Genomic DNA, 50739 nt, shown 5'->3' with positions numbered 1-50739 from the left:
TCGTAAGCCGAGCAGGAGTGTGCTGAGACGGAAGGCGGAAGCTAGGCCAAGCGGTGAAGCGTCTTCGCCAGGCCACACTGTTTGTTGGGAATTCCAGCAAAAATTATCTGGCTGTTGTGCGCTGTTCTTGTGACCAGTGGAGTTTTGAGTTGGGCTGGGGGGGGATCCTCTTGGCAGGCCTGTTGTTGTTATTAATTGTGAAGTGGTAAAAAATAATAAGAAAATTAACCACCCCAGGAAAACAAAATCACATACCTGGGAGCGTGTTGAGAAAACGACTGTAATGATGCCAGGGGAGTGACGGAGGTCAAGCATTTTTGGGGGGGGTGGGGGGGGTAGAAGTCCCCCCACGATGAAGCTTACCTCCTGACAATGGAACCTCTCAGCCATGTCCTGTCAGCACCTCTAGGGGGCGATGAGGAGCAGCTGGAGGTCAGAGAAGTCAGTCAGGAGGTGCCTCCCCTGGCGCAAAGTGTTAAAACGCCTGTACTAAGTGTGCCATGCCAGTGTTGTGTGTTTTGACTCTCATGCAGTAGTATGAAGAACTATGTACTAGTGTCCACAGAGCTCGCTCTTAGGACCTCCGCCACTGTTTTTTATCCGAAAGCCAGAGAGAGCTGCCGTGGTGCCATCACTTATTTCCCATCCCAACAACCGCCGTGTCTGCATCTCTGCCGCGTTCACATTCAGGACCCCACCGCGTTTTACTCCGAGACCGCGCCGCCATTCGCTGCCCCGCCGTCCAGAGTGACCACTGTAGCCAAGTGCCATTCATTACTGAACTATCTCTCTGCGACTGATAACGCACAGCGACTGAGCCAATCGGAGTAAAAGCCCGCTTCTCATTGGTCAGGATGGGTGGGGAGGGGGTGGGGCGGTGCCAACGGTCCTTCATTCCAAGCACTTTATAGGGCATCTTCACTGGGATCTCTTTTTTTTGCACTGGAGAATCCGCAGGCTCTAGCAGACACCGACAACCTTGTTTTTTTTTGTTGTTTGATGAAAAAGAAAAGAAAAAAAAAAAGATAACTTATGTCCTACCATGGTCAATATTTCTTGTGTTTAATATTGTCTGTTTACATTTTAAGTATTAAATAAGGCTGTGAGTCTGTTACTTGTTATGTACTTATTTACAGAATAAAACTTGACAAATTTTCAACTACTGTGCCATTTTTTTATACATAAATATCTGGTTTTGTATTATTCCACATATCAGGATGACTGTGATATATCAGATCATGATGCAGCAACAGTAAAGGACACAGCATTGGCAAAGGGAGTGAAAAGATTCTCCTTTTCAGAAACGTCAAAAGCGACCACAAACTCAGACGCATGACCTTACACCAAGATCTGATCTTTCTGTGTTTTGCTGGTTCGGTGTACTTTATGCTAATAGCACATTGGCCTTAATAACCAGCATCACTAAATCAGATATGCCGAAACTATGACCCAAATTTGACTTGTAAACACCGCCCCCCCCCCCCCCCCCCCCCCCCCCGGCCCCATTTGGTCCCATTGAAGGCAAACATGCTGTTATGAATATTTTTTTCCATTTCCTTCCATTTCCTTCAACATCTCTCCCACCCAATGAAATCAAATATTCCAACAAAATACACCAATATCAACCTGCCTACTTCAGATATGTAGGGCAGCAAACAGCCCTTCAAGCTCTACTGGCATGCACTCTAAATGCCAGAGAGGATTGGCCCATAGTTAGCTCCCAGGGTGCATTTCACTTCTAATTGGCCCTCTTCACTGCTTATTGCCACCTGTTGAGAAACTAAACGGATTATCGACAGTCGAGTGGCTTTAACAGGACTCGCACCGCATTACAGTGAACAAACCAAACACGCTGATCCCTTTTAAAATGATTCTTTTATTTATTTCTCCATATATTAGTACCATCACACACCACTGTCACAAAGTGCAATAGCAGACGGCGTGCAGACTCGGTGAGCCCGGTCCAGCAGCTGCTCCACTGCAGCAGAGTAAGTCTACATCAGCTGCATGAAGTAAACAACATGAAAATTGTTCAAAGCCCGGTGTGGAATATCCACCTGCTTTGTGTTAGATCGGTCCTGCTCGTTAGAGTTCCTTATCGCGCTCGTAAACTGTTTTATTAATGCCCCTAAACCGTTATGCGGTAAACTTGTTCATTTCAACAGCAGTGTGCTGAAACCGAACAACTCTTATCTGACTCGACGGAGAAACAGAAACAGATTAGCACAGATTAATGATAAAAAAAAAACAAGACAGGAATAGAAGCTGACTTCTAGCACCTTACTGCATTGACAGCCAATGCTGATGACAGCGGGGACAAAAATATACAGCGTCACCATGAATGTGATGACGAGAAACGCGGAACGCTGTTCTGAGATCAGCAGCGTGAGATGTGAGCTCACCCTGATGTTCACCGCGGTTGTCACCGGACCCCATCACCATCTGTGGTTTACAATCACAATGCTCTATGTAGGGGGTTATTGGTCAATTTTTGTGAAATATGTCAATGACATATTTCACAAAAAGCTTTTCCCTATGACATCACTGAGGATGTGATTCACTGTGGTCCATAGTCGTTGACAAGAGCTAACTGCTCTGCTGTACAAAACTGCGCTCTCTCTATCTATTCTGAAAGAAATTAAGACATGATTCTAGACTTCCAAAGAAAGATTTTTGTTTAGCTGGTACATAAGTAATTAACTGAAATATCAAAAGAATGCAATAATCCCGGTGTGGCCATGCCAGACTGTAAAGGCATGCTGTCAGTCTGATTGACGGCTTCAGTGTGTCATTCTCCCCGTGGGCACAGGACTGATTCCTCATCACCGGAGCACGGTTACTTCAGAGGAGAGTAGGGGGTCGGCAACAGGAGCTTGCTCCTCTGGGACTGCAGGTACGTGACGCTCTCCCTCACTGTGAAAGAAGGTAGCGACAATGAGGAGCAGGTACCTACTTAGTGCCACGTTCACATTTTCAACGTAAACAGAATGAAGTTATGTGGGGAGAGTGACATCCTAAATTCTCTGGCCCGACATGTCTCATATGTCTGCCTTCTGGCGGTGGAGGTTTTAACTACTGGTTGTGAAGGAGCAAAAAGAGACTTGCCTTTTCCTAAGAAAACACCAGAGGGTGTTACAGGCATGCCAGAGAGGTGGGGCAGTTTAATTAAGCCTGAACTGAGGAGGAAGGCGCACAGATTTAAGAGGGCCGTGTGTTGTGTGACGGTTCAAGGAAATGTGCAGTGTGCAAGTTAGGGGCAGTGTGGAGTTTGTGTGTTAACAGGGTAGTATGCAGTGTGTTGGTTATTGGCAGTATGAAGTGTGCGGGTTAATAGCGTAGCATACAGTGTGTAGGTAGGTTAAGAGCAGTCTGCAATGTGTAGGCTAACAGGGTAGTATTCAGTGTGTGGGTTAACAAGGTGATGTGTAGTGTGTGGACTAATAGGACAGCATGCTGTGTGTGGGTTAATAGAGGAATGTGCAGTGTATGGTTTAGGGGCAGTATGCAGTGTGTGGGTTAGGGGGAGTGTACAGTGTGTGGGTTAGGAGCAGTGTGCGGGTTAGGAGGAGTGTACAGTGTGTGGGTTAGGGGTAGTGTGCAGTGTGTGGGTTAGGGGGAGTGTACAGTGTGTGGGTTAGGGGCAGTATGCAATGTGTGGGTTAGGGGCAGTACGCAGTATGTGGGTTAGGGGCAGTATGCAGTGTGTGGGTTAGGGTGGGTTAGGGGCAGTATGCAGTGTGTGGGTTAGGGGCAGTACGCAGTGTGTGGGTTAGGGACAGTATGCAGTGTGTGGGTTAGGGGCAGTATGCAGTGTGTGGGTTAGGGGCAGTACGCAGTGTGTGGGTTAGGGACAGTATGCAGTGTGTGGGTTAGGGGCAGTATGCAGTGTGTGGGTTAGGGGCAGTACGCAGTGTGTGGGTTAGGGGCAGTACGCAGTGTGTGGGTTGTTGGTGACAAGAAGTGAAGAGGATGGTGTTCTTTGCCTGCAGCCACCACCCTGGCGTCACCGTGGGCCTGGTGTCGGCTCGCTGCCCGTTGGTCGGGACTCTCATACCACCAGAGGACGTGCACTGATGCCAGAAACAGCAAAGGGAAGGAAACATTTTTACAAGGCAATTCACAAACATCTAAACCACCCTAACAAGATAGAAATGCAGGAAATTTAAGTAACATGCAAGTACTTAAGGTAATAGGATAAGTAAGACGAAATAATGACTTAATGCTAGGGGGAGCATGCGTAAATGCATGACACACAGTCACACACTGATAATATTTTTCATTTAACATTTCAACATATAGCAGCAAAATTTCTGTATTGAAATTACAAAAACAAAAAATACCCTGAAATTATTAAGTACTATTCGCTATATTTGAAAAGGGAGAAAGAAAAGGGACCCTACTGGGAGAAATTAAATCGCAATACCAAGCAACGGTATTTGGACAAACTAATAATGATAAATAACATAGATCCATATGACTTGGCAGCCCAAGACTGGATTACAGACCCCGATGCACTACCTCCACTCACATACCCGGCCGTTGTAAATTATCTCATTTTTGGACTGAGTGCATACATTTTGTGTGAGTTTAAAAGTTATAAATCCCTAGAAGCTCATGAAGTTTTGCAGTGGCTGGGTGCAAGATCTGCTAATTCACAAGCCGGCAAACTGCAAGAGCACAGTCATACTCGCAATGGTAAAGTGGCACTCCTCTTTTTGGCCCAATTATTAAACCAAATAAAATGAACAACTTTCAAAAACATTCAGCAATGTGATTGCTTTATTGAATCATAGGCAGTGGGTTTGATCAGTCGCATTATTAATAAAAAAGATTTGCTATAATCTTGGACCTCCTTCTTACTACCGCTACCCACGCCATCCGGCGTCGTCTCGTCACCTCCTCAACCTGCTTCCCTCCGTGTTTTTTCCACGTAGGAAAGGCGAAAAAACGTAATCCGTTGTCCAGTTTTCTCCCTGAACGATGGTGTGACCTACTATGGCAGTTCTTGATGCAGCAGCACTGACCTACCATGGCGACGTTTTTCAGAATCACGACAGAAAATCAAAACACAGCCTCCAGCTCACGAACAGAAAGGCAGCGGGATCCTCGCAAGATGGCGCGTAAACAAAATTCAACGCGGCGTGACGCCAACTTCGCATTCTCTACAGCTCCTGACTGAATCTCATCCATAAGGTTACTCTGCTCTTCATATTGCAGTAAGACCGCAAAAACACAGTCGTGCTCTCCCTGCTGGTCATACTGGGGAAGGGGAGTGAGGAGGGGAGGGTGACACACTCAGCAATAACACTCCGCTGTCCTCACCTCTGTTGAGCTGCCCAAACTCGCTGTGGAAGACCCCCACGAGGTGTGAGTATCCTGGCCTGGCGTGGGTGGTGACGGCTGCCTGGAAAGCATCCCCCCACACCGCTGGACCCCCCGGCTTCATCTGGAAAGTCGCCAACTCATACACACCTGGGCGAGCCGGGTCACAGTTAGCTCTTGAAACAGACAGTAAGAGGTGACTATTGTCTCTATTTTGTCTCAGTTGGTGTCCGACTAGACAAAGGCTGGGATCCTTTGAGCTCATAGCGCTTAAGAACTGCTCCACTCCACCTCTGTTAGACCCCACCTTCCCCATCACCTACAGGCAATATCAAAGGCAGCCTTGCTTACTACCTAAGCAAGCCACATCACACTACTATCACTGCACTCAGAGGCAATACCTGCATGCTCATTTCTACAAATTAAATATAGTTTATGTGTATATCCATATATCTAGTTTATATGTAGGATAATGTCATTCTAATCAGTAATCCATTAAAATTCATACCACAATTCTAATCAATAATCCATTCAGATACCACCCTTCCAACCAATTATTCATTCAAACTCATGACTGAGGTCATACATTGCAACACTGCCACCCCCATCCCACACACACACACACACACACGCACACACACACACACACACACACACTGCATTAAGGTCAGCTTCAAAAACTATTACATTTCTGGTGCAAAGGTCAGCATATTTTTTTCCAGTTTCACAGGCTGGGAAAGGAACAAAATGGCAGCTGTATGTTCACTAAAGAGTAACTGATAAACCAGAGTCTGCTCTTGCCATATATGGCGCCCAACCTTCTTTTGGAGGTTTCTCAATCTTGCACCAGGGCACCAGGTAGGTGACCTCATTGTCCTGTGAGGTCAACATGGGCATCGCCTTGGAGATGTACTGCTCGATCCACTGGGGGTCCTGAGCCAGGGCTGCCCGAACACCTGCCCGCTGGGCATAGCTGTCTGGGGGACACAGCACAGACAGAGGAAGTACACAGGATAAGCAGGTGAGGGGCCAGGAGTCACTCAGCTGCTACAGATAGGAATGGTATTTTTTCCCGTTCTTGCATGCTGTAGAGAAAAACTTCCTGTGTCTTAAACCATCAGTTTTTTCTATATTTATACATATAGTTCAGAGAAAAAAGCAGCTCCACAATTAAAGAAAGCATTTAATGTACTTTCATACTTTATATACTACATATGTAGACTGTACAATTTAATGCTATGTACGTAATATGTACAACCAAACAACTGCATATATAGCTACATATTGAGACTAATATTAAGAACATCATTGTAAATCTATTCTCAACAACATGTATTTTATTTGGAAAAAAGTACTTATTTCCCTGGTGTGCATTCTGAGATTTTACATCAGCAGTTAGCTCATATCTGTTTAAAAGTCTGTTCAAAACATTTAGAGGCAAAAGTTGGATGCTAGGTCAACTGGACAGATGATAGCTTAGATCCAGATGGGTCATTTTTTATTAAAACATCACTTAATCTGTTTTTCCCAAAACTGTCACCCTCCTACTTTTCCCAGGGATCACGTTGTTCTGCCAAGCAAGCACTCAAAGGGTACACAAACACCAGATTTCATTCACCGTGCTATATGACCTTCACCCTAATAAAGTGAAATTCAGCAGTCTGCCTTGACAAAAGGCCCTCAATAAATGTGTATGGCGATCACTTAGCAGATGTGTTGACCTCCATTTTGAATGAGTGGTAGTGAATACAGCCAAGCCTGTCTGAGAGCTGGGCCTTCTGGTATATTTACGCTAAACTGGGAAAGTAATTGTGTGGGTTGATTTTCAGCTCTGAAAAGGACTCCACTTTCATATGCACTGTTATGTGAAATTGGGTAACATTTGGAAATGAATAAAATGCATGCCTTTCCCTGGCTTAGCATGACTCATGGAGGAAGAATGTGCACTTGTGTGTCTCTCTCCTCACCGTACTTCCATATGTGGAAGACCTGGTTGAGGCCTCCGTACTCCACACTCCAGTAGCCCAGGAGCTCGGAATGTGCAGTGCGGAGGTGGATCTTCTCATTGGTCAGCTTCAAGAAGGCGGAGTTCTGCTCAGGCTTGATGTAGTACGTGCGAAACTCGTAGAACGTGGCATGCTGTTGCTGGGGTCCCGTGGAGATGGCTGCGCGCAGCTGGGAGGGAGAATAGAAAACCGAGTGAGGACGTGCTGCCATCTACTGGTGTGATTATTGTACTACAAATATCAGGTTATTCCAACAGAGCTCTTACGTGTATTGTACATTTTGCTTTACACATTTACCCTGATTTTATAAGTTTATCTCATTTTATCTTTCATTTGAACTATTCAGAAAAAATACAGGAACCAACAGAAAACTACTTGACTGTACTTCAATCAGTCATATTCTGTTGCATCTGTAAACCTACCATATCGAATCTGTTTAAAGAGTAGGAAAACTTGAGTCCATCACTGCACCTGCTAATCGCCCATACAAGTTAATGGTAAATCTATGGAGTATTTACTCTCCTGGAAAAACAACCCTGGACTGTGAGGCAATTTGACCCGTACTGACGAGTACTAATGAGTCCGATTGCACTTGTAAACCGTTGTATTCTGCGCGCCTGTTGGAAACCGCTGCAGTGATTAGCCGTGACATTTGCAGATAACATGTAACCTTTGAAAGCAGTTTGGCTTCAAAAAACCATTCACAATAAATAACAAGATTCCATTACTATCAAATCTCTAGAAACGTTTTTACAAAAGTATTGAAACGTTTAATAAAGTATTGATTACCAAGTAGCTGTCCCTACAGCTAGTTTTAAAATGCACGATGCCGAACTTTTCGATAAGGGATATGCAGTACATTGACTTGCAAATGACAATGAACTGGAGTTAACTTATAAAAGAACCAAGGGAACAAATCTGGGAACACCGTCAAATGCTGCAAGTGGCTGTAAAAAACGGAATTCCGAGTAAAGTTTGCAGAATACTGACAGGCTAGAAGAATAGCCCTGCTGTCAAAACAAGCTTGCGTGCTGAATCGGTTTACGTGCAGAGTCCCTCGTACCCGCGGGTGGGTATAACTTTAAAATATGCTAAATCAAACATGCAATTTCATAACATATCGGATCCACACTGTCAATAAAAGTGTCAATAAAAGTGTTGACAGTTTTGATTTACATTACTGGGAAGTAATGGCATTATTTAAAGTGATAAATTCGCAATCACATAACCTACCTCTATCGAGTCCTTCCTTAACTTAAAATGTTCACCGATACTGCAAGCTTTGCGAAATGTTTTCCTTAATGTTATCATCTTTGCAATAACGCAGCAAGACAGCTCGCTAATAACTTACTCATAGGTCTAAGAACGTGACTTGCCTTCAAAGCAGCCTACGGAAGCCGAGAGGATGGCACATTTCAAACTACGACGTTACTTTAACCGGTACCCACCAACGTTAATGTTTTAACTGGGCAATAATTGCCTATTTTAGAAATACACAAGCCAGTAACCTAACAGAGGTGTGAGTAGGAGTGGCAGCAACAATTTTAAGCTTGTGTTTGAGCGTAACCCATTAAAACTTTTTCCAATCAACGTAGCACCAGCATAACTTAAGTGAGAAACAAGGTTATTTTATGTTAACATTTAAATGATTTAATCAATCGTAAATGGCATGGCCTATGCAAATACCTTTCACATATAAGCTTGCTCCCTCGCTGTATGAAGAAACTAGAGCTACAGCTACAAAAAAAACCCCTGACAATTAGGTCCATGTCAACAACGATTTCAGTATGTCTAGCGTTTTTCTTTCGAACAATAAGAAACATATAGGTAGCTACACCTATCACCTTCAGCGACTATAGCACGTAGCCTATTCTTTTCTGTTATGAATTACGTATAGGTGATCTGAAACACCTCTAGATTTAGAAAACTTGAAAAAATTGGCCCTTGATTCAGGATAGCCTTCATCCCCCCCCCATTTACGTTTATCCAGAGCGACGTCCAACTTGTCCAATTTTTCCAACTGTAGTGGCAATTCTTTGCGTACCTGTGTGTGTGCGTGTGTGGAGGGGGGGGGTGTACAGATAGCATCATGAGTTAGGCTACATGGGAAAGTGCCTGATGCTTGTGTCTTGTGCCCACTTGGCTTGAATGAGAGAACAGCTAGACGACTGGTGTCCACACGCACCACTCCCCCTCCCCTGCGTTATATTAGTTAGACTATATGGCGACTGTATCCTTCGGCCGTTCGGTAAGTTCATCTCTGGCGATCAGTTCAGGAACAAAGGAGTTGCGGCGCCTACTAAGCTGGTCCGGCACGGTGCATTCAAAATAGCAGTGATTCCAGTGCAAATAACTCACCTTTCACTGACAACAGCACAAGTTCATCCCATGGCGAGGGATATACCTACTGCACATAAAGTGAAACAGCAAGGCCTCTATACCACGTAACAGATTACTTATGACTGTACATGCGCAACACACAAACCTACAGTTATCAAAGGTGAAGTCATAAAAAATCAAGGAAGGTACTGGGTGTTTCACTGGATATTTTATTATCGGGCGATGACGAACAGTCAGCTGTCGACGTTCCCACGTTCCACTTCAGCCACATAAACTCTGGCGGTGGGCTGCGACACAAACATCTGCGTTCTTCTCGACAACATGGTTTACAAAGCGTTGCTCGTGTGCATGCTCCTCGTCTTCACCGCAGGTAAGACTCTACTATGTCCGCGTACCTGCTGGTCATTCTGTGAGAAACCTCCTGTGCATAGGGTTGTTTTTCATCATTTGCACTGCAAAATGCTGCGATTGACGCCAATGCAACAATGTCGTACCGTGCCGTTAATTTTAACTGTTGTGAAAGTATCAAAAAATGTTAATCACTGTCAGGCCTGAGTTAAAACGTTCTTGTTACAGATGCGGAAGACAAATCCGGGCTGTATAGGAAGGTGAGTTGACCTTTTCTTTAACTTCTACGGACAAAAATGAACAGCACCTTTATCTAGTGTGATGTATAGGCAGTTGTACTTGACAAAAACGGCAAAAGCCACAACTCGTTCTGCCGTGATTAATCGAACTTTCACGTTGACACGTTGGGTGGATTCCCATACCACTTCCCCCTAGTACAAGTACCTATTCATGAGCGATTGTTATACCACTCCTAAAGGCAATGGAAGTCACCATGAAGAGCCTTCCTTTATTCGCCATAGCGTGTTTGCTTGGCAGACAGTCTAATCAAAACATACATAGTTTATACTTGTACATATATATGTACACAGTAGGATATTTACTTACGCAAATAAGGATTAGGTTGTTTGATTTAGGGGTATACAAAAAGCATCCCACCAGGAAATCAAACCTGTAATATCTGAGTTACAAGCCCACTTCCGACTCTCAGTCCTGTCTTTGCCCCTGTGTCACAGCCCACCTGTGGGGACATGAGCGAGGTGCAGGCGTGCCCCCTCAACTTCGCCCCGGTGTGCGGCACTGACGGCAACACGTACGCGAACGAGTGCGCGCTCTGTGTGCAGAGACTGTGAGTATTTCGGCTCTCCTCCCACGTTCTCGCAACGGAACCGCAAGAATGTCGCGAAAACCGTCGTGTTGTCCAAGATTGGGGAAACTGCTCCACCCTAGTTTCCACATAACGATGGTCATTTCTTTAATTCAGCAGTGAGTGCACACGCGGAGGTGTAAATTAGCTCAGCCTCACATGTGTCTCATGCACATTTATTCACACAAATGATAATTAAACAAAAGATAATATCTGAGGCAAAATTCACGCTACCTGTCTTTCAGCGTGCATACTAATGAAACGTGATCTGGCGTCACGGAGATGTCATGGTGCTCTGTTCATATTTCTTTTCACATTATTTATTCAATGACTCTCATTGAGTTATATTCGTGATCTGTAGTCCAATGAAAGTGTTCTGTTAGGAGCTGTTTCATTCAACACTTAAACATTTTCATGCAGCTGACTTAAAGCTAATCAAACACATCAATAACTGCGTCAGTTGACAATATTGACACTGAAATAACCATAAAATGACAATGATGACAATAAAATAATGAAGAGCTCCCTTTGATATTCTTGAAGTGACTGTTTACCCCTCTCCAGGGAGACCAAAACGGACATCCTGATCATGAAAGAGGACCACTGCTGAAGGAGGGGGGGAGAGGAGGTGACCTGACAGAGCGTCGATTTCACCTCACCCATTGTGTCCTCCACAGCAGCACTCCTGAATAAACATTACTTCAGCTTCTGATTACTGGCATTCTCATGTGGTTTTTACCCTGCAGATCCACACACACAATGGCACATAAAATGAGTCATTTTCCTTCCATCTTCTGTCAAATCAGAGATTGAAAGTACGGGTTAAGGCTCCAAATCACTGAGCCAGATACGGCGAGGTCAAAGGACTGCAGGAGCCTCAGGGAACATTAACATCATTGTATCATTCAGGATGGATGTGTTGCACCTGCGCAACCTATCATTATTTGTCCTCCCACAGAGCCTGCATAAGAAAACTAAATTAACTCAGGGGAAATGTGTGCTAAAATTACTTCATGCCTTTCATTTTTGAGTTACATTACATTACGTCATTCAGCAGACGCTCCTACCCAGAGCGACTTCCAAATAAGTGCATCATTCTGCTAAGAGTAGTTATCGAGAAGTATTACAAGAGGTCAGTAAGATACTGAGTTAAGTGCTAAACTAGTTTAGAGTGTTTTTTATAGAAAATATGGATATATAGAGAGGAAGGTAGAGATATAGCTTGAAAAGATGAGTTTTCAGCTTTCTCTTGAAGGCACCCAGGGAATCTGTTGTACGAATCTCAGCAGGAAGCTCATTCCACCAGTGTGGAGCAAGTACTGAGAAGAGGGGGGTCCAAGAGATCCTGCCCTTGTATTTCAGGACACAGAGGCGACCCGAGGTAGCAGAGCACAGCACTCTTACTGGCTTGTAGGCCTTGATCATGTCCTGTATGTATCGAGGGGCTGATCCACTAAGTCCCTTAAAGGTTAGTAACAAGGTAACTTGATCCTTGCTGCAACTGGTAGCCAGTGGAGGGACTCAAAGAGAGGTATCACATGGGCCTGCTTGGGGAGGTTGAACCCTGGGCTGCCTTGTTCTGGATAAGCTGCAGCGGTCAGATGGCATATGCCAGGAGGGCAGCAAGCAGGGAGTTGAAGTAGTCCAGACGTGACAGGATAAGAGTGCACAATCTGCAGATCCTGGTTGTGGCTGCATTATGCTCTTTGTTATGAACTCTGTGAACTTGTGAACTTGTCTGATCTTCAGACAATGGGCGATGGAAGGGCCTGTTGAAATGAGTGTAACTACAGAACTGTTGTGCAAATTGCTTTGATTTACTGCCTGGCTTGAAACCTAAGTGGTACCCGCCATGGCCCCTAGACATGGCATTGGTCCCCCACGTTTCCCTCAGGGTCAGGGATTCACAAAGAGTCTTCAGGATTGTACATTTAGCCTCTTGGCAAGCTGGGTCCTGTCATCTGTTCACCTCCAACCACCCTGGTATTGTACAATGTTTGGCCAGGTTGTCTTGTTGAGAGAAATCTGCTTGATGTATTAGACCCTTTAGCCAAACTGTGGTACAGTTAATCTTTTCTGCAGATTGTGGTTTTAGCATCTATCACAACATCTTGGGTTTTTAAGATCACAAGGGTTTGCATTTAAGACTGCATTTAAGTTTTTTTGAGGCATACATTTTTATAACAAACATTACATGTAAATACTAATACAAATGTGTTCCTCTTTTAGATGTTCTGCTAAAAGAGATCCCTCAGTCTGAATACTCACACAATATCAGAAATAGTTTGGTTTACAGCATGCCTGAACTATTACTCATCAAGGGGAGTTATTTTACAAAGCAGAATCTTAGATTTACCATGACAGGCAAAAGGAGGTAGATTCAAAGAGCTTCATTTGTCATCTGCATGGCTTTATGTGATGTAATGACACAGTGGCACCATGGCAAGCCACAAATGCAGCAAGTAGGACAAAGAACAAACCAAATTAAGGAAGGGGGCAGGACAGATGGGGAATGTTAAGATAAAAGATATTTGACAGGTAGGGGATATGCCCATTTAGAGCTGGCCACAATCAGCAATGGAGATCTACCAGAGCTGCCGAAAGACACCACTGGGGAAAATCTCATCCCAGCATGCACCAGTGAGGAGAGCTAGCCAGTCTCAGCTCACTGTTATTAACACCTGGCTGACTGCACACAAGGGGAAATCCATTCTCAAATCAGAACCATAATGCAAAATATAACCATAAATAGGAATGGGTACTGGGCAAAAGGCGCATAAACAAGGAAGATAATGTATAAGACTGAACACTGTTTTAGGGGGAGTGCTCTAGAAGTGCTAGTCTTGTGTGCTTTCTCCTGTTCATCCGAACCACTCTTTGCAAACAGCACACACAAAGCATTCTGTCATTAAACCACAAGCTGTGTGAAAATGTAAATGTAAATGAAACAGCTCCTCCCTCTGAAGAAAAGGTTCAGTCCCTAAAGCGGGTTTAACTGATGCAGCAAAAATGGATGTGAAGATTGTGCGTTTCTTTTTGGCTAGACAAGTTGCAACATACTAGATGAAAAATTCATTAATGCATACTTAAACCTCATCACCTTACTGCATGGTGTACGTGTCTCGTAAACTTGGCACCGCAAGATGGCGCTGTAGCTTGCGATGATTCTTCAAGCTTTGACTGCTCTGTGTTTCATTATTTTCCTTCCCCGGAACAACTGTCTGCGACGGAATAAGATAACCTTACCCAAACCATGACGGACTGCTTTAAAGATAAAGTTGGTGAGGTTTTGTTACCAGGAGATGTCTTTTCATTTGAAAGTAAACCTGAAAAACTTATATGCGGACCTGGACTACGCAGAAATGGAGACGAAATCCTCGTTTGCAAAAGCGGCATCTTGCGTCACAAACAACCAAACATGTACTGGATTGACTCCCAGCAAAGACGGGTAATGTAGCTAGTTAGATAAATGACACTTTAGAAAATTTCACTTCTTTTCTTTGTCCCACTGTACGTGATCAAGGGAATAAAATATCAAACACGTTTGAAATTTGATGTAAGTAACTCTCTACCTGCCTAATTAGCGAACTAGTCATCACCACGTGTATCACGAAGCTAGCCAAGCCGGCTAGCGTATCGCGACTCTTGCTAGTTATCTAGTTAAAGCTGGTTACATCAATTCCGCTCTTCAGTAGCTAGTCTAGCTAGATAATTATCAATTTAGTGCCAATTGCTTGTTATAGTGTATGTGAGCACCGTAGTTTTTTTTATTGCTTTCCTCGTTCTTGATCAGATCCGTTCGCTGCCAACTAGCTGAACTGGCTTGTATTTTACTGTATACTAAGCTAAGTAGCATCCAATGCACTTAAGTTTTTCCATTTAGCACCGAAAACGGAACACAGCGGTGACGCTGGCAGCCTACATTTATAGGACAGAGACGCATGACTGGTAGCTAATACGGTTTGTAGCAATGCTTCTTCTTTACGCCAGAGGTCATTGTAAACCGAGGTTTGTCTCTCCGTTTTAGTATGTTCCGGCCAAGGGGGAGAGTGTGATTGGCATCGTCACTGCCAAGTCTGGGGATGTTTTCAAGGTAGACGTTGGAGGCAGCGAATTGGCCTCCTTAACTTACCTGGCCTTCGAGGGGGCGACCAAACGGAACAGGCCGAATGTGCAGGTGAGTAGAGGCGGATATGAAGTGGGGAGCTTTTGTACTGCCGGTAATGCAACCGCACTGAAATAAGTTGCCGGGTTTTTTTGCCTTCTTCCCTTTATGCAACCCAGCGCCAAAAGTGCATTAGGATTGTCTGACAGCTACAACTTCTGCATTCAGTCAGGCGAGACGATGCATCAACAGCCACGAATAATTTAAACGTTACCTCGCATACGCTCATATGAATGGCTCACACACATATAAAACCCTCTCACATTCATATGTACACACACGAAGCCCTTGTTTGTATACCCGTGATGTTGACTTGCACATACCTTATATATATAAAATGTGAGAAATTCTTGCACGCACAGATGTGGAATACACTTCATATGAGTGTGTGCGAGGCATTTCACATACATGCGTGACAGACACGCTGGTGGCTCGGAACTGTATTAAGGACAAGTGGGGTTTTTGCTGTTCATGTCGAGATTAAAGCCAAATTATTAAAAAAGGCAAAATAATATTTAGGGGGAAAAGTTCAAAGTTTGAAGATTCTCGTATTTGTTGTGCTCAGATGCAGGGCCTTATCCTGTGCTGTGGGTGACTGGTCACTGTTGTCAAATGGCACAGCTGGCGTTGACCCCAGTCTGTACAGCTCAGCTTGCATTCAAAGTGAACACCTTAATCATTCCAGGCCAAGTTCATTCTAGCAGCCGTCAGTTCTTTCTAACTGTGTGTCAGTCACTTGCATAGCACTGTTTTATTGCATGTTCTGATGCAGAGGCTGGTTTAATCTGGCTGGCAGAGGTATTATAATTTACAGTATTAATTTACAGTTACAGAACAGGTGCAGTTGTATGGAATTATCTGTGTATCATTTGGATGGGCTAACAGAGGGAAACGGAGGTTTAGGTGACCTATCCAGCTAATGTAGGGATCAGAGAAACGGCCGTGCAGAGCTGATGGTTGTGAGTATTGACAGGGCGCGGGTGTGCTGTGATTGGGCAGGTGGGGGACCTGGTGTACGCCCAGTTCATCATTGCCAATAAGGACATGGAGCCAGAGCTGGTGTGCATCGACAGCTGTGGGCGGGCCAACGGCATGGGCGTGTTCGGCGCGGGGGGGCTGCTCTTCAAGGTGTCTCTCGGGCTGGTGCGCAGGTAAGGGCGGGGGGGTTCGGATGGGTGCGCTTAGCGTGCCAGGCAAGGGGTGAGTCGGTGCATGACGACTTCTACCGTCCCAGCCAGCTTGCATACCATGAGCGGCCGTCACCATGAAAACACTGTGTGCTGTGTGCCTCACAGTTCTCATGTAACAAATACCTCCCATGGGAAATTGGAATTAATTGTTGGAAAAGGGTTAACAGTATTGGAAAACAAACCCTGGGGAAAGCGCTTAGTCAGGTGTACCATGTACTTTCCAAGTAAGTGGCTCTTTAGAGGCAGATTCCATATAAGCCTTTGCCCTGTGTTTTATTGTCTCATAGAACCAGTCACGGTTCCTTTTATATATCCCTGATATATCTTTACTTGCACAACATTTCTTTTCTTTGTAATTTCTTTATCTCTCTTTATAACCACACTATCCATAGTCTTTATCTGTCCAACTTCCTCTCCTCATGAATGCCATTTGTTTTGCCTGTTACCAAGGAGTTGTGGATGCCTCATGTAAATCCCTGGCCACACCCTTTCTTGTTTTGTCCCCCTGGTCAGGCAGACTGCCAGCTGTGATGGCTATGTTCCCTGTCCCTAGCGTCAGGCTAAGTAACTCTCCAAGGCCATGAAGGCCTAGAGCCATCATTTGGTCAACATAAGATAAGTTAGTCAGGAAGGCTGGGGGAGCTCAGGAAATAAAAGTACTCCTCTGGAGTCAGTAATTCAGTAAGTCAGTGCTTCGCCATCACATGTTCCATGAGCTTGAATGTATTTGGTTAGCTGTGGTTCCTGGAGGTTGTGTTGCTGCCTGGAAAGTCCCCAGAACATTTGGAAGGAAGTTGTGCTAGACCATGTCAAACAATGGCAGCGCTTAAGTAGGTTGCTGTCCGAGTTTGATGTCCCTTTTCTATTTGAAAGGAAACCAAGTACATTGAACACTGATCAGGCAGTGTGGTTGTTCGTTTGTCCTTTTGACTTTTGGTACGAAAATGCAACAGACCTAATGTAGTTACACCGGAAGCAGACTGATGACCTGTTTAGGAGGTCAGCACCAGTAATGCTAGTAGCCTGAGCTGACACGGTTAGCCCCTCTCAGGCTTGACAAAAAAAATTGTGTAAAACCAGGGCCTTGAACCAAGGGAGTCAGCCTTGTTCTAGCTCAGCAGATGGAATTGCGAGTCACGTGACCTGAGTGAGAACACCCACCTTAGCTTCGCAGTTCCCGCCTGTAGCGAAAGGTGAGAGCAGTCATCCCACCTGGCCTCGAACCCGGGTCTACGGGGTACCAACCATGCGACTTTGACCGCGACGCCAAAGAGCCAGGCTCGTTGGTATGGCAGTCAGAGGGCATACTCAACCATTTGCTGTATGCGTGCTCTAACTGACCTTCCCTGTCCCCCCCCCCTTGCAGGCTGCTTGCTCCTCAGAGCGAGATCGTGAAGGACCTGGAGAAGATGTTCCCCTTCGAGATGGCGGCGGGGCTGAACGGGCGCGTGTGGGTGAAGGCGTCGAGCACGCAGCGCGCGCTGACCGTCGCCAACCTGCTGGAGAGCTGCGAGAACATGACGGCTCAGCAGCGCCGTGCGCTCTTCCGCCGCGTGTCCGACAGCGCCTCCTGATGGACCACCCCCTGCGCAGCGTGACCTCCCAACCCCCCAAACACCCCCCCCCCCCCCAGAGCCCGTTGGTGGGACCCAGCCCTGTGCGGTTGTAAACATGCAAACATGCACACAGGCCTTCCTGCTAACACGTCACAAACGTCGTGAGAACGTTGGCTGTTAGCTGGGCTACTGCCAATACCGTCCGCATTTGATGGTATGGGCATAAGAGCAGTCCACTATTAATTTGTTTCTCTGACATTAATGAAACAAACAGATGTCAAACATCGGTGACAAGATAAATGATTAGTACAGACTTCATTGGGTTACTGGGCAGAAAGAACACACACATTGTTTTGTAGGTCTTGGAAAGTTTGTTTTGTTTGTAATTGAAGATGTATGTTTATACTTGTACAAATATAGATGACCTTTTCAATTTGTATGGCATAACTGGTTCTTAACCAAGTGAAACACACCAACACCCAACGTACTACGTACTACATAATGTAGCAGCAGCACCGTATGGACAAAGCATTTGGGTTGGTCTTTCATGACTGGAAAACTGGTAAATATGAATGTCTTGCTGTGTAGAAATATACTTGTTCATTGAGGAAATGACAGTTTAAACCGAGGATCCTTGCATCATGTTTTTGCTTGTATGTATGAATGTGTGTATGGCTTTGACCCATGTTTTACAACCCAGACTTTGCAGGAACTAAAGGCAAGAGTATCCAAATGGTGAACGACTACAGTGGAAAGCAATCCCTGGCTTCGGTGCCGGGGTGACCTTGTGTAACTCATGAAGTTCCTGTGTTTTCTGGCTGCCGCTGATCGCTGATCAGTGATCTGTGAATGAACCACACCTCATGTGATGTGCGTGCTGAACATGGAACAGAAGGGATTACTTTGCAAGGCAAAGTCTGCATGGACGACTGAATATTTGCTTTTGGGTTTCGTACGCATAATTTCCAACCTGTTTGGTCTCGATGCCATACACCCTCCCTCTCCAAGAATCCGCTCTGAATGTGGGCCAAGGTTCCATTGTACGACACTTTACTCATGCTACTGAAACCACAAAGAAGCATTTTGGAGGAAAAGCTTGTACAAATACAATGCAGCTGTATCTGCAGGTCATACACAGTGCATTCATTGTGAAATCGTGGATGTTTGAGGAAAGGTCGTTTGTTGACTAAAGAAAAGTTGACCGATTTCCTCCTTGATTAAAAAAAGCAAGCTGAGTACAGTAGTGGTCAGACTAACCCGACTTTCCAATTTCTTTACTGCTTTGATAATCGCTGGCCCCCTTTTGGCAAACTGGAGTATTGCACTACTACTGTATTAGAATTACATGAGCATGCCTCATACTAGCGAAGTATACTCTGTGCATTCAGATCGCATTCTAACCAACATCTCAGATGGGCTGCATCAGAATCTGAACTGGGCTGAAATTTTCCCCTGGGCCACATGCTCCCGGCATGTAGATTAAAAGGTAATCAAAATAAGACCACTGTGGAGCAATTTGTAAAATCCCGGCAATGTTTCTTTACTCGGCGTTGTGTTAAACCTGTTTTCCATAACTCGTTTGATGAGTTTCACATATTCTAGCAACTTTAAACTGAACAGGAAAAGCCCTATAGACAAATTTATTATCAGTGACTGGTAGGCTAATCTCTGCTCTGCGGTTCTCAGAGAGTTTTCTCCCCAGCAGCACAGATCTGGAAAATGTCGTCCGGGATGCTCTGGAAGAGAACCAAACAGAGAAATGTGCAGAGTATGCATCTGAATACAGGGGTACTGAGTAATGACACTGAAGGAGAGGTGGCAACTGGCAATTTGGAAATAACCGATTTATTAAATCACAATCTGCCCCAAAGCCCTCAATAGCTCCGGACCAATGCTACAAAGTGTCCAAACAGTGCTTTATAAAAAACGTATATACCTGTAAAGTTTTGTCTATGTAGTGACTTCACATCTGTTTCAGTGCTTTCACGATGAGAGGACTTGCCAGCGAAATGATGCCAAGCAATGCTATCATTCTCCGTCACTGAAGGGTTGCACTGTAAAGAAACGATGGCGGTTCAAAGAGCAGTTTTCTGAGATTTTAAGTACAGCTGCTCCTGTCAGTTTACACTTTGAAACGGGCACAGAAACACTTTTGAAAGAGGGCCTATTGTATTTCAGTATTTCAGCGTGCTTCAGAATCACTTTCTTAAGCTCTTGGGTTGTAACTCTGGGGCCTGACCAGGACATAATGTCATAGAGGACTGTACTGACTGAACAGAAAAGGCTCTACAGACAAATTGGTAATTAGCGACTGGTAAGCTAATGGGGAGCCATAAAACGCTACAGCACAAACCCTCTCATGTGACTTTCCTGCCCTCCCCCGCCCCCCCCCTAAAAAAAGAATGCTGGTGTGAAAAACTCCCCTCTTCCTCTGACCCCTCAGTGCGGTCAGCTGATCTGACCACTTCCTACTCATCGTTTTCTCTTAGGACACCTATTGAAACTGAGGGGGCAGTTTCACCCGTAACTGGGTTCAGGCTAATTTGCTGTCACAGTGGGGTGTCGGTCAGGACACAGGAGTCAGGTTCCGGGTTCAGATGTTTATTGAGGATTTTCGGGGAGTGGGTGTGGAATGTGTGGATGTGTTTGTGAGAGTTGCATGTGTTGTGAGTGTGTGTGGTTTCTCAGGCACAGACGCACACAACAACAACACATCTCTTGGTCCCCAAGGGCTTGGTCTCCCCAGTAGTTCACCTCACAGGTATTAGGGCAGTACTGAGGTGGGGGAGGTCACTACTACTTTATATCGTCCCGTATCCTTGGCCCTGTTGAGGTTCTTATTGGTGGCCGAAGGATACAGACAGTTCAGAGGGCAAATGGTGACCTGCGGGCCGTCCTTGGGGGTACGCCTGTGCCTCGGGTTACCTGTGGGGGTCCTGCTGATAAGGGGAGCAGCAGGACTGGTTTAGGCAGGTTTCAACTGGGTTTTAAACAAAGTGCCTGTGAGAGGTGGGGATGGTGCACAAACAAAGACAGGGACAAAGACAGAAACATGTGGCCCTTTTCTACACCTATCCTTCCTTCCTATAACCACACAACACAGTCACACAGGTATTGGCAGGGGTAAGCATTCTAACAACTTGTGTCAAGAGTGTGGATACTGGGTGAGGTACACAGACGCAGTCACACCCACATACACAATAGCAATTGCCATGATACAAGCAATCCAACTAGATGTGAATCACTCAGGTCTCAGCTTCCAATGAATGGCCGGTACTCATTGATCTTTTTCAAACCCTCCCCATTGTCTTTGAGACACTACAGGTGGAGAGCACCTCCAATCTGAACCTTGACCAGTTAACCCTAGTTTAATTGCATCCCCAATGACTTTACTCAAAAAATATCAAACTGAACCAGGGTAAGCACCAACAGTAAATCACAACTATACGATTCAATTTGTGTCCATGTTTTCAGAGAAACAAGTTCCCCTTGAAAGCTCTGATTTGTTATGCAAACGTAATGTTCTCAGCAAAAAGTCAGAACCTGCCAAAGCCCACATTGGCGCACATCGAATTCTCTGGCTTTGTAAGACATTTTCTTTACTGTTTCTTGTCAATATGGGAACTGTCAATGTCAATACAACTTATCATGACAAGCATTTGCCTCCTCCCCCTTTATGAGTATTCGGACTGAAATGATTATGAGTCTCTATGTTCCCTGGCCGAAGTTCGCCTGCAACAGGTAAATTTACGATAGACACATTTGTCATGCTCCACCATGTGTCTTGTGCTTGTCACATGGTGCCTTGTCACACAGCTGGTTCTGTAGATGAGTCCATGACAACTGAGTGCCCTGGTACAGTAGAGGTCGCTAGGCAACGTGGCAAAAACCCAAACCAAGCTGGAGGAGAGGTCTTTCAAACAGAAGTATACTGGGCGTGGTGTGGAGGGCACCACTGTCTTATAGAATGCATGTTTTACAAAAAAAAAGACAGAAATCAGCCCTCTGTGTGGAAGATGGAAAAGGGACAGAGCAATACTTCCTTGCTGTGGAAAAAAGAATCGGAACAGAAAAATAACAGAAATCATGAGTTTATCATGTCTTGACTTTTCTCTTTCCATCTCTGCACTTGGTACCTGTTAAAGACAATCATGGGGTCTGGTAGCTTTTGAAAAAGATTATGCAGTCTGACAGCTGGTGAATGCAATCATGCATGCTGAGGGGTCTTCCAGAAGCACTTCACAAAAAGCGTGTTGTATGATTAAAAACAGCAGTGGGGCAGAATGCTGAGCTAGATTTCACTCAAATGAACACCTTTTTAAACAGGCACAAATGAGGACAGACCCATCTTCTCAGGTGTCGCAGATGAGAAGGGCCATCAGTTCAAGTACTGTCACATTGGCTGCATCCAAATGCTCATACTGCCATACTATATAGTACACAAAAAGCAGTACGTAACAATCCATAGGGTGTCCAAATACTCATTAGGCATTTAATAATAGTCGAACGGTACCCGGATGACCTACTACATCCGAAGTATGCAAACGTACTACACTACGCTATCCCATAAGTCAGCTGGAGCCCGAATAACTGAAGAAGAAGAATTCCCCGGGGAAAAGAGAAAGAAGACGGTGGTGTAGTCAACTTGGTTAAGCTAACAAATCAATTGGCTTGTTACGTAACGTTAGCTTTTCGTTTTACCTCAGGTTGACAGTCAGCTAAGTAAAGCAGACTGAAGCATGTAAACATGTAAACATCAGAGGTCAAAGGACAATTAAGACGGTGGCGGAGTACGTCCAAATTACTACTCGCTTGCATACTCATAGAACGTACTACAGTAATGGTCGGATAGTATGTTCTTAACCAAAGTTAGTGCATACTGAGTATTCAATTGCAGCCATTCTCTTCCTTTTGTCTGTTCTGAATCTTACCCAGGGTTCCATTCTGTAGGCCACCCCAGCTTGTGGAATTTGAATAATGCCTGCAAAACACGTATATGAGATGTACAGCTTTTGAACTTCCTTAGGCATTCTCGTCTGAAACATCCTCTTCATTTATATGCAGTTTAAGAAATCAACCAACAGCATGTAACAGTAATGTAAAGGCTTTGTTTTTTGCCCACCTGACAAACTGGATGTGAGTGTGACTGCAACTGACTTGGACCCTCTCCTGGTGATCTTTGGATGGTTTAAGGAGTCCTGACACAAGCACAACATTTTTTCATTGTTCTACAGACCATTTTTCCAGGCACTCTCATATCCCACAGTTGAAGGTTAAAAAAAGAGCACACAGGGTGCGCCTTTGCACCACGTGATCCAGACAGTGTTTATGAGATCAAATGGAAAAAACCCAAACAAATGATGCCAGTTTGTTCTCTCTCTCCTCTCTCTCTACTGTGGTCTTAGATAAAGTAGGTTCTGCCTTATTGGCAGGGTGTGTATTTATACAAAAAGCCATCTTTCATTGAGACATACCGAGAAATATTTCTTGGAAACCCCAGTTGTGGAAATGTTGAATTCATCTTCAGAAAGACTTGCATCAAGTAGGGGAGAAAATGGATACGGGCAGGCATGATGTAGTTTAGCTGTGAGAACGAAATATGCAAGAATAAATGTGGGAATAATTCATATTTATAATTTATAATAACTGAATAGTTTTTTTACAGGATCCCAAAATTTGAAACTGCTGAACAGGAAGACGAGGAAGGAGCCATGGAGCCATGGGCTTTGCTTTATAAAGTGAGGTGAGAGTTGCTGACTGCTCAGTGTTGAAGCATGGTTTCCTCTCAGGTTGGCTTCTTTTGAGTACCCACCAAAACAAGGGGGACTACCTCATAAATTTCACTTACACCAAAACAGGACTGATGGGAAATTTTGCAGTTTCCTTTGGCATATGTTCCACTGTCACTGAATCACTGGGATGAATCATCATAGTCAAATTCTGCTGCAACCACAAGCACTTGCAAACAGAACTGGATTGTTTGCCTTTTGTGTCTTTCGAGAGAATGCTGCTTAGCATGTTGTGCATTATTGGTGAATTAAAAACCAGCCTTTCCTGAGATTAAGTTGGCATTTGGTGAACACCATGGCAGAATCATTCGCATCTCAGACCTAGGTTGGAAACAGTGTAGCCCGACTTACTGTACTATTTTCATGAAACGGGCACCCTGTGATCCTCTCATAGCGGGCACAATGTTTCCTTTACAGTCCATGTACTCTGTGAACCTGGATGGTTCTCATGGGAACCTGGGCCACAAAAGCATTGCGTCGCCATCCGCGAGCACAGAGCCAGAGTAAATACGGGCTGGAAGGAATTAGCGTTGACTTAACGATTTAATGGCAGAGCACTCTGAATTACATTGCTGCCTCTGCTCCAAAAGCCAAGGTTTCTGCTAAATACATCCACACACACATACACACACACAAGTGGGATTCAAGTGCACTCTTCACTGGCCTTAACTAGGGGATGCTGCCTAAAAACATGTATGCAAAGGAATCCTGGGATGCTCTGTGAGAAATTAAAACTGAGGGAAAATTGGTTGGATATGCCAAGCATTTATTATCCTGCCATTGTGAAGCCAACACACTGTGTGTGCTGTGTAGGTCCAACCAAGCACTTACCCTGAAGTTCATTTACAAGTGCTCTTGAACCTCTTAGCAAAAAAAAGCTTATCTACAGAATTGCAAGCCCTTCCATGCTTCTGTTTGCTTACTGTTACTGAGGATGCTGGGTGGGTGGGCGGCTTGGCTTGCAGCGGGATCACTGCATTTTGAACCTGGGCCCTAATCACTCCTGCTTACCACCCAAATCCTCACCACGCCCCCCCCCCCATCCCCTCCCCTGCCCACATGAGCAGACATTTATAGGAGACAGAGGCCCTTTCCATTGACGTCTGTCACAGCAGAGCAATAGCAGTTGCCTATGGTTTGGCCCATCCTTTTACCCTGTGGCTCTGCTATTCTTAACAAGGTCTACATCCTCCTCCACCTCCACCCCACCGCCTCAAGCCTCCATCCTCAAGGCTCTTCTAACCCACACGCTGATGTCTCTGTGTACCCCACAAACCTCTCGCCTCGCTCTCACAATAAATCAACAAACGGCGCCTTCGTAAGGCCGCACACACAACGCGCTTCCATTCCCACGGCTTGGCCACTGGGCCGACGGGGGCTGGAACCCATTAGCGGCTGTAAAACTGAGGGAGGGCAGCTGAGGAGGCGGGGCATGCCTCACAGTCAGTCTGTGCAAGAGAGCAGTGCTGGCTGGGACCCCCGAGTGGAGTGATGCTCTGCCCAGAGACTCATCATCTGTACCAGCAGGCCCTAACCTCTTATACATTATCTTCAAACAGAGCTCCCTTCCTTTACACATTCATGTACACTTACTTACACAGCTTACAGTGTTAACATGTTTTACAGGCATTTACAAAGCTGGGTGTTTACTGAGGTGATTTATGTTCAGTACCTTGCCCGGTACAGCCAGGGAATTGCACTGGCAACCTTTGGCCATGAGCCCTACTCCTTACCTCCTAACCAGCATGCAACACTTGCTTCACTGCCTAAACTTTCCTACTTCAACAGTGTTCTCTCTCTGCCACTTTACAAAAACTTGACCCAAGCATAGCCAATTGGGGGAATCCCTGTGGGAAATGACCAGTCTCCTCCATTGCTCACAACACAAAGCACTTTACACATAAGGAACTGACCAATCAAGAGGCTGTTTACATGAAAAAAAAAAACTGACCAGTCAAACCACCAAAATAAATACATCACAAAAATAGGATGCCCTTAAAAAAGTAAAGATGTCCCGGTGTGAAATGGCTGTTTAACCCACCTGTATGATTAGAGGGTAGATCAGGCAGAGGGTCATCTGGGGAAAGATGCTAGCTACGTCCAGACCTAACACTAGCATCATTACTCCCAGTGGGGCTCCTTGCACTTCTCTCATGAGATGCTAAGACAGACATTCACCTTCACTGCTCTCAAACCCTGTAGCACACAGCCCAACATGAAACGCAGACCCTTCCACGCTCATCTGAAAACATTGAAAAAAACCTCCCAAGCTCAAGATTTACTGAGGTGGCATGACCCAGTCTGGCCTGCAGCCAAGACTTAACAGGAAAGGGAATCCCACTGGGGGATTATTTCTGAGCATGGTAAGAAAAAAAACAACTACTTATATCTGTTCAAACAAAACAGAACCACAGTTTAAGTCAGGCATTACAGAAAAAGTCTGGACAAAAATATTGACGTTGCATAGTGTGCTACAAATACTTGTATCCATAATAGGGATTTTGATGACAACTTACCAGCTGGTGTATATGCAGGACATTGGCAGTGGAAAACTGACTAACCATTAAACAATGGTATTTCCTTAAATAGTGCCAGATCAAGATAAGACACAAACTCGGGTGTACTGTAGACACAGTTGTGCTTCTTCTTATAACCAAGGTTATTCAGACCCTTCCTGTGGCAGACGTCACACACTGGAGAATGGACCTCAATTCTGGGTCTCAAATAACTAGTCCCTGATCATCATGCGACATGGAAACAATGCCCAGAGACTCCACGTAAGAGATGATTTTAAAAGTGTCTAATTACTCTGTGTCACTGGTTGGGCAGTTTGCAAAGTTGCACAAAGTTCACGTTTTTACCCACATATTTATCACCTTAACCGCCTTACCTGGTGGTCCCTCCCGAGGGTGAAAGCACGGGGACGGCGAGATGTATCTGAACAAACTTCTACAGCACAGAAAAATGTCAGCGTACAAATGCTGTCATTGGAGACTTTATGGAGGATGGCATTGATGAGGCTGCAGCCCTGACGTGGCAGTTGCACACAGCCACAGATCATTTGATTATATGGCTTCCCAGCCCTGCATGGTGACTGCTCGTCTAGAGGCAGCCCATTGGCACATCTCAATGACAAAATGCTCACCTAACATCACCTCTTGGCATTGCAAGCAGTCCGGATGCCCGAACGGCGCCAGAGAGAAACCAGCAAATATGTAAATGTTTTTTTTTTTTTTATAGAACGGTGACTGTTGAACTCATCTGAGCTGGTCTTGCCAGTTCTTGTGGCACTGTGATGCCAAAGCCGCAATAAACAAAAAACAATACTAAACATAGCAAACATGTTTGTGATGTGTGCGATACTACTCCATTCTCCCTGCGTGTAAAAAAAAAAGCACAAATCACTAATGGACACATCATACAGAAAGTCTTTTAATGATTCCAGCACAGCAACTTCAATGTGATTCCCCCCCACATCAAAAAAAAAAAAAAAAACACGAGAACAAACAGGATACTTTGGGTGAGAGAGAATAAAAAAAAACATTCAGCATGTCAGGACAACCCATAGAATACCATAATTCTGCAATTACAAAATCACATGCTTGAAAAAAATAAACGCGTAAAATCTGAAGGTCTGTTGAATGTAATGCTGCGGAAACAAATACAGGCATGTGGATTAAGTGCCACTCCTCCGGCACAGTCCAGTTTCCACGGAGCACTCTGCTCTTTGTTCTATGGAAATGCATGCATGCAGGACCTGGGAGTGTTTCTTTGTTCCAGAAAATGTGACATGTAATATAGATGCATCAACCATGCCCTGAAACCTGCCTACTGAAAGATGCTTCCTTCATTAATCGAACCCGGGAAGAGGACAATTCACTTCAGGTTTGCCTCTGTTTATGCTATATGCTAAAATGAGGACAGAGTGCTACATTTTGATGTCTTTACAGATGACCTATATCCGTCCTTAAATTGCCACTTATTGACTGATGAAGTGATGCTGCCATAGTAACTTTGCGTTTCCACAGAACAGTGAAAAATGACTTTACAGACGGTGACAGGTAAAACAATATTAAATTATGCTATGCATTTTAATGCATCTCACCATGATGACCTGAGCCAAATAAATAACAATATTAACAACATCCATCATTAGCTGTAGTCTCTGAACAGTGCCCATTTAGCCCCTTCTTATTTTTCCCAAAAGGGCCACCGCTCTTGAGGTAACTGATGTGATCTTTTAAGCTGAACTGTTCTTACGACCATTTAACCTCGAGACTAAACATCTGCAACTGCAGATACCAAGGGGTCAGGAATATAGTAATTAGCAGACATTTCGTACTGACAGCGTAGCAATCAGTAGACCTCCAGCAGTTGTCAGTGACTTTTCCTCCTCAACTAGTGGCTGCTCTAAGCTGCAAGATTGCTGGGCTTTTTAACACATAACCCAGCACTTGAGATGATTTGCAACAGTGGTAAAAGGGTCACCCAGAAGAGCAAGAGAAGGAATATAAATCCAATTTCAAAAGCAATTAGAAAAAGACTAAAAAAAAAAGCTTAAAAAAACCAGCATTTTATATTACTTACATTTACATAATTCAATTCAAGTTTATTTCTTGTTCATGCACTGTGGACCCGAAGGGCAGACATGGTAAGATCTAGAGAAATTAAAACCTTTAAAAATGATTTTTTTTTTTTTTACAAATTATCTACCCTCTTTTAAAATAAGCACCCAAGAAAACAACATACAGCAAGCTGAAGCTTTATTTACCCCTTACTACTCTCAGTTTGTCACAGCAGCCATCACATGTCCCAGCATGCATTAGCCTCTTGTAGCCTCTCGTGTCCACTTGAGGTTTAAACAGTGCCAGATTTTTGGGCCAAACCTGTCACACTCTTCGGTAACCTATAACACAGCTGGGCTCACATACCCACTCCCTTCCGCATTTTTCAACCACAGTGCAGAATGATAAATAGAGACTTTTGTTCACAGGTAAACATACAAATCAGACAAAAACACCCAAGATCCCACTTCTGTCTCCAATGTAGCAGAACAACCCACATGACTTCTGGTGGCGGTAATGGTTTCATTCCCCTTTTGATCATAGCGAGGAAAGACGGAGGTTTTTTGAGAGAGGTTCATCTTTGGAAGATATAGGTCTTAGAAGGATGAGGTTTGGCAGGTTCTTTGGGTTTGATATCCTGGGACCAAGTCACACACCGCAGAGAGAAAAAGAGCACTTGGAGAACAGAAAAAAATATAAAAGAGGCAGTGTCTAACTGCATTTAAAAAGAGGCTGTAAATAAAGCTATTACAGATGAATCTTCTTCACCAACAGGCCCGAGATTCATAGCTATGTGGACACACCCCTGTCCAAGGTAAGAGCCCCATTCCTGGGTTTCAGCTCAGAGTCCCCTCCCATCCATTTCTTAATGCAAAAATATCTACCAATGAAGGCCCTGTATGGATCCAATGAAGCACATCTGTGAAATGGTGATTGAGAATTACTGCAATCTCTCAGAAAACGTATCTGGGAATAAAGACTTGGTGGACAAAATTATGCTGTGTCTTGAAAAGGTCCATTCCTAGTTAAGATAGCTGGTTTAGTCAGCCAACAAAATAAAAGGATGTGGAGGCGGTCATTTCCAAGTCACAGTGGCTTTGTGCAGTTCAGATTTCACTTTTGTGATTCAAGCTGGTCTGGCTGTGTGCTTTTGAAACACTGTCATACACTCTTATCTATACCACTGTGACAGAGATAGATGAGACCTTCCTCCACCAGGTATTGGTTAAAGGGACAATACGGAATTCACCCTTGCCCTCTACTACAAATACACAAAAACCTCCCATCTGCTACTTTTACACAAAGGTACACATGCGCAAGAAGACACGAGGAAGGACCCACTCGGATTCTGTGGGTGGAGTGTCCCAACTGCAAATGAATAGGTCCAGCTTTCATTGTACAATATTGACTTGAAGACAGATTGAATTCATGGCTTGAGATTAAATTTCCCAGCATCACCAACAGGCAAGAGTTCATGTGCACACCGCAAAAGATGCCGACCAGACTGGAGTGACCTTAACGAGTCCAACCGTCTCATCAAGACATTGCGTATCCAGTTCACAATGGTCTCTTCTTTTGCTCTTTGTAAAATGTAACCCCATACACCCCTCTTTGATAGAAATATGTGTTTTTCTTTAATAATTCCTAAAAATGCATACAATTCTCCGTCGGCTGTGCAAACATTAACAAGAAAGTGTATAGTCTGAGGGATCTTTATGGCTCTGAGATCCAAGAGCAACGTTTGCGAATGATGCAGGTCAAGGCACATTTGGCTTTGCATTGGTGAATTTGTAAAGATCATTAAAAACAGAGTCCTTCTGTGACCGTTGAGGCTACCTGCTCGGCTTCCCCACGTCCACTATGATCTTTGTGTACAGCTGATCCTTCTCCACATTGACCACTTTGTACTCCAAGGAGTTGATGCCGTCCCTGTTCATCGTCTCCCGAGTGTGTGCGATTCTGTCGAACCTGGGGCAGAAACCACACGTCAGAGAGGGGACTAACCTTTTCTTCACAACTGAAACTCAAGTGCAACAGAAGGGTTTAGGGCTGGGCAAGTAGGTGAGGACGGGGGTGGAACTAGCTAGATGCCTTCAGGATGTGTGATGCTACAGTATGATGTAGTGGTAAAAGCGATGAGCCTGTAGTCCAAAGGCAGCAGGTTCAATTTCCAGGTGGGCGAGCGCTTCTGCACCCTTCATAAAGGTGCTGCATCTGGCTTCAGTTAATGGGGCAACAGTGAGGCATAGTGGTAGGGAGCAGGGGAGGGTACTTAACCCCCAGGGCAGGGTACTTAACCCACAATTGCCTCAGTAAATATCCAGCTGTATAAATGGATGAAACTGTAATCTAAGTTACTCTGAATAAGAAGTAACAGTAATGTAATGTAAATATCCAAATATCAATTTAAATGGAAAAAGCATAAAAATTTAAGCCATGTAAGCCATGCTCTGTACAAGGGCATCTGTTACACAGTATAAAGGAATGTTTCTGCCTTTACCCATGTAGAATTTTTGCTTATTTATTTAGGACAAAGGTAAGCAATGCAATTTAATCACATTTCAACTCAGTTCACATGGGAGCACTTCACTTGCTTCCTCATTTAGAATGGTTGATTAATGCCACAGCAGAATAGCAGATGTGTTGCATTTTGCTTAACGTTCCATCTTTTGATTTTCTTTTTCATTTCAGTGATTTTCACACAAAAAAGCTCCTTGATACACTGCCTCAGTAATGGCTGGCTTAAACATATGCTCAAATGCTAAACATTTACTCAAAATCGACGCTGTGACTTCATTAACATACAGGCGACAAGTCTGGCTCATTTACGTTAAGAACGACCTAAACTGTATATATGAGAATTAGTCTGAACGTTCTGGGTTCACTCCGACACCGCTGAACCCGAAGTCTGTGCTTTTCATGTGCTTCGATACTGTTTTCTAATGGATTAAAGACTTTCATCTCAACACGCATTCGTCTTCTCCATCCTTATTTTTTTTCTTACAGTCCAGAATTTCTGAAGACGTGACTCTGGAGAAGAGGGATGCGGCAACAGGGAGTACACTTAAACCCCGTGCCAGTGAGGGGGGAGTTAGACCATGCCGCTGTGTTCAAATTACAGGGACAGTGAGGCTTTGTGAGTCCTGTAACAGGCGGAGCTACCGTGCGCTGTCAAACCACTGCTTTACCTTTGAGGGTTTGGCTCGTTCTTCTTGTCTCTTTGGTGGCGGATCATTCTGCATTTTCCGATGGTGCCATCGGGCCGAGAGATGGACATGCCTTTGAAGCTGAGCCTGCGCGAATGAGAAGCCGGAGTGATCAACGTGAACGTGACATCAGCACTACCTGGAAAAAGCTAACGTTGAAAATCATTATTGTGCAGACAAATGCCCTCAGTGCACTCCCTACACCCTTTCGATATGTCACATGATAGTCCCTCTTTGTGAGTGAATGCCAAAACTAAAGTTCCAAAGTGCAAGTACAGTTGGCACTCTCTTATTGGAAAACTGAAATAACCTCAGAGAGAGGAAAAAAACATTACAAACCAGTGAGACTTCAGGATCAAATGTCTGCTTTCATCAGACAGCATGTCTCAATAAAAATAATGAGATACCATCACCTGTAGGAAGACTAAGTAAGCAAGCTGGGATCGTGCCACTGCATTCATGAATCTGCACAACAATCTTCTCATCTGTTTCACTGAAACTTCAAAGTGATAATTGCTAAATGCTTGGACTCCAGCTCAGGCAAGCTGAAGTGTGGCCGCTTTAATGGCTTCTAGGGTAGCTGTGTGAGAAAACAGTTTTGATGAAAGTTCAAAACATTCCTGAACAAGTTCTTTGAGATTTTTTTTTTTTGTCTTTGTCAGACAGCCACGTCTCACTTTACCACGAATGAGACTGACAAGTAATTAATGAATGACAAAATCGATAATAATAACATCATCATTAACGCTAATAAAACTTATTGACTGTGAAATATGTGCACACAGAACATTTAGAACCCTTTAGTCCTTCACCCCAGATACTAAAAATCTAATCTAACTAAAATCTATCATTCATGATTGAAGTTTAATTCACTGTGAATATACACCACAACACAAACATGCAAGGTGTGGCCAGAACCAAACAGGTAACTGTAGACACTTCCTCAATCAGACCACAAACATCTGATTATATTGCACATCTATCCACGGCACACTATTTGCCTCTTAATTTCCTGAAAACAACACGCTGTATACATGTGAAATTGCGCGTTCATCTTTTTTTTTCCCTTTATGAAAGTCAAACTACTGAATATTTCACCAGTGAGTTGTTTGAATGAGGGGACCTCACTATTTCCAGAACGGATTTTACTGGATTCACCTAAACAGGCAGGCTCGTACTTGGTCTGGATATTCACAGGTATTCACGGTATCAATGTGGCTTCTCTGTCAACATCACTGGCAAACAGGTTCCTGAATCTGGTCAATACTGGAAGGATTATCCTGTCTCATCATTCACTGACAACAGATGGTGTTTCTCAAAGTCAAGGAAGGATCCTTAACGGCTGCATTTCAAGGATGCTACGTCATCGTATCCCGCTGAAGGACTGTTCTGATGTCGAGGATTCTTCGAATTCTACCAAGGCCTGAGTCCTTCGTTCAGACAATTTTCAAGGATGCATAGCATGTATCCTCAACGTCCTTAAAGCACCCACAATCCTATGTGCATGTCCAAGATTCTGTGGCGCGGAATTGAAGGCGGGACCTTTTCAATGACGCACACCTGCACACTCGCTAGACTGTTCCATTATCTATTCTCCGAATGCTAGGAAGGAGTCTTGCCTAGCCTCTGAAGAACCTGACTTGGAAGGACCCGTCCTACCAAGGAAGCATCTTTGACTGAGAAACAGCCACAGTAATCTAATCTAGGCATGTCAACACTTCCACAAATGTACTTTGTCAAACAGCTCTTGGTCAGGTGTGATTGCTGCCGAACAACCTTACTCGCTTGCGTACCATGGCCCTTGCTTGCTCCTGGAGAAATGTGTTGTAGCTAGGTGTGCTCTACTCTCCTAGACAGAGCGTTTATGGCTGGGCACCTTCTCTGACACAAAAGCACATGTTTGAAACCCAGAAACCCACACTTTTCATCCATAGCTATTCAAAATGTGTTATTCACCTAGCTTTTTTTATCATCACAGAGTGCATCACATTCGTATGTGGCTATTGCATCTACTCAAAAAAAGTCAAGACAATTTCCTGATTTTAAGTGCTCATTATTGGTCATTCATAATCAATCAGCACAGTGCTTTCCAATGAAATCTGTATGTGGGACATGGCAAACTAATACAGAGGGGAAAAATGTTTTTCACCTGTGGTGGAAAAATAAAGAGAGTGAGATTTCACCCTCTTACATACACGGGCCACAGGAGTATTCTGGAAAGATTTGTTTTAAAATACCAGTTTTGCTAAACAAATAAAAGGGTGGACAATGCAGGGCATCTCCTTCCTTCCCGGTCCAGGCCACCGACAATGGCTGGGTGCACTGTGCTTCTCTTGGGGAAGAAAATGATAGTCGTCAAAGCACTGAGGCTTCTTGCCACAAGTAAGGGATCCAGACAGAATGAGAGGAACACCAAAGTAACAAAAAAAAAAAAGAAAATAAGAGAGCTGGCATGGGGGGAGGGACAGATGACTTGCGATGGACATGTCAACGTGACGAATGAGTTTTCTGTTGGCCCGGCTCTCTCTCCAGCACTTCATGGCTGCTTATGAGAACTCTCTTACCTGTTGTAAATGTCGTCGTCCTCCCCACCCCAGCCCCAGTAGTTGTTGGGGAAGCCGTTGATCTTAAGATACTGCTCCTTGCTCAGCGATGAGACGCCCCCGAAGTACTGCAAATAGGGCAAACTGAAAAGATGCAAAACAGCCCTGGGTCAGCAGAGGAGAAAGAACACCCAAGTGACTCTTAAAGCACCGATCTAAAACAACTGAGCCAGATGTTCAGAGCAGGACAGCAAACCGCATAATGGCCGAACCCAAAAGAAAGCGCTTTCAGCCTACTGCCACCTTCCTCCCGCCCCCCTCCCCTGGACTTGACTTCCTCTTCGACCCCGACCCCTCCCAAACTTCCTTCCTCCTGCAATCGAAGTAATTCTTCAAACAGACGTGCACCAGTGAGCCGTTTAACTGTTCAGCTGAGTGAAATGAAACGTTCGTGTGCCCGAGACAGCCTCGGTGTAGGTGCAGACATATTTACGTCCATGAAGAAAGCGGTTCCTGTGAACCAGACCTCTTCTGACGTCGGCCTCCTCTTGGACCAGAGCTTTGGCAACTGTGCAAACACTAAAATGGCAGAGGTGTGGTGAGTGATGAAGTGCACAGAAACTGTCAGCCGCCGAGTTAGGACTGATACCCATCCAAACCCTTACCGTATTACCCCTGCGTCTGCCTATGCATCCTTCTTTGAGTCTGGAATATGGTTCTTAAAATGAAAAAAGTAACAAAAAAAAAAAAAAAAAACACCATGTAACCCACATCTCCCGCCAATTCGACAGACGCCTCAGTGACTTTTTAATCACTTCTTAAGCAGCTGAATTCAGCTGCTGCACAGGAACTGCTTTATGAAAACAGGAAATGGAGAGAAAAAAAAAAAGTCAGAGATCTTGCGTGCTCTGATTCAGAAGCGTGCCAGAAGTGACTCCTGAGAGTAAACAACTTTGAGGGCCATTTTGGAACGACTGCCGTGCCTCTCGTCCCTACCTTTAGGAACGCGGCAGGCAGATGGTGTGCCTTGCTCCTTACAAGGTGCCAAGACTGTGACCCTAGTGAGGATTTCTGTGCCGCCACCTGGCTGCATTCCCCCCCCCCCCACCCCCCCACCCCCCCCACAACTTTGTGCCTCTGGCTTAATGGGAGGGCAGGTCATCGGCATCTGAGTCAGCAGTGCTGTGAAGAGAGGGAACTATCTGGCTTTCCCAGTGTGTCTCCTGCCGATAATTACAAGCAGCTGCTCGCCGCGGTGTCCAAGCGGAGTGGAAACGCGCGCTGTTAAAAGGCCCCTATGAAAACCTTCGCAGAGGCGGCTGTGGCGGGCCCCCGCTCTCAGCGCCCGGGCCGACTCGTCTGCGTGGCCCAGACATTCCACACAGGAATTACACCATTTAAGCATCAGGCAGGAGGTCTGGGGCCTGCCAGCTCGCAGACTTTTCCCATATGACTCACGCTTCAGATGGGATGAACGGCGGCCCTGTTAAGCTTCTCTGTAGCCACGGCTCTGACAGCCCTGAATATAGCAACGAATCAAATCATCTGGACTATAGTGATGGCCAAAGATGTCTTACACATGGCTCAAAAGATCCTGAACTCAGAAACTGTCCAGTGTATAGTGATGACCTCTCTACAACTCCAATTATCCTCTCAGTTCTTGTCCTCAACAGCTGTCCTTAAATCCATATTTTTTAAGGGGGAAAAAAACAAAAAAACAAAAAAAATTGATCTAGAGGCCTTAGCTATCATTAACAACTTTCATAGTGATACCTACTTGATGTTAAAATCCAAAAACCAAAAACTTCAAGCTAGGCTGTTCAGATAATGGATGGTAACTCGCAAATGCTAGGCTAACTTGCTGAAAGAATGAAATCTCCATAATGGCTCTATGGCGAACAGCCAAAGACAGCAAAGAGAGCAATACCAGTGACACAGAGCAGGAGGAAGACACCCAAGAACATGGAGAGTGAGAGAGGGGGGTTGTTCTACCGTGACTAGGGTGAGAGCCAAGTCCTGAATTTAATCCCAGTCATGTCATGCAATAGGCAAGGACAGACATACTGACACCTGCAACGATTGTTGTGCTTTGAATAGGATGGGGGATTATTAGACTATGGCACCAGGCCCTGGGGAGAGACACTGTATTCCTTTAAGCATTAATACTTCTGAGAAATTCCGAGAAAAGGTAGACATACAATCTTCACAAACCTAACAGTGAAGTAAACTGGCACTGAGACTGCATTTGCATAATGTGTGCACCAAAAGCTGTAACTCCTTTAACGTGGACACAAAGTTGGGGAAAGATAAGAAAATGACATGGGCTTAGTTATCTCGCAGTGTTGTTTGCCGTTGTGGTTAACCTTCAAGGAGCTAGCATGGTAATGGCAAAGTCAAGTAGCTTTTCAAATAAAACTACTTGCTCGGCGACTTACAGAGCTTAGACTTTTTAATGCTTATTTACACTGCATTTACATTTATGTTACATTTATACAGCTGGATATTTACTGAGGCAATTTGGGTTAAGGACCCTTCCCAAAACAGAGTGGCCTGCTGGAATGTAACAGACAACCTTTGGGTTATGAGCTCTGTTTCAGTAACCTACACTGTAACATTGTTCATGGAGCAGGTAGAAACAGGTTCGAACAACTGATTCTTTAAGCCCAGGGCTTTGTGTCTGGGTGAAACCAGATGCATAGATGCATTGTCTCTTACCTCATGTATTATTCAAAGAACAACACTGGGATTTGTCCACGCCTCAGTGAAACTTGAACTGTGCTAAGCGCCGTGTCTGCCCAATTGGTATCATCAAGGAACTAAAAGTCACGTTGGCATTAGATTCAAGCCCGCTTCCAGTCATAGTCGTTAAAGCAGAAAAGAGCATTCCAAAAAAAAAAAAAAAAAAACCCTTCATATTCTAAAAGTTCAGGTCAAGTTCAAGTGAAGTGTTGAATTAAAACCACCTTCTGAAGTGCTGGAGGCGGTGGCAAATAAATGGCTGTCAGGGGTTGTTGTTTGCTGTTAAATGTAACCTGACGCTTCACAAAGGAACGCACTCCCACACCACGGAAACAGAACAACCTGCAATGGCAGACCAACGCTGAGCAGGTATGCCCGGCAGCCATTTTTGCTTCAACTGCCCACTATGGAGGGACTTACTTGAAGCCAAATTTGTCCATGGACACAGACAGGTGCCTGGGCTGGCTGTAGCACTTGTAGGTGTTGCGGTCGTCCATGGGGATCAGGTCGACGTCGCTGAACACGAAGCAGTCGTAGTCGTACTCCTTCAGGGCCTCCACGTAGCCCACGTTCAGGAGCTTGGCCCTGTTGAAGGTTTCCTCTCCGTACTGAACACGCGTGCCAGGAGGGTGGGAGGAGAGAGGGAGAGAGAGAACATTCTAAGCATACATCATCACATCACAATATTTACATCAAGTACTTACATCAAATAAATCAATCCAGATTTATTTGTTGTTTTGTAGTTAGCGCATACATGAGACCAGTTCTTTAACCACTACACCACACTGCACTATGCCCAGATCAACACTCCTCAAAGCACGCAAGTGTTCCTTTAGGATAGTGTAGTAGCAGAAGATTCGTGGAAGTACTAGCTCCACTGTCTTGGTTCAAATAAAAAAAAAAAAACTTTAATCACTGTATAAAGAATCAGTTTGCATGTAACAAACATTTAGAGTTGAGTGCCAACAGTCATAAACACATCTAGCAAACATTTTGTACACAGTCAAAGACTTCAATGTAAATAAAACTCAGCATTTTTAATCACAGATTGTGTCAGAATCCAATCCCCTGACCTGATGATGTGGCATGTTAAGCACAAGGCCACAAACAGCAGCTATCCATGAAAATTCTACTTCTTGCAGTGCTGAAGTGGAGATATTACGACTTCTCAAAACCACCTCTTCACCTACAACAGCTTTTTAGGAGAATATTGCAGGATAGGATATAATAGGATATGGAAGACACTCCCAATGAGGAGTTGGTATATCCTGAATGAGGATATACCAACTCATACCAAGTTGTTCGGTAAGTAAATAAGGCAAGCTGGTTGTCAGCGTATCTCAAATTTCCAAAGACTACACACACAGTATACAGTACTGGTCACAGGTTTGGACACACCTGATTAAGATAATGAAAAATGTGTATTCAAAGACATTTTGATTTTAAGACTTATGCTTAAATGTTTAATTTTTTTTCTTAGACAAATATAAATCATCAAGTTGATGCCTATGTATGAATTTCTTTCTAAAAAAATGTAATTTAAAAAATATTTTTTGGCTACTCTGAAGAATCTAAATTACAAGATATTTTTGATTTTTTTATAATGCTTTTTTGTCACTGCATAATTTCATTTGTGTTGTTTCATAGTTTTGATGTCTCAGCTGTTATTCTAAATAATAAGCGGAAAATGATAAAAATACAGAAAGAAAAATCTGTCCAAACTTTTGACGGGTACTGTGTGTTCCTGCATTTGCAAGGCAAATAAGCCCAGTAAGCCCTTGAGCTTCTCGAATAGCAGGAGACATCACAAGGAGACACATCTGTTGACAGGTGAGTCAGACCAAAGCACAGGTAAGCAGAGCTAGGCTTTGGAAGTGAACCCATGGCTGTAACCCACAAGCTCAGGGTGGACATTTTGTGGTTTTTCGCCACAAAGTGCTGACTGCTTCTATCCCATGGTCACCTGGCTTCATGTAGCATACGAACCAGTTCACACAGTTCAACCAGCCATCGACTAGCCAGTTGGCTGACATTTCAACTGGTTAGCGTGCAATGTTGACAGCACATCCACAACAGACCACCGCACCCCAAAATGGGCATACTTCAACATTTTTACGTCATCAGACGCAAACGTCAGAAGTTAAAAAGAGGCCTCAACTGAGGATTTGAGGACCCAAATGTTCATTTTCCCCTGCAGTCTCATTACAGAATTAACACATTCATTCTCGTTGTCAATGTCCTTCAAACTCTGAATAATGCTAATTACGCTAGTCAGGAAAACTGCTGATTTGGGGGGAAAAAGCAGTCAAATGGTTACATTGTACTGTATGGCCAATGTATCAATCATTTCATGGCCAATAATGGTGACCCATAAGACATGCAGGAGAGAACCCACCTTTGAGTCTTCTGTCTATACTTTTGTGCGATTAACAAGCTGGCCAATTTAAAAAAAAAATCACCCTTTTTAGGCGATTCCTTTTTTCCTGACTGTATCCAGTTTGGAACTCCCTTTAATCAGCCATAGTGGGAAAAAAAGTTTCAAGTTAAAAACTAACCTCTGATCTTTTTGTTATATTCTGTGTTCAATGTAACGTAATTACTTTTCATTAAAGCGATTTACTGTGAAGTGCGCTAAGGTAAGCCTACCACAGGAGACATTAAATAGAAAGAAACCAGCTGCTGAAAAGTGATCCTTAACTAAAACCTTGCTAGACTGAAAGAAAGGAAAAAAAACAGTTTCAAGATCATTATCAATTTAAAGTTCTCTACCCTCTCTGTTGCTCAGAGGCTACTCGTGACGCCAGACAGATTCCCTACTTTCCTAAGGAATTAACAGAATGGTAGAATGACTGCGGATAACAGAATTTCCATTCTCCAACGGAATTGCGCATTTCAAAATGGAATGAAACGCCAGTTTCCACAGCCATGAAATTGATAGCAATGCAACAAGCACAATTAAATGGAAGTACCAGTTCAAAAGGTTTAACCAATAAAATATGGGGGAGGGGCATGAGTACTGACTGACACTTGGCAACATATTACAGGGAGCAAGAATTAATGCAATATAAACTGCGGTCTGCACCTGTGCTTGGTGCCTGTCCTCCTCAGAGCTCACGCAATTAACGTTCCGTTTCGGGGGAAAGCACACGGGCGAAACTGTGACCGTCTTTCATTTCCTGAGAACGGGTGGCAGCTGTTCTGCTGCGAGAAGCTCGACACCGGGCAATCACCAGAGCCGGTGCTGCCACCAACATTTCTTTGAGCGCTGGATTATTCATATGGAGATTAAAAACATGACCCCCTTCTGCAGACTCCATTCTGAGGTGCCTGTACTGTGACATCCGTGTGGCTTCTCCTCCCAGCTATGAGCCCGGATTCCAACAGAACCAGACCCTCCACTTGCCCACAGCGTCTCTGCATGTCATGTTTAATGGATGAGTGTGGAAAAGGCACCTGTGTCTCATCTTTATTCAACAAGGGGGGGGGGGGGGGGTAATTGCTGTGGTTTGTGTGCGAGCGATTCAGAGGGGGAGAGAGAGAGACCAGCCTAGCCTCATAAAAAAGGCTGTGGGACAGGAGCTCCCTCTCTGAAGGGCGGTGCTGGTCTTCCTACGTGCTCTCGGATTCAGTCTTTCCTTTTTAAAATGTGGGCCTGTGACAGGAGATGCCCCTCGGGGACGCCTGATGCTGGGAGGGCTTTTGTCATGGCCGTTTCACTCTCCCCCGCCGTGCGCGGCGTCTTCAGTTGCAAATGGCGGAGCACCAGGGCGGCTCCCAAGCTTTCAGCGACGGCCGCCGGCTTCCTCCTCAACGGGTCAGCGCAATGACACGGTTCAGGCGTCATTACAAATGGAAACTCTACAGTAGAAGCTTCAAGTCTGATATGCGTTTTTCCACTTTAGGACATTTAGGATGCGACCACTCATCTGATTACTTGAATATCTGACCATTTGGCCCGTAACAGAATTTGAAGTCCTCTTAACTAGAAATAACTAAATAATATACTAAAATATACTAAAATAATATAATATACTAAATAATATAAATAACTAACTAGAAATGACTTAACTAAAATCAAAAGTTGTATTTTTTTCTCATCTTTTTGTGGAAGACAAACTAAAACCCTGCATCAGATCAGATGATTTACAGCTATTACTATGTCCTTTCTGAAAGTGTGAGTGAATGCACAGAATCAACTGGAGTACCACACAGTGCTTGAGGAAAATGAACGTGATCAAATATTTTACTTTGCGAGCCACTGAATAGTCCAGTATCAAATTACTCTAAATCCATAAATAAGAACGTGGTATCCATACATTGCCCAACTCTATACACTGACAAGTAAAACAGTGAATAGCCGGTTGGGATCATCAGACTGATGACTGTGGACCAGAAACAAGACACAGGGTTTTCCAGCTCAGGTTCCAGCAGGGGACAAGGGGCTAGTGTCTTTTCTTCAGAAGAGGTCATTGCCCCACATGTTAACAGCATCGCAGAAATGTCGAAGGTGTCGCCTAAGGGCTGTCACCTGAGCGCTGGCTGTTCTGAGTTGTTCCCTACAGTGCAGTGCCACTCCTGTTCATCTTACAACTCTAGACAATGGTGTGCATTTCCACAGCAAGCCGTAGGCGAAATGTGCTTTTGCAAAATAGCATAACAGGGAGGGCGCATAGACATTTAAGCCCTTACACACTGCACTCATTTAGTGGTGCACACCATCTAAAATACTGCATATCACCTTGTTGACGCGGTGACTTGTGGCGGCAGGTTAATGACTACACAAAATGCAAATTCACCTCATTTATCATACATGCACACACCCAAGACTTCATTTGGTGTTCCCTCTATTCTGATTGCACACAGTCAGAAGAACAGAACTGTGGGCCCGTTGATGAAACACAAGTTGATGAAAGTTAGTCTACCATCTTGGTAATGGTATGTGCTTATGGGAGCACTTTTGCCTAGACCTAAACAAATACTATCTCTTGTCAACATTTGGGCCACATTCAAAGAGCAAGCCCCATTACTCCTCCTGAAAGTAGTCAAATTGCTTCTTTTTATCACGGTCATTAAGAATTTTTGATAGTTCTTCACGAAGCATGCCTCACTGAACACAGCTGGTCAGCATTCTTTGCCTTAGCTTCTTAGCTGCTTCTTCCCTGTTAAAACAGTAGGGCTACCCCAATACCTTTCCAAGCTGCTGGTGCCATGTACAAGAATAGGGCTGCCACTGTCTCCTTTGCCTTGTAGTTAAATGAACATCAGTCCAAAGATGATAATTTATGTCTTGCTGTTCTCTCAGTCTGTTCCCAAACCATCACAATATGGTTATATTGTATTGCATATTATAATGGTTAACCATCACAATATTGGTATATTTATTCTGCACTTAATGAGTTAATATATTTTGGATAAATATATTTGGATATATCTGTAGAGTATTAGCAGTTAAGAATAGTTAACTTAATCCAATATTTACTCTTTCTTGCAAAACATTACATTGCTAGCTGCTGTTTCAAATGTTACACCTGCTGGTAATGTAAGGGGGGGGTGTGAGGGTGAGGGTGAGGATGAGGGGTTGGGTTAGGCAGGAATGCAGGAGTTCGAGATTTTTAATAAGTACATGCTGTGCCTGTAGGGACTTAAGGTTTGAAAGGATGCTGTGGTAGTCCCTGTTCTTAAATCTAGTTGCCCCAAAACTCTTAATGATTTTAGACCGGTTGCTCTTACATCAATTTTAATGAAAATCCTCGAAACACTGGTAAGGTCAGTTAAGGAAAACTGAGCATGCACTTGATCCCATGCAGTTTGCTTATAAGCCACATAGAGGAGTAGAGGATGCCACAGTCACTTTGCTTAACTTACTTGTTAAACACTTGGAGGGAAATGGGTCTCATGCTAAACTTCTATTTGTTGATTTTTGTCCACTGCTTTTAACACAATTCAACCCCATATTATACCTAGAGGCTTTTAGAACAATTTGACTTGAGTAACAATGTTGTGGGCGGGATTCTTGACTTTTTAATTAATAAGACACAAAGAGTGAGGGTAAATGGAACTCTGTCTGACCAAGTTTGCTCCTCCGCTGGCTCCTCACAAGGATGTGTGCTTTCGCCCCTTATTATTTATTCTCTACACAAATATGTGTTAGAGTAGGTAGGAAAATAGGACCATCTTAAAGTATGCCGACGACTCTGTTATTGTTAGTCGGCTCAAGGACAATGAGACCAGCCATTTGTCAAGTGGTGCTTCTTTTTATCACGGTCAATAAGAATTTTTGATAGTTCTTCACTAAGCATGCCTCACTGAACACAGCTGGTCAGCATTCTTTGCCTTAGCTTCTTAGCTGCTTCTTCCCTGTTAAAACAGTAGGGCTACCCCAATACCTTTCCAAGCTGCTGGTGCCATGTACAAGAATAGGGCTGCCACTGTCTCCTTTGCCTTGTTGTTAAATGAACATCAGTCCAAAGATGATAATTTATGTCTTGCTGTTCTCTCAGTCTGTTCCCAAACCATCACAATATTGTATATTTATTCTGCACTTAATGAGTAAATATATTTTGGATAAATATATTTGGATATATCTGTAGAGTATTAGCAGTTAAGAATAGTTAACTTAATCCAATATTTACTCTTTCTTGCAAAACATTACATTGCTAGCTGCTGTTTCAAATGTTACACCTGCTGGTAATGTAAGGGGGGGTGTGAGGGTGAGGGTGAGGATGAGGGGTTGGGTTAGGCAGGAATGCAGGAGTTCGAGATTTTTAATAAATACATGCTGTGCCTGTAGAGACTTAAGGTTTGAAAGAATGCTGTGGTAGTCCCTGTTCCTAAATCTAGTTGCCCCAAAACTCTTAATGATTTTAGACCGGTTGCTCTTACATCAATTTTAATGAAAATCCTCGAAACACTGGTAAGGTCAGAAATCTTAAGGAAAACTGAGCATGCACTTGATTCCATGCAGTTCGCTTATAGGCCACATAGAGGAGTAGAGGATGCCACAGTCACTTTGCTTAATTTACTTGTTAAACACTTGGAGGGAAATGGGTCTCATGCTAAACTTCTATTTGCTGATTTTTGTCCACTGCTTTTAACACAATTCAACCCCATATTTTACCTAGAGGCTTTTAGAACAATTTGACTTGAGTAACAATGTTGTGGGCGGGATTCTTGACTTTTTAATTAATAAGACACAAAGAGTGAGGGTAAATGGAACTCTGTCTGACCAAGTTTGCTCCTCCGCTGGCTCCTCACAAGGATGTGTGCTTTCGCCCCTTATTATTTATTCTCTACACAAATATGTGTCAGAGTAGGTAGGAAAATAGGACCATCTTAAAGTATGCAGACGACTCTGTTATTGTTAGTCGGCTCAAGGACAATGAGACCAGCCATTTGTCAAGTGGTGTGAGGAATCCTATCTTCGATGAAACATATCTAAGACAAAAGACATGATAATTGATTTTAGAAGACATGCCCACACACATTTGCACAGTGAATTTCAGCTTCTTCCTTCAGGACGAAGGTTTATAGTCCCACAGTGCAGAACAAAGCGGTATAAAAGTAGCTTTGTTCCAGCAGCCATTACTCAGATGGTTTAACCAAAACTGGTTTAGAGATGCTTTGTACACGTACTTTGAAAGAACGCCAGTGCCTGTGAAACTGGTCTCTCAGTTACATTCTCTGCATAGCAGGTGGGGCTCGAATTTAACACCTGAATTCCAACAGGTGGACAACAACACGGGGGCTCTTATCAGCATGCAAAATACCATTTCTCCGGACAGAGCGCAAGGACGTTTCAGTGCAGTATGTCTGTGGGACTTAACACTTCATCTTTTGCCTGGCCTTATGGATCACAAGGAGAATAGCATTTAATATCAGTGCTGGGGGATCAATTCTGTTTCAAATGAACTGAAATTCAGTTCATTAACTAGGAAAATCCTGATAGGAAATGATGGACGATTTTCAGTACAGCCACCAAATTTCATTTCCTTCCCTGACTTGATCTGAATGGAACGGCCCAAACGCTATTTAGTATCCTGATAGCCATAAATGCTGGAGGTGTATTTGGGATTCCTCTCAGATTATAAAGCGCGGCTCCTACATGGGGCTGGGCATGTTGTTTCTTGGCTCCTGGGATGGTGAGGTGCTGGACCGGCAAGACAAAGTTGCCTCAGCTGTTTCAAACTTGCTCAGACAGCACTCCACCAATAACACACGGATGATGACAGCTTAAAAGGACAGAAAGCAACCCACTAAACGCAGAGGAGTTTAAAAAAAAAAAACAACCCTTTCCTGTCAGACTGGTGGGGCGGCACACAAATTTGCCGAGTGGCCGAAGCAAAACAGGAGACAGGCCTGCACATCTGTGAGAATTCACCTTCCCCTGCAGGTGGGAACTCGTGACGTCGCTCCTGGCCCCTGCTCTCCCCACCCTTCCTGTGACTAACTTGTCTGGTGAACCTCAGCTTTGTGTGCGTAACCTGCCGTTTACCTCATGGACGAGATAAAATGAGGAATAATTAGCTACGTTACTTGGCAGGAGCATCCTGGCTGTTTATAAGATTCGAAGAGCTGGATAGTGGAGCTGAGGCCTTCAGGCAGATACCGCCAGGCCATCAAAAGTGTCAACAGATGTTCTGTCTCACTTAATGAGCTAGTCTGAACCACACAGGCAGAAGCAACGCTGAACCCCATTTCCAAGTCAGAGCAATGTCCCTCATAACGTTTTCAAAAATATGTGGGTCAGAACATTAATTCTGGCCTTTGAGGTGGTGGGGGAGTTCTGTGTTCATATGACCAACAACTTTCATTTAATATAGCACATTTTGCAACCAGGGTTGTCACAAAGCCCTGTACAGAGACATTTTAGAGGGAATCAAAAAACATCAAAAGATAACAAAACAGATCTGTTATACTGTATACTACCCCAGATGTCAGAGTGTAAAGGCAAATCAAGAAAAAAATTCTTCCACTGACAGGTGGCATAAACCAGACCAAACAACCTAGGCAGCATAAACATGACCAAGAAAAAAACAATACGCAGAGCAAATGTATTATAAGTGGTAATGTCCCACAATACGCTGAACTTTGGCTTCCACATTGGACCTGTCCTCTTCAAGTCACACAGCAAACACAAAAATCATTGCGACATTGCATGCTGAACTGAAAACTCAAAGAAACAGTTCTGACTCAAAGCCTGACACGGTCCTGTCCTACTTTTTTGTCATTATATCATCCCATATAATTATATAATCATATGTTCATATATTCATGTCATATATTCAGTCAACATTGTTGAACAAAAACCCTTCGGCGACAAGTTTTGCAAACTGTGAGCACACAGATAATTACCTTCCTGCCTTCTAACCTTTCGTGTTTCCAGGGGTGGCAAAATGCCACCCTTGACTGTGGTGATGACAGCAACGGTGCCTAGGGTAAACGCCTCTATGATGTCACATGACGTCAATAAACACACCGGCACAAAGAAAGGCTGCGGGGGGGGGGTTATTGAAACTGTCTCTTACCTGGTTGATGACGTACACGCCGTAGTCCAGCTGCTGCCGCTGCAGGATGGGGTGGAGGTAGTACAGCCAGTATTTGAGGTGCTCGTCCCGGTGACGGAAGGGGATGATCAGGGCCACCTTCTGCAGGGCCACGCAGTCCTTGGGCTTGTACCGGCCCCCACTCTGGAGGTGCGGGTTCTGGCTCCTGACCCCGTCCAGGGTGACCGGGTCAGAGAACTCCACCCTCAGTGGACCCACTGAGAAACACACACACACACTCAAAGGATCCCGGGCTGCTCAGAAATAGGTCTGGCTCATTTGTCTTTGTTCACTTCCTCTAAAACTCAGGCATGGCACCTTGTCCACACTGTGCGTGTGCGGAGTAAGCATTTTGCACTGTGCTTTTTGTAGATGTTGCTGTACACTTTGACCCTGCGGTGGGCTGAGTGCTGCGGCCAGTTGCTTTCCTGTGATGATTTCTTTTTAAAGGCCACATTGCGCTGGATGCAAGCCCAGACTGCCAGTTAAAAAAAAAGCATACTGTACATTGTGAACTGATCGTTAAAGGAACAATAAAAAAACACTGCATTTGTCCTCCCAAGTGTCTTATCTGAATGTTAACTATTTTCCTTTTCAGGGGAAGTGTGAGAGCAAAGCTCTCGCAAATTCCTTTTCCTTATTTTGTCCCAGTCACATTAAAAACACATTGCCCCCGCCAGAGTGATAATACTGTATCTTCTAGACTGCATTTCCTGTGCAGATTACAAGCCCCGTGGAGCATCTGAGAGAGTTGATGAGGAACTCCCAAAGTAGAAGAGGAGCACAGTGTTGGTTTTACAAAAACAAGTGATGAAAAAAATTCATCCCTTTAAGAGACACCAGCTTTTTTTTTTTTTGCCTAACTGGGTGTACGCAGATGGAGGTGGAAAGCCCCCATGGCTCATAATGGGAACTGACACACATGCTTAAGGTTAACTCACTGACTAGTCAAGATTCTAGACCACTAAACCAAGTTCACAAATGGGGGGCGAAGAGCAACAGTGAGGCTTAAACCCAAGGTAAAGCAAATCACGCGGGGGTGGGGCACATCGATTACAGCTAGCAAGTCTGACTTGCCCCCAAACGAAACTTTGGTCGCCCCCCCCCCCCAGCTGCCGGCACTACGCGTCCTCCTAATGCCGTTCCGAGCTTCCTAACCGCACGTGTTCGTTAGGACGCGGTCGGCGCGAACAGAGGGCCCCTCTGTGTGCAGGATTTACTCCCGCGTCTCCGCCACGGAGAAAGGCTCTCTCTGTTTCTGAGCGCGGCCCCGGGGCTCTTTCACAACTGAACCGCGGAGAGGTTTAAGTGGGATAATCACAATTCATTCATTTCACAGAATGTCACCTGTAAGCAAAGGGCCCAGACAGTCCAGCCGACTCAATTATGGGGGAGGCCTGGCAACAGCTGCCGCGAGTCCGGCGACAAGAACTACCCGCGTTTAACAGCTAACCTCGTAAGATGACCTGACAGTGCCGATTGGCCATGAAAACAGGGTAAAAGGTAAACCCACATATAGAGGACGAGCCCTTTAAAATGTGGCAATGACCGAGAAGAAGGAGGCAAAATAGCCCTGTTTTGCAATTCCAACATTAAAGCAAATTATACACCTGCTTAGCCTAGATAGGGCCTATGTGTGCCTAACAGCAACACATCTTTCCATGGGGCAGGCTTACATATACGAAACTCAGCCAATGCATAACATCACCATCACTATTCAGGCATTATATATATATGACTTTTGTTGTCCATGTTATTACAGTTCAAAATCAACCACAGGCAAGAAATGAACACATACAAAAGTACACATAAAAAGAACATACACAGCTCTCGCTATACCAGCATCCTCTGGATACGCTGGTTTTCATTCCGGTTCGATTGAGCTGTTAAATGAGTGCTGATCTCTAATTAGCTGCATTTAAATCTTCCGTCAGCTCTGTTATAGATCTGGCTTGTTGGAAACGTTTGCTAGGAGAATGACAATGGCACATGAAAGATATTTCTGTAGGTTATTTCTATTCATTTGAGCCCCTTAAACTAATTATAATACAAACAAGTAATCACAATTGATTTCATTAGCTGTTCAATGAGGCCCAGAACAAGAAATCAAACTAATTATACTTCATTGGGACAGATGTACCAACTTTGGAGAGCTTCAAGGTGCACATTCACAACAATATGTTTAACAAACAACTTTTGTTGCGCTACATGAGTAGAAACTCATATTTAACAGCATATTTCGTTCACAAAGACTTTATAGAAGACTAAACCCTACATAAATTAAATATTTATTCAAATAAAGACCAGTGTTCAGGAAACAATTCAGTCAAACCAGAGTAATAGTTCAGATGGAATGAAAACCAGCAAAGAGGACCAGGATTGGGAAACACTGCACTGTAAAGTATTATTATTAATAGTATTATTATTATACAGTATGTGATACACCACAATATTCCCAATATTAAATCTATCGAATTCTTATAATTACCTTAAATTACTATTCCAGCGATATCCACATCTCTATAATAATTTGTACCAATTAGCTCAGTTACTTCAGCCACTTACCAAGAAGCGGTGACGGATCCGGACATTTGTCCAGTGCTCTGGCCGCCTTCTCTGTGGCATTTGGGGTCAAAATAACTCTCGTTGATACAGCGCTGTTCTTGGTTGTCTCAGAAATGTTGTATTTTGAAGATACTGTAGAATTCTCGATCTGAGTCGGAATTTGCGTTTCTTGGTTTTGCAAAAATGAAATGCGCAGATCTAAAGTTCGTACATAAAAAAATAAAGTAACTGAAAGGTGAACAACACAGAGAAGCACAACTACACTGCATATTCTGTGTAGTAATGTGAAATTAAGAGTTGTGTCGCCCATTATACGTGGCTCAAAAAATCGAGTCTGAAAAAAAAAAGATTGTCTAAAGCATACGCACAAACTTAACTGGCAAGTTCGTAACGTTACAACAAAAGAAAATCCAAATTATGATTCAGACTAGCTGGCTGGCAATCTTCGGCACAATCACTCATTTCAACGCAGAAAGTTTTAAAACTTCTCTTCCAAAAAAGTAAAACTTTACTTCTTATGAGTTGTCTTTTTTAAAACATACGCCAACCAGTTTCCGTGAAAGAGGCATCGTTTTCCGCTTGAGTGTCTTCCTCAACTAGCTAGCTATCAATTTCAGGCTAGCTAGCTACATAGCTAATCAGTCACATTATACTGCTTATATTAGCCAGCCACTTATCCATTAGTTTGTTAAAAGTTGTCTTCAAGTTTTGTTTACCCGCAGAGGATGTCTGATTTTTTTTAAAACCGTAATCTGGAAGTTGAGACTCCTATTAAAAGACAGATCTTGATTTTTTTTTTTATTCCTTAAACAGAAATGTAGCAAGCGCTAAATTCTTCTCTCAGCTTGCTGGCGTAATCATCCATGTCCAGGGTGTGAGTGACTGCGTCTTCCGGGTGTTTTACTGTTAGCTAACTACTGGGTCAACTTGGTTCTGGGGCGTACGTGGAACTTCAGCTTTACTTTTCGGTTGTACTCCGAAAAGTTTATGGGATGCAATGTATGGCAGAGGACCTACAAGTTACGTCGGGTCTTGAAATAGCACTCGATTTTATGGTTAGGTAGGGCTTGATCCAAGAAAAGTCGAGTAGGCTACGTGTTTCTCCGAAACTTGTGAGCGCTCTAGTCGTAAATTTTTTATTTGTAAGTGATGGATTAATTAACGGTCTAAACGGTGGCTTTGCACATGCGTTCTTTATGCAGCTCTCAGCCTGGCGTTACTCAAATAGAAAAATTATATATTTGGGGTGGGTACAAACCCCTTTATGTTGAGAGAAATTAATTAACTTACTGTACAATAACGCATCCTTTACTTGAATAACAGCAGTGAGCCCAACAATGTTCAGATGAAATTTATGCTCTTGTGATAGTGAGGGTGGGATACTTGTGAAACGAAACGTTATTCAAGTAACGTTATTCAGTCATGGCAGGGAGTATAATCTTAAAATAGCTGTTCAGCAGCGCCCCCATGTGGGCCACCATTCCCCAAATCAATTGAAAAGAGGGTGGTTACACGGTGGTACGTTTCAAGAGAATTGTTTTGGACGTGCATGCATATTTAACATTACGCTATGACTGCAAAACACATTGGTCTTTTGTTCGGTATGGTAAGGTACCTGTCAAGGTTTATATTAAACAGCTGGGTGAATCCTATATGGGTGGTAAGGTTAATGTTCAGTTAGCTACAAAAGCTGGATTACATAATGAAAAATTATAAATACTTCTAAGCAGGAATCTCCCTTGCAATCTCTCATGACAACAGTTGGCGAGATATACTTAAGGTAAATTATCGTGAGAAGTTTTGTTTTGATAGAAAGGTAGGTCGTGAGTTGCAAGGCTTAATTATGTTAGTGACATGGCGAAATAAATCAACAAAACAATTTCATTTCTTACTAAACAGCACAGAAAATATATTTCTGTTGTCCTTTTAAACTATACATTGTATTAGTAGTCATGTATAATATAGCTAACTGATTAGTTTGCCGGTTAGTCAGTCACA

General features: G+C 43.9%; 4 protein-coding genes across 4 annotated transcripts; 2 read left to right on the top strand and 2 right to left on the bottom strand.

Moving 5' to 3' along the window:
• Positions 1 to 1862: 1862 nt before the first annotated feature.
• Positions 1863 to 8766, bottom strand: LOC118769708 (protein NipSnap homolog 3A-like). Its single transcript, XM_036516983.1, has 6 exons — positions 8562 to 8766; positions 7290 to 7497; positions 6141 to 6299; positions 5323 to 5472; positions 3984 to 4070; positions 1863 to 2913 (listed from the first exon to the last, which is right to left on the bottom strand). Exons 1-6 carry the CDS (start codon positions 8637 to 8639, stop codon positions 2837 to 2839), a joined length of 759 nt encoding a protein of 252 aa, XP_036372876.1. The 5' UTR covers positions 8640 to 8766; the 3' UTR covers positions 1863 to 2836.
• Positions 8767 to 9976: 1210 nt separating this feature from the next.
• Positions 9977 to 11491, top strand: LOC118769709 (probable pancreatic secretory proteinase inhibitor). Its single transcript, XM_036516984.1, has 4 exons — positions 9977 to 10038; positions 10245 to 10276; positions 10751 to 10863; positions 11446 to 11491. Exons 1-4 carry the CDS (start codon positions 9990 to 9992, stop codon positions 11489 to 11491), a joined length of 240 nt encoding a protein of 79 aa, XP_036372877.1. The 5' UTR covers positions 9977 to 9989.
• Positions 11492 to 14098: 2607 nt separating this feature from the next.
• Positions 14099 to 17858, top strand: LOC118769910 (exosome complex component RRP40-like). The gene is made up of 4 exons (XM_036517306.1): positions 14099 to 14329; positions 14909 to 15058; positions 16046 to 16197; positions 17603 to 17858. Exons 1-4 carry the CDS (start codon positions 14135 to 14137, stop codon positions 17808 to 17810), a joined length of 705 nt encoding a protein of 234 aa, XP_036373199.1. The 5' UTR covers positions 14099 to 14134; the 3' UTR covers positions 17811 to 17858.
• A 9199-nt stretch (positions 17859 to 27057) lies between these two features.
• LOC118769563 (beta-1,4-galactosyltransferase 1-like) lies at positions 27058 to 49606 on the bottom strand. The gene is made up of 6 exons (XM_036516705.1): positions 48742 to 49606; positions 46159 to 46394; positions 37055 to 37242; positions 33917 to 34039; positions 31335 to 31439; positions 27058 to 30114 (listed from the first exon to the last, which is right to left on the bottom strand). Exons 1-6 carry the CDS (start codon positions 49049 to 49051, stop codon positions 29979 to 29981), a joined length of 1098 nt encoding a protein of 365 aa, XP_036372598.1. The 5' UTR covers positions 49052 to 49606; the 3' UTR covers positions 27058 to 29978.
• Positions 49607 to 50739: the final 1133 nt, after the last annotated feature.

This window comes from Megalops cyprinoides, chromosome 22 (assembly GCF_013368585.1).
Source record: "Megalops cyprinoides isolate fMegCyp1 chromosome 22, fMegCyp1.pri, whole genome shotgun sequence".
Lineage (NCBI taxonomy): Eukaryota > Metazoa > Chordata > Actinopteri > Elopiformes > Megalopidae > Megalops > Megalops cyprinoides.
The sequence above is the reverse complement of the archived record's forward strand: the minus strand, read 5'-3'. Positions and strand labels throughout refer to the sequence as shown.

What these genes read in the sequence shown, in the direction of transcription:
- LOC118769709 (XM_036516984.1), top strand. Translation starts at nt 9,990, where the DNA reads ATGGTTTACAAAGCGTTGCTCGTGTGCATGCTCCTCGTCTTCACCGCA. An exon ending in AATCCGGGCTGTATAGGAAG is followed by an intron (nt 10,277 to 10,750) that starts GTGAGTTGACCT and finishes CCTGTGTCACAG; the next exon opens with CCCACCTGTGGGGACATGAG. An exon ending in GCGCTCTGTGTGCAGAGACT is followed by an intron (nt 10,864 to 11,445) that starts GTGAGTATTTCG and finishes ACCCCTCTCCAG; the next exon opens with GGAGACCAAAACGGACATCC.
- LOC118769708 (XM_036516983.1), bottom strand. Translation starts at nt 8,639, where the DNA reads ATGATAACATTAAGGAAAACATTTCGCAAAGCTTGCAGTATCGGTGAA. An exon ending in TAAGGAAGGACTCGATAGAG is followed by an intron (nt 7,498 to 8,561) that starts GTAGGTTATGTG and finishes TCTCCCTCCCAG; the next exon opens with CTGCGCGCAGCCATCTCCAC. An exon ending in GTTTGGGCAGCTCAACAGAG is followed by an intron (nt 4,071 to 5,322) that starts GTGAGGACAGCG and finishes TTCTGGCATCAG; the next exon opens with TGCACGTCCTCTGGTGGTAT.
- LOC118769910 (XM_036517306.1), top strand. Translation starts at nt 14,135, where the DNA reads ATGACGGACTGCTTTAAAGATAAAGTTGGTGAGGTTTTGTTACCAGGA. An exon ending in TTGACTCCCAGCAAAGACGG is followed by an intron (nt 14,330 to 14,908) that starts GTAATGTAGCTA and finishes TCTCCGTTTTAG; the next exon opens with TATGTTCCGGCCAAGGGGGA. An exon ending in TCTCTCGGGCTGGTGCGCAG is followed by an intron (nt 16,198 to 17,602) that starts GTAAGGGCGGGG and finishes CCCCCCTTGCAG; the next exon opens with GCTGCTTGCTCCTCAGAGCG.
- LOC118769563 (XM_036516705.1), bottom strand. Translation starts at nt 49,051, where the DNA reads ATGGGCGACACAACTCTTAATTTCACATTACTACACAGAATATGCAGT. An exon ending in GACGACGACATTTACAACAG is followed by an intron (nt 31,440 to 33,916) that starts GTAAGAGAGTTC and finishes TCATTCGCGCAG; the next exon opens with GCTCAGCTTCAAAGGCATGT. An exon ending in AACGAGCCAAACCCTCAAAG is followed by an intron (nt 30,115 to 31,334) that starts GTAAAGCAGTGG and finishes TTTCTGCCCCAG; the next exon opens with GTTCGACAGAATCGCACACA.